The following is a 68612-nucleotide window of genomic DNA, read 5'->3' on the forward strand; positions in this document are numbered from 1 at the left end:
AGCCTTTTGTGCTACCCTCTCCTCTCCTTCTTCTTGATTACCCCCTTTCTGTTTTCATCTCCCTCCCCCCAATCTGAAGTGTCTGCTCATGGAGGGGGCTAGTGGAGGAGGGCCGGGGGGTCACAGAGAAGAGGCAGGTCAAGCTTGGGAGGTGTATCAGTTTCTGGGGGCCGCTGTAACACATTAGCCCGCATGTGGTGGCTGACAACAACAGAAATGTGTTCTCTGACGGTTCTGGAGGCCAGGAGTCCGAAATCAGCTTCCCCAGGTTGAGATCAAGGTGCTGGGCAGGGCCTTCCTCCCTCCTGGGGCTCTAGGGGAGAATCCTTCCTATCATAAAAATTTCTTTTTTTTTTTAATGTTGATTTATTTTTGACAGAGAGAGAGACAGAGCATGAGCGGGGGAGGGGCAGAGAGAGAGGGAGACACAGGATCTGAAGCAGGCTCCAGGCTCCGAGCTGTTAGCACAGAGCGCGATGTGGGGCTCGAACTCACAGACCGCGAGATCGTGACCTGAGCCGAAGTCAGACACTCAACCGACTGAGCCACTCAGGTGCCCCATCACAAAAATTTCCTAAGAACTTAAATGTGATGGCTTTTAGGTCCCTCCCTGATAATCCAGGATAATCTCCTTGCCTCAAGAGCCTTTATTTATTTGTTTATTTATTTTTATATTTTTTAATTTACATCCAAGTTAGCTAGCATACAGTGCAACTGTGATTTCAGGAGTAGATTCCTTAATGCCCTTCCCCATTTAGCCCATCCCCCTCCCACAACCCCTCCAGTAACCCTCAGTTTGTTCTCCATATTTATGAGTCTCTTCTGTTTTGTCCCCCTCCCTGTTTTTATATTATTTTTGTTTCCCTTCCCTTATGTTCATCTGTTTTGTGTCTTAAGGTCTTCATATGAGTGAAGTCATATGATATTTATCTTTCTCTGATTAATTTCACTTTGCATAATACCCTCTAGTTCCATCCACGTGGTTGCATATGGCAAGATTTCATTCTTTTTGATTGCTGAGAAATGCTCCATTGTATGTATGTGTGTATATATATATATACATACATATACTTACATATATGTATGTATACGTATACATATGCATATATGTATGTGTATGTATGTATATACATATACATATACATATATGTATGTATATGTATGTATATATATATATATATATATATACACCACATCTTGGATCAAGAGCATTTATTTAATCACAGCTGCAAAGACCCTGTTTCCATAGAAGGTGACATTTACAGGTTCCGGGGGTTAGGACCTGGCTGCCTTCTGGGGAGCCATTTTCCATCCTAATCACAGAGGGTGATTAGTTTCTATGTTAATTCAGTCATTCCTGCATGCAACATGTGATTATTGAGCATTCACGCAATACCATGCCCTGCAGGATGCAAGGAATGTATGATAAGCAGAGGGGAGCCCTTCTGGAGTTTGTGGGTTAGAAGGGGACATGGAAAAAAAAAAAAAAAAAAAAAAAAGAAGGGGACATGGATGTTAATCCAATAATCACCCAAATAAGATGGAAGCTTGCCACTGTGGTAAGTGCTAGGAGGGTCTGTGATTGACCCTTGACTTGGTGAGAAAGACCCAAGAAAGCTTCCATGAGGAGGTGCTGCTTGAGTTGGGAATCTGAGGGCCAAGTTGGGGTAACTGATAAACAGGGGAGGGAAGAGTGTTCTAACAGAAGAGACATGGCAGAGTTGGGTGCCACCAGCACTGGGGGGATGTGCTGGGCTTGGGGTGGAGCCCATGGGAAGAGGGATATGGGTTTCGGGGGCTGTGTGGCAGTCAGTATTATATGTCACCTCCCCACACTTTACCCCAATCCTAGCCCATGGCCACTACTCGGTATCCAGGGGCCCTGCCTCACTGCTCTGCCTTCACACCCCATCTTTCCATTTCCTGCCCAATATGGCGTGTGGTTTAGCAAGGAAACCCCCTGAGTGAGTGTTGGGCAGACCTCTGAGCTTTGGTCAAGCCTACCGTGTGGCAGACATCGTGTCAGAAGTTACGGGGAATAGGATGAGAAAAATGACATTATTCTGGTCCTCGAGGCAAGATAGTGGAGGGTGGAGGGGCAGGCACACTGGGGCTTATGTGCTGAGTAGTCTGTTGACCTGGGTTGAATCTCACTTCCGCCACTTACAGGCTTGTGTGGTCTTGGGAGAATGACACCCCTCTGTGCCTCCGTCCCTTTCAGGAGCACCTAACTCAAGTCAAGAAACATTTAATGTGGCTCCACTCTGTGCTTAGGCGGTAGGCCCAGAGCTGGCAAGCCTCGGAGCTCTGTCTGCCTAGAAGCAGAACCCTAAGGTTTCTAGTTTCCTCTCCCGGGGCTCCGGCTCCAGTCCTGCTGTCTGGAGTGCTTGATCCAAATGGATTCTCAAGGCACGTGACACCAAGGGGTTCTTACACCGGACCCCACACCAGGCACGGAGCTCTAGGCGATGGCAGTTAGAAGAGACGCGTGTTCTTGGAGTGTGGACCCATCTGGCCTTGTTTCTGCCGTCTCCTCCCTCCTGCAGAGCATCCAACAGTGTCTACAGAGAACCTTGTCTGACGACACTAGCCATTCTATTCTTCCTGAATGACCCCCAACTTTGCGGAGCACTGTTGTAACCAACAATTCTCACCTGCCCCTTTATCAGCCAATGTTGCCAGCTGCCTCTACGTGCTTGTTTGTTTGTTTCTTTTTTCTTCCTTTCTTTTTTTCTGCTTTTGTGATGGCAGTGGCCCAGGTCTCTTCCATCAAATCACTTGTGCGAAAAGCCCAAGGCGGGGGTCGCACAACCTGCCAACTGGCTGTACTGTTTGGCAAATGACTTTACATCTCTAAGCCTCCATTTCTACGGTCAAGTGAGAATATAAATCCCTACCTTGTCATCCTTTGAAGGCTTTTGTCCAAATTGGATGCGATTCTGCCCCCGAATCCTGTCTTTACCCCCATTGTGGTGCCCAATATGAGACCTAGGGGTAAGGGTGAGGAGGAATAAAACCTTGAGCATTGAGGGATCGAACTCTCCAGAACTGGCCGGGTCTTTTATTCAGTGATACCCTCCTCCAGGGGCCGTTGTGGGGGCAGGTGGCTTAACTGCCCAGAAATTATCTTGTCTGGTTTCTTTTCCAACCATAGTGGCTTTTATGTCTTCAACTCCCTCCTTGCTCTCTCGCCTTTTAGCATCTGGGTGGGGGATTTTGTTCAGAGTGTGAAATAGGCTTCTGACGCTCTCAGGTCTTCTTGGGTGTGAGGTGTTCTTTTTGTCCTTTGGCAGGTGGGGATCTTGCTGTGTGAGCAGCGGTGACCCCCTCGGTCCCTGGGGCTGCTCTCGTGGTCAGGATCTTGCCATCTGTGATCAAGCACTCAGGCAACCAGGGGGGAATCGTGTGGGACTTGATTCTGGGGTGGGCTCTGGGGCAAGCCGACATGAGCACCCACTGACTACACAACCAGGTCCAGCAGGGGAGAGAGGACAGGGAACCTCAGAGAAAGGCTGGGAAACGTGTGAATGAGAAGATTCGGAACAGGGCTCACCCAGCAGAACAGGACCTGGATGAGCCAAGAGTGCCTGGAGAATGCACTCCATTTTTACGGTGTGGCGTGAAAAGCACGCAGAAGAATACGAGGGGGTTCTCGAGTAGAGGAACTCTCTGAGTCTCAGTTTCTCTGGCCATGAAATGGATCTGATAGTATTCACTGCACGAGGTTACTGTAGGGATGAAGCGAAATAAGATACACAAAAGATGTCCAGGTTAGTGCACCATACGTCGTAAGTGTCCAACAAATGTTAGAATTGGGAAGATCCAGTTCGGGTTGGAATGGTGCTCTGGCTGATAGCAACGACAGACTCTGCATAAAATGTGAGCAATCCCAACCGGGAGAAGAGATGTATCTCCTGTGTAGAAGAATTCAAAATCATTCAGGCAGACACTTCAGCCTCACTTGAGGGGTGAGCATCTACTCCCCACTCCCCAAGTGTGGGCTGCACATACCGACTTCCTTCCAAAAGGGACAGTATGGATGGGGTGGGGGTGGGGGGTGGGGAGAGTAGCTCTTCAGAGGAGAAACCTGACAAACACTATCTGAGCCAGGTGATCAAGGTCAATATCAGCAGAGGTCACACCTGCCCCTGATGTCAGATGATGAGAATAGCACTTAACCTCTGTGATCTTCCTCCCCCAAACCTGTAATCCGAAAAGCATCAAATTCCAATGGTGGGGGGTGTGATGCTCCGGGCTGAGAACAGATGGGTAGGATTACTGGTCTGGGTCCCTGCCCATGGGAGGCTGTAGGATGGGTTCTGTGGTTGTCTGGGGTTCTCTAGCTTCCTAGCCGGGTGGTACTGGGTACCTTACTTGGTAGGTGGGGCTACAAGTGAGCTACCCTGTCCTGGCCACGTGGCAGAAGGGACCCAAGACCTGCGTGGCTTTTTTGGGAATCCAAATCAGGCAAGACTGTGCGCTGAGTTCTCTGGCCAGATGGGGTCACTGGTTTTGCTCTGCAGATGGAAAGAGCCACTGGCCAGTTCTCCATTCAAGTGCCACTGTAATCGGGGCCACAGGGCAGACTACGGAGATTCCCAGGAACTCTGAATGGGTTTCCTGCCCAGCAGGGTTGCAGGCTGTGTTCAGCAGTGGGCAGAACTTTGAGTTAGCTCTCCTGCCCAGGTGCAGGGGCAGACTAGGCTCCAAGGCCAACAAGGCTCTTTGGAGGTTCCAAATCAGGCGGACTTATCCCCTGCCGAGTTTCCTGGTCAGACTGTGCAGCAAAGCTCGTGGTTGGGACTACTACTTGGGTATTACTAGTAGGAACTCATTCTGCCCAAATCCACGTGCTGGTTGCTGCAAACTCCTCCCTCTTCTCCATTGCAATCTGATTTCCAGTGGTCAGACTCTGCAGATTCCCCTGTGATCTTCCCTGTGACCCCCACAAAGTGACCCACGATGCTGGGGGAGGGGCTGGGCGTCCATCCTGGGCTCTCTTTTCACTCTGGGGGAACCATAGGCTCAGAGAGGAACTCTCACTGGCCTGTGGGAATTGGAGGTGAGGTCAGAGCATAGCGGCTTCCCTTACCCTTCCAGTGCCTTCTGTCTCAGTCTCTGTGCTGCAGAGGGGCCTCAGCCTCATTTCTGTGTTCTAGGATTCTCTCAGTGATGTCTTGCCCATGGATAGTTATTAGTTGTTCTTCTCGTGAGGGGGAGAGAAGTCAGGAAAGCTTATATTGCCATCTTTGTGGGGTCACTCCATCCCTGCCTCTGTTTGAGGCATAGGTTAAACATTAAAAAAAAATACATATGGTTTTATTTGTACCATAAGCATAATCTGTATTTGGCCTTTTTTTTTTTTTTTTTTTTTAGTTTATTTATTTATTTTGAGAGAGAGAATCCCAAGCAGTCTCCATGCCAAGTTCAGAGCCCAACACAGGGCTTGATGTCTTGAACAGCGAGATCATGACCTGAGCCGACATCTCGTCCATCAAGAGTTGGACACTTAACCCACTGAGCCGGCCAGGTGCCCCTGTATTTGGCCTTTAAAATTCATCCATGTATATTTGTATACATATGATATGTGTGTGTATATATATATATATATATATATATATATATATCTTTGGTTGCATGTATATGCATCTATGTATACATACATGTATATATGAGATACATAAGATACATCTGTATGTGATTACATGTGTCTATGATCCATATGTATATCATATGTGATGTGATATATAGTATATATGTTTTTCCATATTATCAAATGGTAGCTAACATTAATAGCTAACACTAAATGTTGAGCATTGTGTTAATGTTTTTTCATTAATTATCCTTCTTAATTTCACAACAAGACTCCGATGTGAAAACTGTCATCATCCTTGCTTTACGGGCAGGAAGTCGAGGCTTAGAAAGGGTAAATAACTTGCCTGGGAATTAGTGGTGCTGGCATTTCTATTTGAGTTCAGAATACAGGCTTTTAGCCACTAAGCCGTACCACAATAATTTAAAAAATTGTGACATAATCGCATACAGCAAAATCCACAGGTCTTAAGTGTATAATTGGGTGAATCTCAACAAACGTATATACGTATGTCTTGATCATTTTTCATGACTGCGTATTTCTCCTCTGAGTCCTATTTGAATTTTGAGCTCTGTAAATAAGAGGTAACTATCTGTACCATACTCCATCTGTCTTCGACTCCAGGCTGCCTGGGACATCCCTCCTGAGCCTTTTCATAATCTGGCAGCTGAGAGGTTAACCCCAGTTATGGCACACCCTTCAGAGCCCTCATTGACTGGTTGTTCAATGTTTGAATATTATTTCTGAAAACACCAGAGTCTACCTTGCCAGTTTCTCTCTTGTTTGATGTTAGACTAAAGAATTTTCTTGCTTAAAACACTGTAATGAACGTCCTTATACAACATAACCTTTGCGTGGTTCTCTGCTTATTTTCTTAGGATAGATTTCCAGAAGTGAAATTACTGGGTTAAAGGGCATGTCATTTTTAAAAAAATCGCTTTTGATGTATCATTTTCACGTGTAAGTTTCTCCTCTTTTTAAGATCATTTCCTTAGAGGAAATTTCAAGAACTGGGATTACTAAGTGCAAAAACATTCTAAAGGTCTTTGATGTGCCTTAAGGCAAGAGTTTTGCGTCCTGACTAGGCTCTCATCCCCTGGCTCACTTGGCCGATTTGAGTTTTGCCGTAGACTAGTTTTACTTGGGACGGCTGACTGAGGGTCGTGCCCATGTCCCTTCCGTGGCCAACCCCGGAGAGGGGACAACTGGGTCTCAGTGGACCACTCCCCAACTTCTGGATTCGTAGCAAATTACCTGGAGGAAAAGAAGGATATTCGTATTTGTGGGAAGTGCCCCCCGCGCTCCGCCAACCTCTTTGGTTTTTCTTCTAGCTCGTGGTGGAGCCAATGCCTGCCTCCTCCAGAACTTGGAAGACACCTTGCAGAAGGGCATCTCCTCCAAGTCATCTTTGCGCCTCCAAAGCTAGCACAGCGCCTGGCACATATCGGCACCTCATAAATAGTTGTCGAATATACAAATGGGCATGTGCTATGCAGGAGGTACTGCTCTAAGTTTGTTCACATACATCATCTAAGTTAAAGGCATAGCCATCCTGAGAGACAATGGCGTTGCTGTGTCCGTTTTGTAGATGAGAAAACTGAGACTCAAAGAGGGAACATTTGACATTTTGCCTGAAGTCTCACGGCTAATAAGTTGCAAAGTCAAGATTTGACTCCAGATGTGATACTTTCTTTTCATTACCATTGGGTTGTGTTAGTCACACCATTTTAAAAACCGTGAACGGTGCCGTCTGTGCTGGGGTTGAAGGCAGACGTTGAGCCTCAGAGGAGGGGACTGTGGGTGATGCACTCAGGGAGGGGGACAGGGCTCTCTCCCTGTGGCTGTCACTATCACGGTATGTGGCTCCGTCTTTGTGTCTGTAGATGCCCGGGGACTACAAAGAGAATTATCGTCCTTCCGTTACGGGATTTCTCCGAGTGGGCTGGCTGCATCAGGACCCTCCCTGCAGCAGGTATAAAAATGCAGATTCCTGGGTATCCCAGAGCTACTAAATCACACTTGCAGAGAGTCAACCCGGTCAAATCTGCATCGTAGCAGCTTTACCAGGCGATTCTCAGGAGCACAGCCTCGCGTGTGAGAACCTCTGCCTTACAAGCGGGAGCCCATGGTGGGAGCCGTAGGCCCAGCGGGAGGGGTTGTAATCAGGGCCACACGTTCTGCGTTTGTGTTTGGGTCACCGAGGTGCACCGGGACTGTCTAGCGTGGTGAGAGGGCCCTGGGCCCGTCACATGTGGCTGTGTCATCTCTGACGCACGGAGCTGCTGTGCTGTGATAGGACCCAACCCAAAGTACCATCTCAGCTGACATTCGGTGGAAGCAAGCTGCCATGCCAATTATCCAGAAGACTCTGCCGCCAGACCACAGACCAGGGAAGCGTTGCCTTGAAGCATTAAGTCTGTTTCTTTCCTTTTTCCTTCGTGTTTGTGGGAGTGTCCTTTGCTCTTTGCGTGGCTTCTGGGGTCAGAGATTTCAAGGGCAGAAAAGGAGGATCCAGAGGGGAGTACGGCACTTTATAACTTCCCAAGAGAGGAACCGGGTGGGGCCCTGTGTTTTATAGAGAAACAGCTGGAGAAAAATGTCAACTGTGGTTGTTTGGGTGGAAGAGACTCGCTGAATTTTTCCTCCAACTTCTCTGTCTCCTCGGGTTTTCTTTTTTTTTTTTTTTATTTATTTTTGGGACAGAGAGAGACAGAGCATGAACGGGGGAGGGGCAGAGAGAGAGGGAGACACAGAATCGGAAACAGGCTCCAGGCTCCGAGCCATCAGCCCAGAGCCTGACGCGGGGCTCGAACTCACGGACCGCGAGATCGTGACCTGGCTGAAGTCGGACGCTTAACTGACTGCGCCACCCAGGCGCCCCTCGGGTTTTCTTTATCAGACACAGAGCCATCACACCTACTGTTATGTCGTGTGACAGACAGCGTCGTAAGCGCTTTATTTACCTCACCCCATCCTCACAACCACCCTGTGATGGGAGTACTATTCTTTAAAAAAAAAAATTTTTTTTTAATGTTTATTTGGGGGAGTGAGCGAGAGTGCAAGCGGGGGAGGGGCAGAGGGAGGGGGAGACACAGAATCCGAAGCAGGCTCCGAGCGGTCAGCACAGAGCCGGACGCGGGACTTGAACTCACGGACGGCGAGATCACGACCCGAGCCGGAGTCGGACGCTTAACCGGCTGAGCCACCCAGGTGCCCCCCGGGAGTCCTATTCCAACCCCCCTTACAGAGGAGCAAGCTGAGGCACAGAGATGTTAAGTCATTTGCCCGAGGCTGCACAGCTGGTAAGTGGCAGAGGCAGGATCCAACCCGGGCAGTTGGACTTAGGGGCTGTGCGCTGGTTTCTGCACCACACCGCATGCGATGCCCACGTGTGTGCCCATATAATGTGAAAAAGAATATTAAAAAGGTACTCGGACACAGTTATTCAAGTGCCACCCCTGTGTCACCCATTTCAAGTAAAGTCATAACACCAACCTTCGTGTACTTACTTGGGACCAACCGATTTATCTCCGTGGACTCATTTAATTTTTACAGCAGCCTAGGGCTACACTGTCTGGGGTGGCAGCAGCTTCCCCAGCGTGCCTGCTGCGCGCCTGCAATCTCGCCAGTCTGCACTGAATATATGCGCTGGACTTCCAAGACGGCACGGAAAGGAAAGACTGTCCGGGCGCCTGGGTGACTCGGTCGGTCAAGCGTCCGACTCTGGATTTCGGCTCAGGTCATGATCTTACGGTGCGTGGGTTCGAGCCCTGTGTCTGGCTCTGCCCTAATAACATGGACCCCACTTGGGATTCTCTCCCTGTCTGCCCCTCTTCCTCACGTGTGCCCACGCGCTCTCCCCCCTCTCTCTCTGTTTCTCAAATACACTGAAACGGAAATTTAAAGAAAGAATATAAACTATCCCCTTCATTTTTAAAATTGATGATCCATTGAAATGATAAGCTTTGGGATACCTTGGGTTCAATAAAAGATACTAGGATCGACTGCCTCTGTTTCCTCACTCGTCAGAGGAAGAAGCCCGCAGGTTAGGTAGCCTGCTGGGGTCGCACAGCTGGGAGGCGGCAGAGGCTGGGTGAACACCAGGACCCTCAGGCTCCCCCTGGCCACCCTGCTTTCCCTTCTGCCCTCCTGTCTCAAATCTACACTGGTTAGACAAGCATGTGTGCGTGAAACGAGTCGTGGACAAGGGGTTCCGTGCCGATTCCCCGAGTCAGAAACACGTGCTGGGCACGTACCGTGTGGGCAGCGTGATGTCAGGGGCCAGCTACCCCCGCTGGGCCCCCTTCCGAGTGGCGGCCATGCGGTAGCTAACATTTATTCGCCATCCGCCAGGCCCTGTGCTAGGCGCTCGATATGAACTACCTCATAGGATCGTCACCACCCCCCAGGACTGTTTTTGGCCGCCCTGATTACCCACGAGGGAACCGAGGCCCGGTGAAGTTTAAATCTGCTGCCCAGGGTTACGCAGACGGCGTATGGCCGGGACTCCACCTCGACTTTGCCCAGCGTGAGAGTTTGTGCTGTGAGATCTGCCTTGTCACTAACCCTAGACTCAGGGGCAACGTCAACGTGCACACTCCAGGAACTAGTATAGTCTCGGAAGGGACGTGTGACTGGGCACAGGGCCAGAGCCCAGAGGCACGCCCATGAACTACCGCTGGTGAGCAAAGCAAAGGAGAGGGGCTTCCGAGGGCTAAACCAGAAAATCAGCACATCTCAGGGCAAATAAGGAGACCTGTTGGCTTCAGGCTGCAGGAAGGTCGATGTGCCAATGGCAGGAGGAACGTGCCAGTGAGGAGGGCGTTGGCAGTGTGGAATTCAGGTCTCCCTGGGACTGTGAAGCAGGGAGCCTATATTCAGTACTAGAATCTTTCTAGAAGGGTCTGGCTTGATCAGTCCTGGGATGAGGAAGGCACTTTACAAAAGCAAGAAACAAAAAATGTCCATTTGTTTTTGGGAGAGAGAGAGAGCGCACAAGTTGGGGAAAGGCAGAGAGGGGGGCACGGAGGACTCGAAGCGGGCTCTGCACAGACAGCAGAGAGCCCGATGCAGGGCTTGAACTCATGAACTGTGAGCTCATGACCTGAGCCAAAGTCAGATGCTCAACCGAATGAGCCACCCAGGCGCCCCGAGGAAGGTACTTTTAAAGGCAGAAGAGCCTATTAAGTTCATTCTCCTGTGAGGATTCCCTTCAACTGAACGAGCAGTTAGTTTTTTGAGGGTTTGCTTGTGGGGAGAGAACTCATCTCTATGCCAATGAGAAAATTCTAGACTGGGCGACCCCCGGGTTTCTCTGCGACAAGTTAATGAGCGCAGCTTCGGAGAATTCAGTGGTCTCGGCTGGTGGTATTTGGCTTCCTTCCTGGGCTCTTTCCCTTTGGTTTTACCCCTGTGACTCGGACTGTCTCCAGGTCTGGATCTTTCTAGAAGGGCTGCTTCAAGTGTCTGTCCCTGGGTGCCACCACAGCAGCCCTAGACGGGCGGTGCTGATGCCAATCATTTCTTTAGGACCTCATCATCTCAGAGAATTCACAAAAGCTTATTTCTAGGTTCCACAAGCTGAGAAACTGACCCCCGACGGAGGCTGAACCATCAAGATAATGTCATGCTGGCCACTTAGCTCCTTGGCTCGACGACACGTCCTGTACAAGAGTTTCTCAACCTCGGCACTCGTGATATTTTGGTCTGGACAATTCTTTGTTGGGGAGCCTGTCCTGGGCACCGTAGGATGTGGAGCGGCACCCCGGTCTCCACCCACTAGAGGGTAGTGGAACCTCACCACCGCCAGTTGTGACAACCGAAAATGTCTCCGGACATTGCCGCATACGCCCTGGGTGAGAACCGCAGCTCTGTTGGGTTTCGTTCACATTTCACCAGACCAACTGCTTTGGTGGATTCCAAGGAGTGAGGAGTTTCTTGTGTCTGGATGTGTTAGGACGTATCTGGATGTTGGGGCGGGTGGCAGGAGGAACATTCATGTAACAAAAAAAAAGTTTATTTATTTATTTTTGAGAGGCAGAGAGAGAGAGAGAGAGAGAAGCTGATAGCGTGGAGCCTGAGGCGGGGCTCGATCTCACAAACCGCCAGATCATGACCTGAGCTGAAATCAAGAGTCAGATCCTTGGGGCGCCTGGGTGGCTCGGTTGGTTAAGCATCTGACTTCAGCTCCGGTCACAATCTTGAGTTTCATGAGTTCGAGCCCCGCGTCGGGCTCTGTGCTGACCGCTCAGAGCCTGGAGCCTGCCTCGGATCCTGTGTCTGCCCCTCCCCTGCTTGTGCTCTCTCTCTGTCTCTCAAAAAATGAATACTGTTTAAAAAAAAATTTTTTTTTTTTTTAAAGAGTCAGATCCTCAACCAACTGGGCCACTCAGGTGCCCCGGAACATCCCTTTTTAAACTCCTTCATGTATGTCATACATAGAGCGTAGTTCGGGGCACAGGGTTAGAGTCAGACCTGAATCCAATCTGCCTTCTCCCGCTTAGCGGTTACGTGAGCTTTGGCAGGTTACGCAGCCTCTGTTAGCTTTGGCTTCCTCATCTGTCACGCGGAACTAACAGCGGTGCCTCGGTGCAAAGATGAAACGCAACGTGGGGAGCGAAGTGCTTGTCAAATGCACGTTAAACGTGGGAATTACATCCTAAGGATCAGCCGCGCCTCCTTGTTCCCCGGGACCTGGCTAAGGTGGGCTAGGGTCCGAAGCCCTGCTCCAGAGGGCCTGCCGGGGCGGGGGCCGGGGGTGCGGTGAGCTCCCCGCCCCCTCTCCCACCCCCCCCCATCGCCTGCCTTCAGCTCTCAGCTTCTTTTCGGACGTGTCTTTTCTGCTCTGCTCCATGGGTGACCACCTCAGTTCTTCCCTTGATTTCTAGCAAAACCAGGAGAGAAACAAAAGGAAAAAGGAAAAACCCCCCCTCGCCAAAAAAACATTCGTGTGATCGACTTGCTGAGAATGAGGGGTCACGCTGTACCCCTCGTTGCACACCCAGCTGAGCTAGTACGTTGATATTCCCATCCTTTAGAGTTACCTTGGTTACCTTGCGTTTGGGGTCTCTTCCCGACCGTTTCTCTGAGTCCTCTCCCCGCTCTTCCTCACCGTCTACTCTCCTCCCTGTCTCTCTCTGTCTTCTTCTCACTCTTAGGGCCTTGGCTCGCCTTCTTGGAGAAGCCATCCCTGACATCATTTTGTACAGTGTCTCCCCTCTCCCGCCAGCCGCTTCCTATGGCTTTATCTTCTTTCTGACATTTACAGCCACAGAAGCCAGGTGTTTATTGCCCATCTGCTTCTGCTACAATGTAAACATCATGGGGACAGGGCGTCCTGTCCACGCGGCCCTCTTGTCCAGATCTGACCTGAGCTGTCCCGGCGCCCATCTTCCCGTGACAGAGTTAGGTCTGCGTATGACATCATGTTGACCTTTGCCCTCCCTTGCTGGCTCCGTGTTGACTTATTTGCCAGTGTAACTTCCTGCTTGATTCCCCCCTTGCTGTGTCTAAACCTTCTGTAAAGTGTGCTACATGCACAGCCTTTGGTAGGTGGCACTGGTACAGAAAGGGAGCAACACGTAAAACCCAGAGCAGTGAGCAGGAGCTGCGACGCCAGCAGAAGAAAGAGTGCAGATCTGGAGGTAATACTGGGAAACCTAAGTCCTCCTCCAGAATCCCTGGAGGTGTGGTGAGTGTCCCTGGATCCCCCCCACCCGCCCCCCGATACCTGGCCTAGGAAGCATAGGGGAACCCCAGACAGTTGGATGCTTTAGGGACATCTAAGAAGCTGGCTACAGGTGTCATTTTTCCCTTAAGAAGATGTGCAGGGGGGCGCCTGGGTGGCTCAGTCGGTTAAGCGTCCGACTTCGGCTAGGGCCATGATCTCACGGTCTGTGGGTTCGAGCCCCACGTCGGGCTCTGTGCTGACAGCTCGGAGCCTGGAGCCTGCTTCTGATTCTGGGTCTCTCTTCGCGCGCTCTGCCCCTCTCCCACTTGCTCTCGCTCTCTCTCTCAAAAGTGAATAAACATTAAAAAGAAAAATGTTCAGGGCCAAGGCCACATAGCTGGTATACAGGAGGGAGAGGTGGCAGATGGTTGATTCTGCTGTTTTGCAGAACTGGGACCTTGGGGTCCTGGTTTCTGGTGATTCTCAGCCTGGAAGGTTCAGAGGCTGGCCAGCCTGGGGAAGGAGGTAGAGTGAGCAGGAGCGCTTTACCTCGGGGTGTCACCAGGTGGCGCCCTAAGCCAAGTGCTGGAAGGCTCAGCGAGCAAAGGGGGAGGTCACCCTCCAGGCTACTTCCCAGGAAATGACTCACCACGATGACGTCATCCATTGGGTGTTCTTCCCTAGTTCAGTGGGCCGACACCCAGGGAGACTGTATGATCTCATTAGAGCTGAGGCGGTGGGTGCCGTTGGGGTAGTCTTCTTGACTCATTCACTCATTCTACATTCATCAACGTTCTAACAAGTGTCCGTGAGGCCCAAGACATTGCGTCTGGTCCAGAGGGACCTTGCAAGCATTTCCTCAAAGACACCCCTGTCCTGTTCCTTTGAGTTGCCCAGTGTAGTGGGGGATGGGAGTGAGGGCCAGAGATGGGTGTCTGAGCATGGAAAACGGGGGCGCTGGGGGTCGCAGTGGAGAATACCCCAGCCCAGCCCATAGTTCTATCTTATATTCTCCCTCCTCCGGAATTGGGTACCGCTTGTCTCGGGAGAATCCGGCCCCTCCAGCACCCCACAGAGGCAGGAAGCCGGCATGGAAACATGTCTGGGCGGAGCTAGGCTGTACCCACGTCTCTGGCATTTCTTACAAACCACCCCACTGTCTGATAAGCTTTTTCTAAGTACGTATCTTATCTCTCCAACCAGCAGAATGGTAAAACATGCTAGGCCAGGAATTACCCCTCTTGCGTCGCTGTTATTTCAACAGCCCCCCCCCCCTCCCCAGCCACTGCCTCCCCAGCTTCCAGTACCGTGACTAGAACACGGGCACGTTCAAGATCGGCTGTTGCTGATAGACCCGTGTGCCATCTGCACTGAGGCACTAGGAATGTGGCAGAGGCCCTGCCTGGCAAGCCCTGAATGTCACAGCTATTAATAAAGATGTCAGAGGTCACTGAGTCAGGGAGGTGCCTGGGCCGAATATGGATTGAGCAGAAGCGATCGTGTCTCAGGAAGCAGGTAGCAAAGAGAGGCCTCTCCACGAGGCCATCACCACCCTCATTATCATTCCTGTATCTCTATGGTTCGGATGAATATGGATTCGTTTATCCTAACAGTGTGGGCCCCACCGGGCAAGGACTTAACACGTAGCTCCTCCTGGTTTGAAACCTCCTGGTGGTGTACAGGTACAAGTCAGTGTTTTTCCTTGGGCATGGTGATAGGTAAGGATATTCATTATTCATTCGTGCACGCGTGCGTGCATTCGCCCATTTGTTGAGCCCCTACTGCGTGCCAGATACTGTGCTAAGTGGTGAGATGCGATAGTGAGCTGAAACAGACACGGCCCCGTCCTCCCTAAGCTTAAAATCTTAACAGACATCAGTCAGGTCATCACACAAAAGTGAGCTTACTATTGTGTTAAGTGCTTCAGAGCAGAGGTCCGTGGTGATGTGAAAGCTTGTCTTAGGAGAATTCAGCCCCTCTGGCGCCCCACCGAGGCAGGAAGCCGGCATGGAAACAAGTCTGGGAGAAGCTAGGTGGGGCCTCCGCTGAGACCACCTGCTTCCACACCGACTTCCGGCCCCTCGGAGGCTAATTGACTGACTGCTTGGATTTGAGTTGGGGAGATGTCGTGTCCCGAGGCACAGCTATAGACAAAAGCTCTACCACATGATGCGTTTGATCAAATAGCAAGATGCCCAGTTGGTTGCCCAGGATTCACTGATTACCAATTCTATCATCTTAAGTGGAAAGAGCTACTGAAAATAGGGAGCTGAACATTTTAGGTAGAATGGCCAACTCAGCCCGGGTTACCCAGGACTTTCCTGGTTTTGGCACCGAAAGTCCCCTGTGCTGGGACTCTTCTGGCTTTAGAACTGAAAATCCTGCATCCGGGGAACCCCCTGAGTCCCAGGAATTCCTGTCCTAGCCTCTGCGCAACTCTGCTTCTCAACTTCCTCCTCTGTAAGACGAAGTTGGACTAGAATGGGGGATCTCAGTTAAAAATTACCAGAGGTGCCTGGGTGGCTCAGTCGGGTAAGCGTCCGATTTCGGCTCAGATCTCACGGTTAGTGAGTTTGAGGCCCGCATCAGGCTCCGTGCTGACAGTGTGGAGTCTGCTCGGGATTCTCTCTCTCTCCTTCTCTCTCTCTCTCTCTCAAAAATAAATTAAAATAAAATAAAAAGACTTAAAAATTTACCAAGGAAGCACTCTGAAATTAGCAATGCCCAGGCTCCACTTCCAGAGATTTGTTTGGGTGAGGATTACATATCAGTGATGCTGCTATGAGACCAAGATTGAGAACCTTTGCTGTAGATAATCTAAAGTCTTTTCTGTGCTCTGATTCTCATCTATGGTGAGTTGCTTATACCAGGGCCCATTTATTAATTATCCCCAAGCTCTAAGCTCTGGCCTGTGTTGCTATCATTGTTCCTATCAATGACAGAAGGGCACCTTTCTCTTCTCTCTCCCTCTTTCTGTCCTTTACTACTCTCTTGGTCTTTCTACCTCTGATTGCCTGGCCTCCTAATTGATGCCTTCCAGACATACCCACCAGGCCTGGATTCAATCAATGGTATCCCTTCCTCTGTCTTGCCTCTGTCTTGGCCATTCCCTTCCCCAGCCTCTCTCACTTTTCACCAGAGAAGCTGAAAGAGATCTCTACGTCCAGATGGTTAATCGAGTTTTTAGCAAAGCTGCTAAGGTAATTCAAGGGGTAAAGATAATCTTTTCAACAAAGGAACAATTGGATATCCACCATGAAAAAAAAAAATGGACCTTGACCCTTACCTCACACCACACACAAACATTAACCTGGAATGGGTCATAGATCTAAATGTAAAAGTTAAAAATATAAAAATTCTAGAGGACAATAGGAGAAAAATCTCTTGGGTCAGGCAAAGACTTTTGGTAAGTAATGCAAAACACAAACCATAGAGGAACAATTGATATATTGGATCTCATAAAAATAAAACTGCTCTTTAAAAGACACTGTTAAGGAAATTAAAAAATAAGCCACAGATTGGAGGAAATACTTGAACACATATATCCAGAGTGTGAAAAATGTCTTCAGACTATATAGAGAACTCTTACAGCTCAATAATGAGGAAATGAACAACTCGATAAAAATAAGAGTGGGGAACAAAAAGATTCAAACACACACTTCACCAGAGAACACATGGAAATGCCATTCAGCGCATGAGAATATGCCCAACATCATTAGACGTTAGAGAGAAATGCAAATTGAAACCACATTGAAATACTACTGCACAGCCACTATTAAAAGAAGGTTGACAACACCAAGTGTCGAGAAGGATGCAGAAAAACCGGAATTCTCATGCATTCCTGGTGGGAATGCAAAGTGGCAACATCCCTTGGGAAAACAGCTGGGCGTGTGTTGTAAATTTAAACATAAACTTCCCATGTGACCCCGCGATTCTACTCCTAGATACTCAAGAGAAATGAAAACGCGTCCATACAATGATGTTTGTGAATAGTCAGAGATGCTTTATTCCTAAGAACCCCTAAAAACAATCCAAATGTCAGTCAACTGGTAGAGGGACAAATCGTGGTATATCCATATAACGGAATACCACTAGCAATAAAAAAGGAATAAACTCTTGCCATATGCCGGCATGGAATAATCTCAGAAACATCATGCCAAGTGAAAGAAGCCACAGCTAAGTAGTGCATATTTAGGATTACATTTATATGACATTCGGGAGAAGCACAAAACAATGAATCTGTGGTTGCCAGGGGCACGGATGTGGACAGAGGATTGATTGAAAAAAGCATTAGGGAAACTTGCGGGGAGATGGAAATACTATTTTGATTGCAATAGCAGCTACACAACTACAATATGTATCAAAGCTCATCAAACTTTATACTCTAGAAAAGTGAAGTTTATTATAAATAGATTATAATCCACTAAATCGGGGTTTTAAAATAGGTGTTTATTCTTTCTTTTTTTAAAGTTTATTTATTTGTTTTGAGAGAGGCAGAGACAGTGCAAGTGGGGGAAGGGCAGACAGAGAGAGAGAGAGAGAGAGAGAGAGAGAGAATCCCAAGAAGGCTCTGCACTGTCAGAGCAGAGCCCGATGCAGGGCTTGAACCTACGAAGCCACGAGATCATGACCTGAGCTGAAACTAAGAGTCAGATGCTTAAACGTCTGAGCCACCTAGGTGCCCCTAAATCTGATTTTTTTTTAAAGTGGGGCACCTGGCTGGCTCAGTCAGTAGAGCTTGAGATTCTTGATCTCGGAGTTGTGAGTTCAAGACGCATGTTGGGTGTAGAGTTTACTTCAAAAAATAAAAATAAATCTAAAAAGAATCAGATCATGCCACTACCCCCTGCTCCCCCAACTTACTTAAAAGGACGCAATGGCTCTTCACTGCACGTAGAATGAAACTCAGATCCCTGCCTGTTATCCCTAGGGCCCCAGGACCGCCCTTGTCCTTGCTCATTCTACTGCCACCATGATGCTCCCTTTCTGGTTCCTCAAACTCACTGAGCTCTTCTAATTAGAACACGGCCTCCATTTTGCCCAGCTGGATCTTTTTCATCATCTGGGGCCTTCCCTAGCTGCTCCATCCAAAGCAGCTCCCTCATTCTGTCCTGTTTCATTGGTTTTCTTTCCATTGCTGTGTGGGATGATTTTGTTTCCTTACTTTTACTTGCTTGCTGCCTGTCTTCCTTATTAGGATTTGAGCTCCACGGGGACGGGAATCACATCTGTTTTGTTCACTAGAACTTGATCAGATATTTTCACCAGATGTGTTCAGAATACCCAGCACCCAGGGGCACCTGGCTGGCTCAGTCGGTTAAGCGCCTGACTTCAGCTCAGGTCATGATCTCGCGGTTCGTGAGTTCGAGCCCCGCGACTTCCAATTCTGTGTCTTCCTGTCTCTCTGCCCCTCCCCTGCTCACGCTCTCTCTCTCTCTCTCTCTCTCTCTCTCAAAAATAAATAAACATTAAAAAGAAGAAGAAGAAGAATGCCTAGCACCCAGCCTGGGGCTGGCACAGAGGAAGCCTTCAACATTTTTTTGTGGAAAAGTTTCAAAAAAGGTTAAATATGGAGTTATCATACGCTCCAGCATTTCCACTCCTGGGTATATGCCCAAGAGAACTGAAAGTGTGTGTCCACACAAACACGTATATACGGATGTTCATAGCAGCATTATTCGTAACAGCCAAAAAGTGGTTATTTCCAAATAGCCTAAGTGCCCACCAACTGCAACATAGATCAATTAAGTGTGGTATAATCCTCCAAAGGAGTATTATTCCTCGATGACAAGGAATGAAGTTTTTTTTTTTTTTTTAAGATGTTTTAAAAAGTTTATTTACTGAGAGGGGGAGGGGAGCAGGAGGGAGTGGGGGAGGGGCAGAGACAGAGGGAGAGGGAGAGAACCCCAAGCAGGCTCCTGTCTGGCAGAGCAGAGTCTGATGCAGGGCTCGATCCCACGAGCTGTGAAATCCTGACCTGAGCCGAAATCAAGAGCCAGGCGCTTAATTGACGGAGCCACCCAGGCGTCCCTAAAGATTTTATTTTTCAGTAATCGCTACGCCCCACGTGGGGCTCAAACTCACAACCCCAGGTTGAAGAGTTGCAGGCTCTACCGACGGAGCCAGCCAGGTGCCCCAGGAATGACGCATTGATACAAGCTACAGCCTGAATGAGTTTTGAAAACTATTATGAGTGAGAGAAGCCGGTTACAAAAGACCACATATTGTGTGATTCCGTTTAAGGAAATGCCCAGAATAGACAAATCTATTGAGACGGAAAGATTAGTGGCTGCCTGTGGCTGAGGGAGGGAAGTTAGGGAGAAATGAAGAGTGCCACTAATGAGTCGGGTGTTTCTTTTGGGGGTGAGAAAAATGTCCTAAAATTGATTGTGGTAACGGTGGCATAACTGTGAATGTACCAAATAGCATTAAACTGTGCACTTCAAGTGGGTGAATTGTATGGTATGTGAATCTTAGCTCAACAAAGTGGTTACATGGTGTGTGTGCAGATATGTCGGTGTGTGTATAATGAATGAATGAATTTGCTCCTTCTTACCACGTGCCGGCCCCTCAGGGGAGACAAATCAGGTAAGACCGTGAAATGGTCTATGAGCCCGCGCGTCTGGACTGAACTCCGTTCTGTTTTGGAAATGCGCAACTGAGGCAGGCAGCTCAGACCGTCTGTGCCCGTGTCCTGTGCCCCTTGGGGATGCTAGTCCCATGGAGGCCACAGGGGTGTTGTACGAGACCTCATGGGAATGGTGTCCTGGAGGGCCAGACAGGATCCAGGCCCGGAAGGGGCTCCTGGGAATTTTCTCTCCAGCTCTCTGCAGCTAGAGCAAAGCATTCGCTTAGTCACCTGGGCTCTGTCGCCCCACCCGGGGTAATTACCCCTCGTGAGCCCCTCTGAATGTGTCATCTGTACATGTGGATAATTAAACTGAACTTGGGGCTGATGACTGGGGCAGCATTGCATCACATTGGCCTTGGCCCCAGTGCAGACTGGGAAAACTAGATCTTCTGGACGCCTGGGGTGAGTGGAAAGCCAGGGCACCCGGTACTGGGAGGAGGGGGGTGGTGGCCGCCCAGGAGGGCTCTCTGGTCTTCCTCACTCCTCACTCCGAAACTGGAACTCAGAGCAGGTGGGGCCATCGTGGTTCCAGCCAGGGCCGAGGGCAGCTGGCCGGTTAACCCTGTGGTTTGTCTCGAAGCTTTCATCTTTGTGTACCAGAGCCTGTAGCAAACCAAAGGTGCCTCGGGCAGCCTTTAGACCCCAGGGTGCGGGCTGAGGCTTGGGAGGGAAGGCCGAATGCAGGAAGCAGGTCTCTCGACTCCCGGCTTCTCCAAGTCTCTGATGCCTCGTGGCGGTGTGGGTTACCCCAGACTCAGAAACTTAAATGAATGATTCAGAAAAGAGGCTTTCTGAGGTTCCTTCTGGGTCTGACACTCGGTAAGTCAGATTGTGAGTACCTACTGAGCACTTCGACCGTGCAGTGGCCCTGCACACATCATCTTGGTTCATACTCGTGTGGCCCTAATGAGGTAGATCCTCTCCACAGTAATATTAAAAAAAAAAATTTTAACGTTTATTTATTTTTGAGAGGCAGAGAGAGACAGAGCACGAGCAGGGGAGGAGCAGAGAGAGAGGGAGGCACAGAATCCGAAGCAGGCTCCAGGCTCCGGCTGTCAGCACAGAGCTCGACGCGGGGCTCAAACTCACGGACCGTGAGATCGTGACCTGAGCTGAAGTCAGTTGCGTAACTGACTGAGCCAGCCAGGCGCCCCCACAGTAATATTTTTTTGTGATGGGGATATCAGTGGAAGCAATTTAGGTATTAAGTAATTCCTGATTTGCACATAGTAGAGATTCAATAAAGACTTGTTGGCTGACTAACTGATTGCTTAGATATGTGCTAGGTGTGAGAGGGACGCAAAAGAGTCCTATCAATCAATCAGTGCGTACTTATCGAGTGCACGTTATGGACAAAGTACAGGCCAGTCTTGGAAGGGAGACCAGACTTGCTTGGATTTCTAGGTGTTGGCAATTAGCTCAGATCAAAATAATACCATCCAAAGTGAATGAAATATGCTGGGAAATAATGAGAAATCTATATCTTGAGTTTCTGACATAGGGCTCACCGAAACGCTTGTAAATAGGGGTGCTAGGAGATCTCTTGTTCCAGTCTTTAGTCTTTGACCCTGGTTCCTAACCCAGGGCTCCTAAAACCCTTGGAATTTCCTAGATGATAGGAGTACCTTTTGTTCTAACGAGGCAACTCCGGATGGGCTCCTGGATGGCTCCTGGATGGGCGCTGGTCACCAGAAAGACCAAGCCCTGATTAGAAGCTTGGAACTTTTAGCCCTGTCCCCCATCCTCTGGAGAGGGGAGAGGGGCTGGAAATGGAGGTAATAGTTGATCATGACTATGTGAGGAAGCATCCGTAAAAGTCCCAAGAGCATGTGGGACATCCGGCCAGTGTCACAGAAGTGCTTGGGGGGGGGGGAGGGGGACCCTCACACCCCTGGTGTCAGCGTGTTATGAGTGTGGTAACAAGAAAGAAATACCAGAGCAACACGGGTATTCCCAACACAATCATCTTAATCCAGCTAGAGAGCAGCCAGTTTTCAATGCTTGCTGTGGACGTTGTAAATATATTGAAAAGCTCCAATATCCAAGACGACTGAAAAAATTGGGATGAAGAGAAAAGTTGTATATCACGGCACACACTACCCTTTTATTGAGCACTATCTCTAATCCTTGTAATTCCACGGGACAAAGAAGGGATGTTATAACCCATGGCATGGGTATTCTTCTCTCTCTTTTACAGATGAAGAAACAGATTCCGATAGTAAATTTGTAAGTCATAGCAGAATTCCAAACTGGGTTGTTATTTTATTTTATGTTTTTAACCGTAGTCTACTCTGCATTCCTAACATGATGTTCTTTTGCCGTTTAGAGGAGCCAGCTTAGAACAGAGCACCGACCACAGAGAAAGTTGGAAACTTATCTGTACCAAGAGCTGTCAGGTAACACTCTCCAGGATGCTCTGAGGGAACAGACCTTATTTCAAGCCTCGTGAATTTTCTGGAAGACCGAATGACTACGAGTATTTATATGGCTGAAGCTGACATTGAATGGGGACACTGTAGCCTGAAAAGCAGTTTCAGAAGGTCAGACAGATTTGGATTCAAACCTCATTTCCAGCACGTCTTGGGCATTTTGAGACTTGATTGCTTCCTCCTTTGTAAAATGGGAGTAAAAATATCTATTTATAAGGTTGGGGTGGCAATGAACGCTGCACATAAAGGGGGTTCAATAGACATTAGCTATTCTTTTCTAGTAGCCAAGTCCTAAGGTGAGAAGGGCAAGGATAGAGGGTAAGGTCCGTGAGGACAGGCACAATGTTGAGCTTCTCCTGCTCTGTTTTAGTGGCCTGAGCAGTACTTGGAACATGGTAAGTACCCAGTAAATAATTGTTTACAGATGTATACGCATTAAGCATGATCTTAGGGGCTGAGTGAGTGGGCTTTGATTCACTAAGTGGAAGGGAACCCATCTCAGCAAGATGATCCATGCACTAACCATAGAGTCACGGGCCTGAGTCTTCTGTTTTTACGCAAGAAAGGGATGTAGGAGTCACTCCAGTTTTGTGAATTGTTAAACAGATTTTTTTTAATGTTTATTTACTTTCGAGAGAGTTGGGGTGGGGGGAGGTGCAGAGAGAGAGGGAGACACAGAATCTGAAACAGACTCCAGGCTCTCAGCTGTCAGCACAGAGCCCGACACGGGGCTCGAACTCACAAACTGCAAGATCATGACCTGAGCTGACGTCGGACTCTTAGCCGACTGAACCACCCAGGTGCCTTGGAGTCATTCCAGTTTTGAATGCAGCCTTCTAGCAAGTGGTCCAAAGAGCAGTCATAGCCCAAAGGCTAGTGGAATCTGGGTATTTTCTGGGATGATTTTGGGCATTCTCTGGAAATCTTGTCTTGCCCCCCCCCCCCCCCCCCGGAGCTTTCATGATTGGGGGCATTATCAGGAACTACCAGGGACATCAGGACGCCTCAGTGGGGGAAAACTAAGGCTGAGAAGAAAAAAACAATATAAACCTATAACTCCTGGAAGGTTGGACTTGAATTCTGATGTGTTGCAAAAGGGCACAGAGTAGAGATCAGAAATGTTGAGTGGAGACCTATTTGTATAGTTTTAAAGCTTACAGTAATAACGTGTGATGTTCTTAGAGCACTTCAGAGTTTTCTAGATGCCACCTCACGTACCATTTGGTGTCTAAGGAGCAGGCAGAGCCCACGTTATCTTTACTGGATCCCATTTGAGAGGATTTAAGTAAAGTAACTGGCCAAGGTTCCACTTCTGGGAAGTGGCCAAGCCGGGGCTGGACCTGGGTCACGACGCATTGTCCCTAAGAAGAGCTATATGTTGGCAATAGGGACAGGTTCAAGGGAAGTATTCATATCTTCCTGGATTTTATGTTGCTCACAGTTACTGAGGGACTTTGAAGCTGTTTGGGATGTATTAATTTGTTCTAAACTGAGAATCGTTTGAGAGCCAATGAACCAGAATGTTTTCTTTCCCAACTCTGAGTAACCTATAGGAGAAATGGAATAATGCAGAGGCACGCTCTGATACGTAACGTTTCTCATGGTAACTGGATTTAAAGTCTGGATAATTCTGTAACTTTGGAAATGATTCACCTTTGAAAGGCAAAAAATTCAAAACGCATAACGTTTCCCTTTCACTGAGCAGACAATAGAAATGTCTGTCTCTTGGTGACAGTTGGCAAAACACAACGTGATTAATCTGAGGACCTGTGGGGGTTCACCTTCGGTGACTTCATCTGATCATCTGCTCTGATAAAAACACATCTGGGGCAGCCGAAAAAAATTGAACTAGGAGAAGACTTGCACCAAAATAAGGTATTTCCTTTAAAAGACTCTTGGCGGAAAAGAATATAAAGGTTCTAACAAGGATGCACAGACTTTACACGTTCAACTTTATCATTAAAAGAGCATATTGATATTCAAGAACATTTAAAAGGATAGTGACCCATGATACCTGTCACAACTGACACCTCTTGGTAGGAGCAGAGATGTGGGGGCTGCAAATGTGGATTTGAGATTTAGTTAGTTCTATCCTTATAAGCTGTTGACAGTGGGGAGTTTCTTTCTTTGAGTCTTCGCTGCTTTGTTGCAAAAAGAGAGGGTAATATTAACCGCTGTGCCCTTGTGTTCTGAGGACAAAGTGAAATAATGCATGAGTGCAGAAGTGCTTTGCAAATGTGAGTTTTTATTTCCTGGTGCCTTTGTTATTTTTAACCATGAATATATGTGTATAGTTTCTGCTCAAAAATTTTATTTATTGCCCGTTGCACCTGTTTTTGCTTTCTGTCTGGTTTCTGATCGTTCTTCTGTTCCTGTGTCTCTGGACAGTATTTGGGGGTATTTTCTTCCTCCTCAAACTGTGACTCTGTTCCTGTCAGATTCTCCGGTTCTCAGCTCTTTGGCAAGGGGCTCCACACCACCCGATTACCTTCGTTGGCTTTCTTCTCTGGTGCCAGATCTCTCTACTTAGAGATTACCAGGCTCTCTGGGCTTGAAGGAGACCTCACTTTGGAAAGAGGAACTATCTGAGCTCTGGGGGCCCTGGGAAGAAGTGGCTAGAAGTTGTAGCTCTCTTAGCTACAACAGTAACTCAGTCCTGAGTCTCAGCCTGGGGCTTTCTCTGCCCAACTACCAGCTAAGGACCCTTCTGTTTGGGCTTCCGATTCAAAGCACACGTCGTAACGCTCTCCACACCTGCTCAGGGCACTGCTGTTGTTCAACCCAACTTAGACATCGTAACCTATCATAATGGCTACTCCTTATTGGTGGACGCTGTGTACCAAGTCCTGTGCCGACTGTCATTGAATGAACATGAGTACTTTTTCTGAGAGGAACAATTATCCCCCTTTTATAAATGAGGAAACTGAGGTTCTAACATAGGAAGGAACTTGCCCAAAGATGTAGAGGTAGTGCCTGGAAGAGCTGGGATTCCAGAATTATCTGCTCTCCGAGTCCCTTCTACAAACCGCTCGACACTCACTGCTCTGAATGTGCCTTTCCTTCCAGGCCCATCAAGCTCCCCGTGACAGCCCCAGAATGCCAGGCTGTGGTACCGCCTGTCTTTCTAGAACCTTCTGGAATCTTACCCCCTCCTCCAGAAAGCCTTCTCAGACGGATCAGAGGGAAGTAAAGGCATTCCTGTCTGAGTGTGGGAGTCTCGTGCTCACCGTTGCATGCTTCCCGTTCACCCCCACTTAGGCTGTGAATGTTTGGCTCCAGCTGTGTGCACGTGGGCTCACGTTCGCCTCTGCTGGGCTTAAGCCCCCCATGCCTGTCGGCATTGCCGGTCTGTCCGTAGCTGCTTCAGTTCTGTGGAAATAGCAGCAGCCCAACGGGCAGTTGGCTGGTGTTGTCTGAAGGAGGGGCCCGTGGAAAAATGGCTCTGGGGCCCTGGCTCTGGGCCCGCCCTTCAGGAGGGCCACAGTGTCTGTGGGGTTTGTTTTGGAGAAATCCACGGAGGTGAGGGGACTTGGAGTAAGTGAAGGAGGTGGGTGCGTTCCCGTGGCAGAGCGCAGACTCCCCAGGCTCCCCACGCTGTCGCCCTCAAGGGAGAGAGGAGAGTCACGAAGAAGTGGGATTTGACTTTTGCAGAATGTCCCTGTGGAGGGGAACTGGGAACTCCAGAGAAACGGGTGTGGGCGAGTCACGAGGAAGAACAGCTGGGTCCAGTCCTTCTTTGGAAACAGGTGGCGCCTAAGTAATACCAGATGGTGGCCGTTCCCACCCCTGGGAGCCAGCTGGGACAGGTGGGTGGCCACCAGAGGGTTCACCTGGGAGGCCTCGGCTGCGCTGGCCCCGGGGGCCCCTTGGGGGGCAGGGCCGGTCTCCCATCGTCCAGTGCCCGCTGGCTGCCCGCTGTTCGACAGGGTGGGGACCAGCGTGTGCCGAGGGAGCCGGGGATTCTGCGAGGGGCTTCTGACCTAGTTTGTCCCATCCGAGTCTGGAGTTTTGATGTCACCATGAGCCCAATGACGATTACAGGGAGAAGCATGGGGCTTTGTTCCTCTTTGTCCTGGGCTGGTCCCGAATGAGACACAAAGGGGCAGCCTAGCCCATGACTAAGAGAAACACTGGATCCGTGGTTCACGATTCGAGACTCTCCGAGGTGCAGACCGGCTGTGGGGTCATCAGGTGGTCCTTTGGCCAACCTTACGCTTCCCGCCTGTGTTTATTTTCTGGCTTCCCCTCCTGGGTGTGCCTGTCCTTCCTCCCTCTCCTGTCCCCATCACCCAGAGGAGAGGCCCCAAATCTGCTGGAAATAGGGAGCCTCAGAGTTGCCCCACCAGCAGAAACCCCTGTAAGCCTTCCTTCGGGTGGCTGAGAGGCCAGCTGGGGACCAGGAACTTGGTTTAGTCTTCTGGCCTATTTTGTCTCGGCTTGAAAAAACAAACAAACAAACCCATCCTACCTGGCCTCCCTTTACAAAATCCAGGAGCACCGTTGACAGAGTGCCTGGTGTGGGTCCGGGGCAGTGAGCCAGCTGCTCTGTGCTCAGAGAGAGCCACCAGGCCTAGGGACAGGGGCGTACAGGCTCTGGCTCAGGGGGTTTCTCCCAGCGACATCCCCTTGAGGGTGGGCTCAGTGTCTCCTCTCTGCCTTGACTGGCCTCTGAGTATGCTGTCTGTGCCCGGCCCCCTCAGGCCCGGAGAGAAGCCCCTCTGTTGTGCTCTGAGTGATGGAGAAGCTCCAAAGTGGGGTGCAGAGTGGGGAATGGTGCTCAGGGCTTCCACGGAGAGAGCTCAGGAGGTGATCCGGAATAAAGCTGATGAAGGAGGACTCAGGAAAGAGAAGCATCGATAACAAGGCAAGAATATAAAGGCCAAGAGCCCTATTTCCATCCGTAGCCCCGGGAAGGGGCTCCCGAGGCCTCCGTGGTGGCAGCTGGGGCAGCCGTGAAAGCAGGGAGGCGGGACTTTAGTCTCAGAATAGGGAGTGCGTTGTCTTCCTCTGGCTGCCTTGAGGCCCATGCTTGTTTGCGTGGCTGATGTTTTGTTTTGTTTTGTTTTGTTTTGTTTTGTTTTGTTTTGTTTTTTAATGTAAAACTCCACCTCAGATGGAAATGACCAGGAGGTGGGAAATGACTGGGAATGAATGGGCCTGGTGGCTGGCAGGGATCCTGTAGGGGTCGGTGGCTCGGTCAGCAAGGACCCCGGGACAGGCCAACTTGTGTCTCTGATAAAACAGCAAGAAAGGGCCTACCGGGTGCCGGACACATGCTCTGGTCTGATGTGTCATCGCCTCTTCCCAGACGTTCGGTCTGAAGACCTCCAAGTTCATGTAACTGGCCTTCACCTCCAAGTCGGGGTTTTCACCTGCTCCACTTGGCCCAGAATCCCAAGTCTGAGCTCTTTCTTCCCAGAGGCTGGTGGGGCCTTCGGGGGAAAAGGTGGAGGGTGACGCGAGGAGGCCGGTGGTCCGGAGTGGGGAGGGGGGCACGGAGTGATGGACATCACGGCCCAGCAGCAGCCTCGTAGCTCTCTGGTGGCCAGAGTGGGGGCTGGGTGCTCCCTCGGACAGAGGGAAGAGGAGGCGCTGGGGACATGATCCGGTGCCTCCTCGGGACCGGATGACCATGTGGTGGTCCCTCTGCTGTGACAGGCTGCTCAAGACAGCAGGAAGGGGACGTGGCCTGCGGCTAAGTTCTGCTCTCTTGGAGAGCCAGGAGTGCGACACCGAAAATAACTCAAGGTTGGAAAACGCCAGGGTCCCTGCCTGGGCCCTCCAAAATCCCTCTCCCCCATCTGCCTCGGAATTAGGTTTTCCTCGAGACACCTGAAGCTGGAGCTGACGGTTTCCACTCTGTGCTAGAAGTTTCTGTTTTCTTGCAGGTAAATGGGGAGAATATGGTCACTTCCTTTAAGTCTTTGCTCAAGTGTCAGTTCCGTGAACCCCTGAGATCAGGGTTGTTTCAAACTGTAACTCTGCTCCCAGCCCTCTTGATCCCCTTCGCTCCTTTATTTTGTTTCATAGCACTCCCTCCCTCTTCCTCCCTCCCTCCCTCCCTCCCTCCTCCCTCCCTTCCTCCCTCCCTCCCTCCCATCCTTCCTTCCTTCCTCCTCCCTCCCATCCTCCCTCCCTCCCTTCCTCCCTCCCTCCCTCCCTCCCTCCTTTCTTCCCTTCCTTCCTCCCTCCCTCCCTCCCTTCCTTCCTCCCTCCCTCCCATCCTTCCTTCCTCCCTCCCTCCCTCCCATCCTTCCTCCCTCCCTCTCTCCTTTCCTCCCTTCCTCCCTCACTCCCTCCCTTCCTCCCTCACTCCCTTCCTTCCTTCCTCCCTCCCTCCCTCCCTCCCTTCCTCCCTCCCTCCCTTCCCTCCTCCCTCCCTCCCTCCCTTCCCTCCTCCCTCCCTTCCTTCCTTCCTTCCTCCCTCCCTCCCTCCCATCCTCCCTCCCTCCCTCCCTTCCTCCCTCTCTCCCTCTCTCCCTCCCTCCCTCCCTTCCTTCCTTCCTCCCTCCCTCCCCATCCTCCCTCCCTCCCTCCCTCCCTTCCTCCCTCCCTTCCTTCCTTCCTTCCTTCCTCCCTCCCTCCTTCCCATCCTTCCTCCCTCCCTCCCTTCTTCCTTCCTTCCTTCCTTCCTTCCTTCCTTCCTTCCTTCCTTCATCCTTCCCTCCCTTTTCCTTCCTCCCTCCCTCCCATCCTTCCTCCCTCCCTTCTTCCTTCCTTCCTTCCTTCCTTCCTTCCTTCCTTCCTTCCTCCCTCCCTCCCTCCCTTCTTCCTTCCTTCCTTCCTTCCTTCCTTCCTTCCTTCCTTCCCTCCCTCCCTCCCTCCCTTCTTCCTTCCTACCTTTCTTCCTTCCTTCCTTCCCTCCCTCCCTTCTTCCTTCCTTCCTTTCTTCCTTCCTTCCTTCCCTCCCTCCTTCCTTCCTTCCTTCCTTCCTTCCTTCCTTCCCTCCCTCCCTCCCTTCTTCCTTCCTTCCTTCCTTTCTTCCTTCCTTCCCTCCCTCCCTTCCTTCTTCCTTCCTTCCTTTCTTCCTTCCTTCCTTCCCTCCCTTCTTCCTTCCCTCCCTCCCTTCTTCCTTCCCTCCTTCCTTTCTTCTTTTCTTTTCTTTTCTTTTCTTTTCTTTTCTTTTCTTTTCTTTTCTTTCTTTCTTTCTTTCTTTCTTTCTTTCTTTCTTTCTTTCTTCTTTTTAAATTTACATCCAAGTTAGTTAGCATATAGTATAATAATGATTTCAGGAGTAGAATCCAGTGATTCATCCCCTGTGTAGAACACCCAGTGCTCATCCCAACAAGTGTCCCCCTTAATGCCCCTTCCCCATTTAGCCCATCCCCCTACCCAACACCCCTCCAGCAACCCTTACTGTGTTCTCTTTACTGAAGAGTATTTTATGTTTTGTCCCCTGCTTGTTTTTATATTAGTTTATATTATTTTTGCTTCCCTTCCCTTACGTTCATCGGTTTTGTATCTTAAATTCCACATACGAGTGAAATCATAGGAGGTTTGTCTTTCTCTAATTTCGCCTAGCATAATACCCTCCAGTTCCATCCGTGTAGTTGCAAATGGCAAGATTTCATTCTTTTGACTGCCAAATAATATTCCATTATAAGTGTATGTATATGTGTGTGTGTATATATTACACACATATATATACGTATATATATGTACATATATGTGTGTGTATATATATGTATATGTACACACACATATACATATACATACATTCATGTATCTGTCGATGGACATTGGGCTCTGTCCATGCTTTGGCTCTTGTCGATAGTGCTCCTATAAACATTGGGGAGCACGTGCCCTTTTGAAACAGCACACCTGTATCCCTTGGAGAAATGCCTAGTGGCACTTCTCACTTTCTAATATACTGTTCTATCACCTATCTGTCTGTCTGTCTGTCTATTCATCTATTATCTATCTACTATCTATCTACCATAGATATCTGTTTGTCTATAATCTATCTATCTATCCACCTATCATCATCATTTATCTGTTTGTTTATTTTTATCCCCATACGAGTGCCATGGCGCGGGGTATCTGCCCGCTCTGTTCCCCACGTCCGCAGCCCCCAGCGCAGTGCCAGGCTCCTACGAGGCACCGAAGTGTTTGTCGGGTAACCGAGTGGAGGATGGGTGAGTAGCATTGTTGTAAAGATGCGTTACCCATGTTACTGTATGTAAAGCATTCGGCAGGGTCGCCAGCGCCTTATCATCATCGCCGCTGCTGTTTGTTAGATGTGAGTTGTGCAGATTCGTCAGCCTCTCCGGCTGTCTCTCCGTCTGTAAAACCAGCAGCTCGAATCACTGGATGGTCCCTGGGCTTCCTTCAGTCTGTAAAAAGTCTGCAGTTCCAGGACCTTGGTGCCCCCAGATGCTCAGCTTTTGGGAAGTTCTTCCCAAAGCCCACCTGAAACTTCTCAGTAGCAGCTCTGCTGGGCTTGGGGGTGCTGAGCACCCCTTTGGAGGCAGCTCTTTTTCTGTTTCTTTTGACAGATCAGCATGGGGCGCAGCTGGGAGACCGTGAGTCAGCTCGCTACTTCTTAGAACGGTTTCCATTCAGATACTTCTATGTTTTATTTTAATTGGCTTTTGACGTGCCGTCTCATAACGTTTTATTGTGTTCAATAGAGGCGATACATTATGTGCATAATTAGAAGCCGTTTGATTTTAACTTCTTTGGTAAGAGTTTTCACGGAGAAAAAGTTCGGCAAATGAAAATTTTGCCGCACCGGGTGCCTTGATTTGGGGTTTTGGACACATGGTCCTTGGAGGTGAAGGTTGACACTGTCCTGTCCTGGGTGGGGCTCTGGTCCCTGGCCTTGGACGTTCCCTACAGGAACAGGGTCATACACCTCAGAGGGCCCGGGAGCATCTGTTTTAGGGGCTCAGGTTGACGGGACTAAGACAGCCCTCACAGGGCCTGGACCTTTTCTCTCAGAATCCCCCTCTGAAAGAAGCATCCTGGAACCCCTTGTTTCCTCATAGCTGACTCTGTGGGGGAAGTTTCAGAGGTAAAGCCAGCTTCACACTCCTGGAATTTGGTATTTGGTATTCACTGAGTAACTGGGATGGCCTCGGAGGAGGGGAGAGGGACAGGTCTGGCCAGTTCTGTGGTGTTGTTTATACTTGAGATTACCTCACAGGTCCCAACCCGCTTCCCCGCCCCATCTGGCGGGGGCTGGCCCTCAGCCTTCCAGCCCCCTTTTGCCCACATGCCGGGGAAGCCAGGGGCCAACATGGATCTCCCTGTAGACATCAGCTGAGTCTGGAAGCCTCACCCCTCAGGAGACCATGGAAAGGGACGGCAGCCGGGTGAGTGTCCCCGGGCCTTGGGCCAGAACTTCCCGGCAGTGAGGAAGCAGGGACAGGGCTGGGAGGTAGGTGGGGCGCCACCTGTATGCCTCTGGTTTGGGGGCAGATTGAGTGTGCCTTTCCTCATTTGAAGCTACTTGGGATTGAGACTGTTTGGCCTCCTTTTATCCTGGTTTCTAGGAGGGGCCCCCGGGAGGAGTGGACGGGATTTGGGATCCGCTCAGGAAGCACCACCGGGCTGTGCCTGAAGTTTGGGCTCCTGCTCTGTGTCCTGGGAGCACCCTGGCCAGGGCATTAATGCTGTTAGATCATCACTTTTGCTGGTTTGAGAGATCACTGAACCTTGGCCTTCTAACTGGATTTCGGCGTTATCCTGGCCAACCCCCTCACTAGACTCCTAAGCCATCCTAGAAAAAAGTGACTTTCTATGAGTATTTGGGACCTTCAAGGAGACTTGTCATTATCCTTTGGTTACTTTCAGGCTTCATAACATCCATGCTTGGAAAGGGCTTCCTTATGTCTAACCATAATTCCTTCTGCTACAACTCAGGTTCCTTACCTCTTCTTCTGTTCTTGTTGGTGGTAGAGAGCGGCTAGAATGTCGTCTGTGGAAAAGCCAGTTATATACACGTGAAGGCGTCCGGAGATTTTGTTCCACTGTGCCTCAGCTCTCTTTCCTCGAGGGACGTACTTCTTGTGTTCTAATTTCTCCTTAGGTCTTGCTTTCTCCTCCTCCCCACCTTCTTTTGTTCTTTACCGACATCCTCTTCTGCCGACGTAGTAGAATCGGAGACTCTGGGAAGGATGGGGCAGCTCTGGGTTTGAGAAGGATCAGCTCAGCCTACATTTTGGCTTATAGTTGACTTGTGGGCCATTCTGAACCCAAGATACGTTTCTGCAACTTTCACTGTCACCTTTTCCGCCATTCTTCCAGCCCCCTCTTGACTTCTTTCCCGTGCTTCCCTTTTGACCTCTGCACTGTTCTCCTTGGTTCCTGTCTCCACCTCACCAAGGTCACTGGGTCCCAGGCGTCTCGGGTCACTGGAGCCTCTTGTGAGCAGTAAGGGCAACGCATAGGGCAGAATGGAGTTTTGTCTGAGGTGTGGGGAAGGTGAACCCACAGTTACAGCCATGGGGCATGTTTGTTGGTGACTTTCTGGGAGCCTGCCCTTGATGATCCCTAAATACAGAGGATGAGAAGGGCTGATTTGTCTGAAGGAGGGTAGGGCCAGTCCCCGGGCAGGGTCATAGAGGTGACCTCTGCTTATGACGCTCATCTTTCCAGAGGTAGGGACCACCATGGAAGGTCACTGGAGGGGCACAGTGGCGAGAACAGACTTTTCATTCCCGATGGAAGAGGTGTTAAGAGGTGCGTTAGGTGCCCTGTTCATTGTGGGAGCCTGTCCTCACTTACTTTGGAATGAAAGAATTGGACCACTCTTCCCTCATTTAAGGTGCTTAAAGTCACCCCCTTGTTTAGGGTAGAACCTCCAAGATAGTGAGCTTGAGGTGGGGAGCAGGGGGAGCTCCCGGGGGCTCTTAATCTTATCTGCAGCAGATTATTTCAGATCGATTCGTTGAATAGGAGCAGACTGGGAGAAACTGGTTGGCTAAGTCCGTGCCTTCTCTCGGAGGGCTTCACCGCAGGGAGATGGACATTGTGGCTTTTGTCCTTCAGCTTCTTAAAGTAGTGAGGCAGATGATGGCCAACGGACGTGAGCCTGATGAAGTTCCTGTGCATGTCGGTTGGGTCTTCAGGGGGACCTTGGACAGGAGGTAGAGAAGGCTCACAGCCTCTCTGTCTTCAGAGGAGGCGCTTCCTCCTCGGTGTCATCATCCTCTAGGGGCTAGTCCTGACTCCCCTAACAACGTGTACAAATATCTCTTCTCCGTGCCTCAGGTTTTCCACCTACCAAAGAAGAGGGTTGGACAAATGCTTCCCCCCCGCCACCTCTGGCCCCTTTCTGGCTCCGTGACGGTCTTTGGAATTATACAGAATGGGGTCGGAGGTGCACCACACTGGATATGTGCATTTGTTCTTGAACAGTAGTGTGTGTTTTGTGGTTTTTTTCCAAAAGGTGTCACGTTCTTCATGCTTACAGAAGTGCAATGCTTATTATAGAAAACCGAATGGACCCGTTGATAAAACAATAAGACAGTGTAGACGGGTCTTCTTAAAATAGACCAGGTTCTCAGCCAATCAGTCCAAGACCACAGATGCTGTGGACTCGAGAGCAGCTGGTGGTCCCAGGTCAGGTCTAGGATGAGGTACCCTCCCCTCAGGGGGCTGGGCAGGCTCCGAAGACGGAAGGCCAATAGGCTCCGGTCACCGTGCCATCAACCCCATAGTGCAGGCTTCCCCCGGACCCTTGGCACCTGCTCTTTGCCCTTCTAGGCATGCTGCCCTCCCCTGAGACCTCTGTGTTCCATGTTATCATTGGTGCTGAGCAGCCTTTCACCTGGCCTGTCCCACCTGCCCCCCCCCCGCCCCCGCATTGTCCCTGTGACTTGGCAAATGTGAACGAGAATGTGTGGGAGTGTGTGTATGGGGCTGCAGGTTGGGGTGCTGGGCGGGAAGGCCGACTGATGTAACAATAGCCACTTAGCTTAAGTGTGTTGTTTTGGCAAAACAGCTTCCTCTTGGTACAGCAACAGCGGGGTGGGCTGTGCCCAGCCAGGCAGGCAAGGGTGCTGCAGGGAGGGGTGAGGGAAGCCGGCACAGGGAACCCGGGGCTTTGGCAGGACCTTGGCAGGACCATGTGGAGTGTGCCTCCTCTGATAGGACCATCGGAGAGCCTCCGTTAAGTACCAGCCCCGAACTGGGTCACCACCCCAGCATTGGCGTGGGAGGGAAATGGGGGGAAACTGAGGCCCCCAGCCCCTGGGCAATCAAATATTAGTTGCTTGGCAGTAACGGGCCCCCGATGTTCTTTAAAGTCTTTGATGAATGAACACATGCATGAATGAATAAACTAATGAATGGACAAGAAGGTGTTTTGATTCTGGTCTAACGGGGATCCCCGAGGCTTTTTCATGAGGCACCTTAAATTAGAAGACTCTTTAATGCTCACCCAGGCTGGTCATTTTCAAGTTCTTTGTAGCCGCAGCCCCTTTGGTTCAAATGAAATCGTATGTGGGGCCCATTGTACAAACTGCAAAGTGGATCTCCTCTCTTTGAAGTGGGGTGAAGGACCCCAAGCCCTTTCCCTGCTACAATGGTCCCTGAGACATTTCCACGGAACCTCTAATGCTCCGGGGACACTGCTTGAAAACAGCTGATCGTCTGCTCCCTTCATTTGCTAGATCGGGAGCTGAGACTCCGAGAGGGATGCCGCTGTCCTTCAGGTCATGTGGATACGGGAGCAGAGCAAGCCTCCCCTGGGTCTTCCAGGCCTGGGACAAGGGACGCCTCCACTCGGCTTCTTAGTCTGGAGCCCAGTGTGATGCCAGGGGTTCCCCAGTTTGGAAGGAGGTGCTGGCGAATCTGCCTGTGCTCTGAGGGGAGGCTGTATTTGTGGGATTTCTCCGGGTTCAGGGAGAGGGGGCAGTGGGACGGAGCCCCGTGTACCTGGAGGAACAACGAAGCCTGGGTTGAGCAGTAAGGATGGGGAAGAAGCATGATCCACTCCGTCCCAGTTCAGACCGGTTCCTTGGAGACCAGTTCAGTCCAGTCCAGTCCACAGTAGAATGGGTTCAGCCTCCCCTGCCGTGGCCCAGGGGCTCCCCAGCCTCCCAACAGGCCAGGGGGCCTTTTCGCTTCCTTGTACCTTTTAATGCCTCCCGTAGGGACTGGGGGCATCTCTCCCTGCCTAGCCCAGGCTGGGGGCCTGCCTATGCCTCCCGCTCTGAACATGCTTGATACTCACTGCGAGAGAGAAGCTCCCATAGGGGCCTCAGTCTGGTGAGGAGTCCTTCCCCATCGGAGCCTGGTAAGGGGCGGTGGGAAAGCACATTGATGTGCAGCAGCCGAAGAACGGGAGCCAGAAGGTTAGGGTTCAGGTCCCGGCACCACCCCTGACTGGCTGTATAACCTTAGACGAATCCCATTGCCTTTCTGGGCCTTCATCACCTTCTCAAGTGAGGTGATGCAGGCCGTATGAAGGGATGGCCCAGGGCAGAGGAGGGAGGCCCCACCAGCTTGGGCTGGACTTGAACGGGCCCTGACGGACCTGGCCTTGGGTCACGAAGTCATGTCATCATTGCTGCCTGCCGCCCAGGTGGACATTCTTCGGGTCTCGAGGGAATCCTTTCCTAGGCTCTTCTCCCTGGCATTGCCGGCTGGGCCTGCAGGAGGCCCAGAGAGGTCAAAGGCGGGACCGCTCGGGCTCTTGTTCACTCACGGCCATCCCCCACCAGGTCAGGGCCCACGGGACAGAGACTGCTGCCAGAAACCACACCTGGGGTGGGGAATCTGCCCCTGTGAAGCTGTGGAATAGAGGGCCGCAGGCCAGGTGCAAGGGGCCTTGGGTTTTAGTCCCTATTCTGCTCTAAGAGGTACCTAAGTGACTCTGGGGAGAGCACACAAATGTTTCAGGCTTCTACTTCCTTGACTGTAAAATGGGAATAATAATTCTTACTGACTTCTCTTCAGGAAAGTGCTTGGAAAGAACCCCAGAGCTGGGGACTGCTCTTCTCAGCCCTCTCCCTGGCCTGTCGCTCGCTGCCTTCCCGTGGATCCCTGCTCCGCCGGCCTTCAGGCCAGGCCACCTCATGCCCCAGGACACCCCCAGGGGTCTGTTGTGAGTAGGGACCCCTGGGGACTGCAGAGGCCCAGGCAGGTGGTGGCGGCGACAGCCTGGGGTATAGGCCTGGTCTGTGATACAGTGAGGGCTCACGACTGTATTACCCCAGGGGCTCACCTCAGAGAGCACCCTAGGGGGAGGAGGGCGGGGAGAGGCAGGGCCAGGGAAGAGTGGCTGGCAGTGATCGGCCAGGGAAACGGTCCAGAGTCAGCCACGCTCTGGCTGCGCCCTGTCCACCTGCCCTGCGTGCGGGCTGGGGAGAGCCTGGAGTCGGCCATCTGCGTTCCATTCTGGGTCTTCTGCTCACTGGCAAAGGCCAGGATTGGGCCGGTTCTGGTCCCAGCTCAGCCCCTTGTATCTTGGGACTTTGGGCAAGAAGCCTCCTCTCTCCTTCTCCCCCACCTACTCCAGGCATCTGCTCTGAGGGTGAGGCCAGGCCACCAGGAGGGAGGCTGGATGCCAGCAGTTGCTCTCCAGGAATTGAGGAAAGGAAATGAGTTGCTGCTGTCACAGGTTAGACAGCAGGAAGAACTTCCAGCAGGGTGGGGCGGCAGGCCGTGAAATGGGTAAAGAAGGATGGCGGTGGAATCTTCTATTCCAGTGGCCCCTGGAGACCTCTTCCCAGCCTCCTGTGATGGTCCGGGTTGAGGTTCGGAGTCAGGGAGGTAGAGCGGACAGCCTCCCTGTGGAGGCTGCTTTCCTCGGGTCTTGGGGCTGTCTGTCCACCCTGCTGTCCCTGCTGGGGTTCACGTTCCCCACATGGGAGCTCTCCTGTGGGGCTGGGGCTCAGGCCTCTTCTCTTGCCCTGGTCTTCGGGGCTCGAGACTCTGTTCGTGCCTCCCCCAGGCTCTGGCGCCAGAGGGCTTGCTCTATGGAGGCCAGGACTCCCAGGACCCCCAGCTCTTTCTTGGATATTGCCCTGTCAATCCCCACAAGCCTACTCCCCAGCCCTGGGCAGATTTTGTGCTGGGCTGAGGCTCAAAGTCAGCGGCTTTAGAGTCTGGCCGGGGACTACTCACCCCCTTGGGTACCGAGCCCAAGATTAGTCCCATTTTACATGCCCCAGCTCTCTCTGGACTCCGAGAAGAGGGACCCATGGGAGTCTCCTGCCTAGACCCTCGCTTGCCTGCTCAGGGGGTCTTCTGGCTGCTTCCTGTGCGCCAAGGCCGTGGGTGGGCACGCTGGGACCTACCGTGCAGGTGGAACATTGGGGAGAAGGTTGGGCAAGGCTCAGGAAGTCCCCCCCCCCTGCCCCGTTGCCTTTCTGGCTGCTCCAGGCTTCCCGCTGTGCCTGCCCCCCCCCCCCCCCGCCCCGCCAGCTACCCCTCTGGTCTCATTCCCTCCCCCTAGCCTTCCCATCATCCCCCTCTGGGCCTCCACCTGCTGTGGCCCCCTTTGTTCCTGCCATGGTGATGTGGTACCAGGACCAGGGCCCCGGGGTCCTGCTCAGGTGGGGACAACCTGAACTCTTGAATGAGAATCAGAGGCTTATGATAAGTCCCTGCAAGCCCACCAATCAGTTCAGCGGCTTTGGGCATGCTCTCTAGTCCCCTGCACCCAGTTTCCTCATGTATTAACTGGGGATCGTGGTTCCTGCCCGGTTTGCTAGCAAGGCCCTGTGAGAATCACATGAAATAATGAGTGTGGAAGCTTTTTGCACACCGTAAGCCTCAAGGAAGGGAAGGAAGTCACTGGGGACACTCGTGATACCGTGGGTCCAGACTCTACCTGCTCTTAGTAGGTCTGGCCGGGACCCCAGCCCTGTCACTTACCTGAGATGGGAGTTTGGGCATCTTCTTAACCTCTCCGGACTGCGGTTTCAAGATCTGTTAAGTGGGGCTCACACTAACAGCTGTAAAGAGCTTTGATGAGGTTGAGATGGGATCCAGTTAAGTTCCTAACAGGCTGCCACATTTGTTGTGGCGTGCCACACATTTACAGACCAGGTTCTTTCATGTGTATCCTGCGGTGATCTGGGGGAAGGAGGCGAGATCGGTCCCATCTTACCCGTGTGGAGATAGACTGAAGTATTCACTTACTTGCCCAAGGCAGCCCGTTCGGGAATGGATGCAGTCATATTTGAGCACACATTTTTCTATTTCAAGTCCGTCGTCTTCAACAAACAGACACCCACTGTCACAGCTGATGGTCCCCAAGTCCTTACTTTCCATATGGCGTCTATAACAAACAACGCTGTGAAGCAGGGTCATTGGCTCACCTTACAAATACGGAATCTGAGGTACAAAGAGGTTAAGTCACTGGCCCGGAGTCACTTGCTGGCGTGGGGAGTGCTTGATGACTGGCAGACTGTCTCTCCTGTCCCCTGGCTCCACCAGGTCCTGGCGAGTGTAGCACCCACCCGTGATTCCTGCCAGAAAGAAGTTCCACAAGACTGAGATCCCTGTGGAACCACCAGCCCCACTTCCAGGCTCCCCATTGGTGCTCCCAGCCCTGCAAGGGCCCAGCTCTCAGGCCATGTCACAAATGCAGAATGAGCGCCCTGTATGCAGGTGCAGGGAGAAGACTGTGCCGGGGCTCTTGCTACCGACTCGAGAAGGCAGGGGAGCTCAGACACATGCAGGCTTGGGGCAGAATCCCGACTGTGTGATTCTGGCCAGTCTGAGCTCTGGGCGTTGGTTTCCTTATCTGTCAAATGGGCTTCTAAAAACACCAAACTCTCGGGGACTGGGATGGAGTGAGGACCTCACGAGCTCACAGACAAGGAAGCTTTTTGTAAATTGTAAAGTGCTTTGCATGGTGACCTAATTATTTTATTGTCTCACGTAATGGAAATTGGCCCCCAAGGGTAGGGAAGGCTTATTGTGTGAGCACAGCAGGGAAGGAAGCCTGGCAGGCCAGTTGAGCTGCCCAGTGCCAGGATCCCGGGCAGGTGCTAAGGCTTAGGCCACCACTGGTGGGAGGCAGGGGGCTCTAAACAGTCTGGGTCTTAGGAGGGCCTTCGTCTGGCCTTTATCTCCCTAAGATGAGCTCCCGCCACCTTTCGGCCCTTTGGTCATGCCTCGTGGCCGTTGACGTTCATCCAGGTGGGTGCTGTGTGGGCCAAGGTGAAGGCAGAGAGAAATGGTCATTTCCTGCCCAGCCGCCATGTGCCAGATGCACACTTGCCAGATGCAGGCAAGACATTTTCTATTTTATCTCACTGAATCCTCAGCATCATTAGTCCTATCCTACAGACTAAGAAAAAGAAAGGTTCAGTGGCTTGCCTGAAGTCACGCTGCTGGCCGCAGGATCGAGACCCGGTCTGCCTGCCTCCGAAGCCATCGGCTGTCAGCTGACGCATGCTGTATTTTCAACACACCCTCAGCGCCTCTCCTTGCCCCCTCCCCCACCCCAAGTCCTGTTCCCCTTGGAGCGTCTAGGGGCTCACCTGTCTTCATTTTATGGAAGTCTAGTGTCTGAATCCGAGCTCTGGTTCAGCGGTGTCGGCTGCAGCCCATCTTCGGGTCCCTGAACACGTACAAGTGTGTCCCTGCTCAGCTGGCGGGGCCACCTGGGTCCACGTGTATTTACCCACATCCATTAATTAACCCCGGTAACTCCCTCGGATAATGGCTCCTGGTCCCTGCCTGTGGGAAGCCCGGGAAGCCCGAGTGTGGTCAGGGACTGGAGATTCCTTTTTGAATTCATCGCGCAGCCTCGAGAACAATGAGGAAGTGACCAAACCAATGACCTCTGACTGACTCTTAGAAAAGGGAGTTTTAAAAAAGGAAAACAAGAAGCCCCCGCGGGGTAGAGATGATGGTGTTGCCTTGGGCCGATGTGCTAACGAGGAGGACTTTTTCTTAACTGGTTTGCTTACTAATGACAAATGTTAAGCATGGTGGCAGGTGAGGGTGGCGAACAGGTCCCAGCGGTCCCAAGCCTGTCCCCTCCACACAGCCCTGCCGACTATGCCCCCCACCCCCTGCCGCCCCCTGCCACTCCTTCTCCTGGGCTGCCTTCCTGAGCAGACCAGTCAGTGCTCAGCAGAACTTGGGACGAGGGGCAGGTGCGGTCCCTGCGGCAGGTCAATTCCCAGCTCCCCCTGCTGCCCCTGGGGACTTCCGGAGGGGGCTTAAGAGGTAGAGACGGTACAAGGGGCCTGAGGGAGGTGACAGGGACCGGGGGCCCTGCAGGACTGCCCACCCGCTCCCTCTTAGATTTGGAGCACCCCAGAGGCTCCGCTTTCCAGGAAGGAACAGGCCCCACATTCACGGATGGCCTCCTAAGACCAGCTGCTGCGCTGTCACCCTCGTCCCTCCTCAGAGAGGCAGCAAAGCCTCGTGGTCGGGTTGGCCGCCGAGCCGGACTTTCTGGACTCCCCCTCTGGCCCCGCCGCTCGCCAGCTGTGACGGCATGATCGCATTGCTCAGTCTCTCTGCTTCTGTTTCCCTTGTGCAAGATGGGGGTGACGGGGCTGTTGTGAGGGTGAAGCGAGTGAATGCATCTAAAGCTCTGAGAGCACGGGAAGTCCTCTGTCCCCGTCCGTTAGAGCAGACGACTCCAGCGGCCGCTGCGTAGGGTTGAGGATCTTGTGCAAGAGGGACGCACTCCTACCCCAGCCCCTACCTTCTTCTGGCTTTGCCTCTCCCGTCTCCCTGACGCGCCGGTGAATCGGTACATGTGCGCCCATGCGAGTGCGTGTGGGTGAAGGTGTGTGAGTGAAAGCGAATTCTGGGGTCACTGAGAATGGTGGGCTACAAGGCAGGCCAGGGTTTTTCCTTGAGTGAGTGCTCTCCACACTCTTCAATGACAGCTCGTAGTAAGAACGTGGTTTTCTCAATCTGGGGCCCACGAAAGACAGGGGCAGGGTGTGGGGTGAGAGAAGTAAAGAGGGGCCAAAAGAGTGATTACTTCCCCCACCGGGGACCACACCTCCCTGAGCGACTCTCAGAGAGGGGGTCCCTATACCCAGGTAGCCAAAGCAAGGGCCCCCAAGCCCCAAGCGGATGGCCCACGGCCCTCTGCCCGCTCCGTAGATTCCCGTGATGGGAGAGGGGTGTAGGGAGCTGGGGAGAGTAGGCTTTTTGAACTTGCACTCCATCCCGAGACACTCTTCTTCTCAGATGCTTCCCTGCCAGGGGGTGGTGGGGGGGGGGCGGGGAGTTGCTCAACCCCTGGCCACTTGGCCTGGGGCATTTATCTGCTGGCTTAGCAGGGCTGAGAGCTGGGTGGGTTCTCAGGGGAGTAGCCTGAGGGATGCCCTTCATTCTGTTTCCAGAATGCTTCCCCCGCACGGACGTCTCCAGCCCGGGCATCCCCTTCCAGGTCAGCATCCGGCAGGTCATTGTCCGCCAGGTCAGCCTCCACGGCCTCCTCTCCGACGAGAGTGTACCTTGTTAGAGCAACACCAGTGGGGGCCGTGCCCATCCGGGCATCTCCTGCCAGGTCGGCCCCGGCCACCAGGGAGAGCCCAGGTAAGGGGGACGCTGCGGGGAAGGCAAGAGCACAGGGAAGGAGTCGATGGGTGGGGAGGAGGGGGGAACAGTCAGACGTGGGCAGGGGGGGCGGCCCGGGGAGGTAGGGGCCGAAAGGAGCCATCCCATGCAAGCCCGAGACCGTGGAAAATTGTGGCCAGCGGGGTAGGGGAGAAGAAACCAGGTCCAACGAAGCAGCTGTAACTTTGGGGGCTGGGCAGCCTGGGTCAGAGGACAGATTTGGAGAGCTGGGGTTAGAGAGCCCGGTTAGAGACTGGGGTTCTTTCCTCAGGCTGCCCCGTGGGTCTGCCGGGAGGCCAGGGTCTGCCCTAGAATAGGGTCCTGATCACGGGTCCATCTGTGGTAGAGGAGGAAAGGGAGAGATTCTGACCAGGTAGGCCCTCTCACACCCCAACTCTCCAAACTGGCTTCTGTGGTTCAGGTGCTGGATGGAAGTCACAGCGGCCAGATGGGCCTTGGGGCTGGCTCTGCCCCTAACAGAACAGTGTTCCTGCCCATCCTTACGCTGCCCTCCTCCTATCCTAGACTTCGGCCTGTCCCCACCACCACAATACAGACTGGCCCGGAGAATTGTCCATATTTGGGGTCCCTTTCACAGTCTTGCCCTCCTCAAGGGCTGGTGAGGGACCCTCGGGTCGTGGCCTCTGGAATCAGACACACTTCATTTGAATCCCTGCTCTGCCATTCACTAGCCAAGTAACCTTGAGCAAGTTCTTTACCTTTTTGTGAGCCCCAGTTTCCCCGCCTCTAAAATGAGCCTGGTAACGCGCAGCTCACACGGGTGCCTTGAGAATTACATGAGAGAACGCTTGCGAGTGCCTGGCTGGCCCGTAGTAGGTGCTCAGTGAAAGGGAGCTGCAGGTACCAGGTGAGGTGGGGTCACATTCTGGAGTGCAGGGGTCCTAAGGGGGCCCTCCCAGGCCAGCCTGCTTCCTTCTCCCTCCTCCGCTCCACCGGACCCCTCTCAACAGCCTTACCCTCCCCTGCTCCTGCCCTGTCCCTAGGTGTCAGCTTGCCCAAGTTCACCTGGCAGGAGGGCCAGAAGCGGCTGCCACTCATCGGATGTATCCTCCTCCTCATCGCCCTCGTGGTGTCGCTCATCATCCTCTGTGAGTTTCACGGAGGGAGCAGGGGCGGGCTCTGGCCATGGCAGGCTGGAGTGGGGTCCCCGGATGGGGGTGTGGCGCAGGGAGTCCTGAGTGGGGAACGCACATTCACTGGCTACCGTGCCCCCCGGAGACACTCCTGCAAATGGCCTTGGACCACAGGGCCTGCAGGCCCCTTTGAGGACACGGGGTGAAGGGGAACCGGGCCCGGGCTTCGTCTGTGCTACTTCCTGGGCATCTTGCCCGGGAGAGTGAACCACTCTGAGCTCAGCTTCTGCATCTTCGGATGGGATTAAATTCATTCAGTTCGTTTGACTTACTCTGTGCCCTGTCCGCGCTCATAAAGACTTCACTGGGTTACGGGGAATAAATGAGATGAGGGCACGAAATCTAAAAGTGCTCATTATTTTTTTAAAAACTAAAAAAAAAAAAAAAAAAAAAAAAAAACCCAAAAAACAGAGTAGAGAAAGTCAGGCATTTTCACACAATGAGATAAAGTGCTCAGGAGCTTAGGTTTCCTTAACCTCCCCACCCCCCAAAATACCCCACACATGTACTTTAGAAAAGATACCCAGGACAGGGTCTGGGGCTCTCTGCTGGGAAGCCCACCGTGGGCCCAGCACAGCGTGGGACCTTAGGAGGGAGCACACATCAGGCCACACTGTCCTCAGGGTGATCACAGTCTTCTGAGGGACATAGCTGGAAAATTAAGGTCACATGTGACCGTCAGGAACAGGTGACAGCTGCGTGGGCTGGGACGGTAGAGGCCAGCTCACGAAGGGTCAGGTGACGGCCTGGAAGACGGGAGGGCATGTTGACAGGGGATCTGAGCAGGATAAGCAGCTGCAGGAAACACAGGGGGCAGGTGGGCAAGGTCGGCGTGGGGAGAGGGAAGGGACCCACTTAGCCAGAGAGGGAAAAATACTATTTGGGGCCGTGGGGGCCGTCTGGGTATGGCTGGGCCCCACTGTAGAGAGCTTGAAATGCCAGGCCGGGGGTTAGGCTTCTGTTAAAGGGGCAGCACATGTGGTGAGGAGCCGGCTGGACCGCTGCACGGAGACCCGGGCTGGCCAGGCTGCTCCAGGAAGGAGATGACGCAGAGGGAGCTAGTGTGTTGGTTAAGGGCATGCCCCGCCCCCCCACCCACCATAACATCCGGGCTCTGCTACTTACCAGCTGTGCGACCACAGCAAATGGATTAACTTCAAGCCTCAGTGTCCCCACATGCCTGACAAGGTGATGGCGTCACCGTCACGACGCGCATAAAGGTCTCAGCCCGGTGCCTGCCACACGGTGTCCATGTGAACCTCCAGCCAGGACTTGCTGCCCCTCCCACACAGGGCAGTGCTCCGGGGAACCCCCCGGCCATGCTCTGAGAGGGGAATGACCCCTGAGGGGATGAGATGGCATCCAAGGGCACCCCCCCGGATAGGCTTATAGTCATGGTGTGGTTTCACAACGTTTCTTGAAGTCCCCTGACTGTCAAGGTGGCCCCTCCATTCAGAGGGGGACTGACCCGGGTTCCCGGGAGCCTCAGTGCCCAGGGCGTGGGAGGGGGAAGACCAGGGCACAGAGAGGAAGGGCAAGTCCAAAACATTAGGTGGCATTGGTGCCGGGGCCTGGAAGGAGCAGACCCACAAGGGTGACCTTCACCTTGGGTGGTAGGGTCAGTGGGGGAAGCAGGGGGTCAGGCTGAGGAGGAGATTGAAGACGAGGGGCAGGGTGAGGAGTTAGAACTCGGGTTTCTTGGGCACTCGAGGGAGGCTGTCTCCAGGCAGGAGGGATGGGACTCCCAGTTTGAGAAGAGGTTGGTGTTTGAGACAGAGGGAGTCACGAGGCTGACTTTCACACATGGTTTGTGAAGCTTGTGCATTTGGGAATCAGCCACCTAGAATTTGTCTTTGAATGGAAAGACATTTACAGGCATAAAGACAAGTAATGGGGCAAGAACTGAGCAAAGGAGACATCCCTTGTTTAGGGGAGAAAGAGAAGGAAGAAAATCCAGGAGTTTCTGGGACTAAGGAATGGCCTTGGAGAAGACAGGATGGCTACTGCTTGCGTGTGGGGACTGTGGAGACAGAAATGTCTCTGCCATGACCCACAGAGCAGAGATGAAGGGATGTCAGAGGGGCTCTGAGAGGGGGGCTCTGGGATGCTGGAGGAGGGCTTTCTCTGGTCACCGCTCTGGCCCATGTAGGGCATGGGAGCTTCCAAAGCAGTCCCGCCTCCACACCTCCCTCTCCTCTCTGTCTCTCTCTTTGTCCCTCCCTCTTTCTTTCTCTCTCTCTCTCTCTCTCTCTGGGTGGCTGCTTGAGTCTGCCTGGTGCTACCCTGCTTGCAGGAGCTTTCCAGAGCATTCTGGAGCATTCCTGAGCAGGCTTTCTCTCCATACAGATGGGGGAAGAGAGCCCCAGAGTCCCAGAGGGATTGCAGGTCGGTGTCTCAGAACCCCCAGGGCCTGGGGCTGCTTAGCGTCTGGTCTCCCGGGGGCTGGCAGTGACCCGGCTGTCTGCTTCACTGTTTTCCAGTCTACTTCTGGCGGGGCCACACAGGAATCAAGTACAAGGAGCCAGTGGAGAGCTGCCCCATACATGCCGTGCGCTGTGATGGGGTCGTGGACTGTAAGCTGAGAAGTGATGAGCTGGGCTGTGGTAAGGACGCTGGGCACGGGTGCGTGTGTGAGAGGGTGTGAGTGCACACTGCAAACCGCCCATCAGCTTGAATAGGGGGCAGTGGACAGGGAGCCGGAGGACCTGGGCTCTGGTCACGGTCGCCTTGGGTCTGAAACCTGGCTTGGGGTGCTGTGTGACTTGGGCAAGTCACTTACCTTCTCTGGGCTTCAGTTTCTTAATTTGTGAAATGGACGCGATTAGTAGTTCTCAGAATCTGCCTACTCCCGAGGAGCAGACAAAATGGAGCTGCTCTGGCCGGAGGCAGGTGTGGGGTCCACATGCCCCTGCTCTTTGCCCAGCAGGTGACCCCTGACTTGGCACCCCCTGTGGTTTCATAAAGTCAGTTTGTAACAGCTGGCCTCGATGAGCACAAAGGTCTCTTTGAGCCCTGATCCTCAGTGCTTTTTCGGTGCGTTGTATATGTATAGCCCGGATGCAGGTGTCTGTGGGTGTGTATCGCCTGTGTGTTTACGCGTATCGTTGCCCATAAGCACGTCTCTCTGTGACTGAACACGCAGTGGGATCACAGACCCTATTCCCCTTGTCACTCTCTTGTTCGGGCATGTCACTGCCCTCTTGGGGTGCTGCCTCCTGGCATTGCTCACCCCGTTTTCCCAGCAGAGGTCCCCTGGGTCCTGTGGCATGGAGGGCTGTCTGCCCTGCCCCAGCCCCTGCCTTGGCTCTGCCTCTACTGAGTGTCTGGGGCTTCTGAGCCCTGGCCAGTGATCATTACCTCCCGGATCTGGCTCCCGGACGTTCCCCAGGCCCCAGCGAGGAGCCTTAGGACAGGAGCATCTCAGAGCCTCACTCAGGACATTCCTCAAGACTTTGGAGCTTCCTGGGTGCTGAAAGCCCGCTCTGCCCTTTTCTTGCCTGGCAGTGCGGTTCGATTGGAACAAGTCTCTGCTTAAAGTCTACTCTGGATCCTCCCATCAGTGGCTTCCCGTCTGCAGTGACAGCTGGAACGACTCCTACTCAGAGAAGACGTGCCAGCAGCTGGGTTTCATGAGGTAAACCTCTCCCCAGGGTCCCAGCTTCGGGGATGCCTCGGGCTCTTTGCAGGGGCCTCTCAGGCTCATCGTGGGCACCTTGAAAGGGCGCCTGGGTGGCTCAGTCCGCCAAGCGTCCTGTTCTTGATTTTGGCTCGGGTCCTGATCTCGCGGTTTGTGAGTTCGAGCCCCGTGTGGGGCCCTGTGCTGACAGCGCGGGGCCTGCTTGGGATTCTGTCCCTTGCTCTGCCCCTCCCCCACTAGCTTGTACCTGCTCTCTCTCTCTCTAAATAAATAAATAAATAAACATTAAAAAAAGAAGATAAAAAAGATCCTCGAGGACCCGGGATGAGAGCACCAGCTCAGGACACTCTTGAGTTAGGCAGAGACAGTGGCCTCGGGAGCCCAAGCCTGGGGGTAAGTTGTTCCCACGAGGCCAAAGCAATCATTTGTAGATCTGCAGGAGGAGGTCACTCCCGCCCGGTTCTCTGCATCGAAGTGGCTTGTGTCCAGTGATCGCATTTAATGGTCGCGGTGGCCCCGTGAGGGGGATGGGCTCTGGGGCCTGTCTTGTCCTCTCCTCACGGCTGGGAATGAGGGGCTGGGGCTCTGAGCTACAGCCGTTGTGGCTTGAGCTGGAACGCATCAAAGGGGGAAGGGGACGGGCAGGTGTGGCCAGGTAAAGTCTTAGAATCTTTGGCTCTCAAGATTTCCAACCAAAGCTGATGCTAGTGGGTGGGGCGGGGAGTAGGGTTAGGACAGCCTTCCTGCTTGAAGGGGTCCCCCATCCTTCCCTTATTTGCAGGCCACATAGCCAGCTCCGTCCTCCCTGCTGGTCTGCGCTTTGGGGGGTTCACCAAGGTGTGTGAGGCCGTGGGGAGAAGGGTTTAGGATGTCGCTGAGGACTCTCTGTAGAAGAAGCACCTTGAGAAGCGGGGCTCGGAGGCTGGGGCTTAGAACCTGTTCTCTGCCCTCACTTCAGCCTCAGAGTTCTGATCATCAGAGAGGGACCCAAGGGATCCGGCTGGAAGATAATACACATCTTTCATCATGGAGTTGTGAGGCCTTATGCAAATCTGAGCCTCCCTGGGGCTTCAGTAGATAGTGGCGTTTATTCAAAGAATGTAATTGAGATTTAATATGGGCCAGAGACCGTGTGGCCCCCAGACAAGATCCCTGCCCTTAGAGAATCTCCGGTATGGTGTGGGCAAGAGAGGCTCGAACGAATAACCATGGTACAATGTGATGTGTAATGATAAGGGCAAAGGAGAGGGTGCACCTGGCAGACAGCAGGGAACGGAGGAACCCCCAGGGAGAGGAATGGCACGCACAAAGGCCCACTCTCGTACAAGGGGTATCGTGTTCTAGAAGTGCGCAGAAGTGCCACACCGATAGTGATCCATGCATTCCCCGCATCCGAATCGCCTGGGGTGCTTGTTAAAATGCACCCCAAAATCAGAATCTGTGGATTGGGGTTTAGAACCTGCTTCATAAATGCCCCGAGGTGATGCCTATAGACACTGTGGTCTGAGATCTGGTAAGCGACTACAAGGTTTTCACACTTTAAGGTACAAACCCATAACGTGGGGATCTTTAAAAGGCAGAGTCTGGCCCAGCAGGTCCGGGGTATGGCTGCCGCTGGCCCGTGGATCACAGTTTGGCTAGAGAAGGGCCGGGTCAGTGTTTCTCGAACTTGCGTGTGCACCCAAATCACCCGGAGAGCCTGTTAAAAACACGGGGCCAGAGTTCCTGGTTCAGTAGGTCTAGGGTTCAGAGGACCCAGGAATTTGCATTTCTAACAAGTTCCCAGGCGGTGCTGATGCTGCTGTCCGGGATGGGACCACACTTTGAAAACCACTGGGCTGGCGCACAGGGCTAGTGGGGACAGTGGTGGACTACGTGGGACGGGTCTGAGCGTTTTGGGCCTTAACTGCCTCTGGCCTCTCCCAGCAGGACTCTAACACATGCCCGGGGACCGGGAAGGGTGCGGTCTGTCTCAAGGGGGGCTCATTCTTCTTTCCGTCCCCTCCCTTACAGTGCTTACCGGACAACCGAGGTGGCCCACAGGGATCTCACCAGCAGCCTCTCGATCTCCAAATACAACTCTACCCTCCAGGAAAGCCTCTACAGGTGCGGTGGGGCAGGCCAGGCTGCCTGCCTGTGCGCAGGGAAACGGCGGAGCGCTTTGAGTCGGGGACCCCCTCTCCTTTGGCCTTTCTGGGACCCAGCCTCCGGGAACCCATCGCGAATGTCAGGAGCATCCCAGAAACAGTCCTCATTTGCCACCTGTCTCCTGACTTGAAAGTTCTGATTGAAGCTCGGTGCCGAGAGCACCTCAAGGTCAGGGGTGGCACAGAGTTTATCCGGTTGCCGGAGACCGCGAGTGAACCCTGGGGCCACCAGGCGGCCAGGTGTTTGAGCTGGAAGCTGCTGCAGGGAGGGGGCTTGGGGTGGGGGGTGGGGGAGAAACGTCACTGGGGTGAGCAGGTGCAGGGTAGGGAGCAGGAGCAGGAGTGCCAGGTGCCTGTGGTCAGGGACAGGGAGGCTCCACTGCCAAACACTGGCCCCCTCCTGGGCCTTGCCCTCTGTCATCTCTGCACTGTGGCTCTGCCCTTGTCGCAACCCCACTCCCCACTCAAGGGGAGGCTCCAGCAGCTAGCAGTGTTTACCCTGGGGAGGGGAAAGAAGAAACAAGACTTCCAGAGCAAAAGGGATGGGGAGGGCAGGGGAGGGGGGGGGGGAAGGAAGGGAAGTGGATCAGCCGTACCCTGGATGCCTGCTTTGTGTAGGTGTTTTGCGTGCTACGGGGCCGGCAGAGCATTGAGGAACTGTCAGAGGAGGGTCAGGCCACCTGTTCAGCTGTGGAAAGATGCTGGGGCAATGAAGTCATGAGTTCAGAGGACACGGATCTATGCAAATGTGTGCCATCTACAGGGGTGGGGACAAGAGTGGGGATGGTTTGCGCTGAGCCATCCCCATTCCTGGAGAAAGTACTAGAAGGGTCTGTCTCTCTGGGAGGGACATCAGAATCTCTATCTGATGCAAAGGAGACGGGATAGGAACTTAGAGTCAACCAGGGAAGGCTTCCTGGAGGAGGTGTTTAATGTGCCCTTTTCACATCTTCTGCGTCTCTTCCTGCAGGTCTGAATGCCCTTCCCAGCAGTATGTCTCTCTCCAGTGTTCCCGTAAGAAGATGCTCTTCCTCCTGGACTGTGGCCTGTGTGGGGTGGGAGTCAGGGAGCAGAGGGGTGGGACCTCTCTGGGGGCGATGGTCAGCCCTGGGGGTCCAAGCCAGGAAGATGGTCTTAACTAGCAGGACTGCTTCAGGGCTGGGGGCCCCGTAAGGCACTGGGACAGTCTCAGGGTAGCATTTGCCCTTGTCCTGACTCTGCCCAGCTCAGCAACCTTGTTCCTACAAGGGAAGCCATTCAAATCTCATGGATTCTGGGTGGTGGGAAGGACTGGGAGAGCCAGTCTGGACCAGCTTAAAGCTCCCATATCAGTAGACGCGGAACTAGATCTGGGGCCAACATTTACTGAGTACCTTCTGTGCCATAAGGCACCGGGCTCTTGATAAACACGATTGCGTGGGATTCTCACGGGGCAGATGCCATTACTGTCCGCTCACTGGTAAGAGGCCGAAATGTTTGCCTTGCTTAACGCAGACCGCTGGTAGGTGGGGAGTCAGTATCCAACCTCGGGTCTGACCCCAAACCCCAAGCCATGAATCAGCCCACAAGTGCTGTGTTCTCTGTAATGACCAGGTAGGGATGCTCCCCTGGGCAGGCAGCCACGGGGACTACAGACGGAGTGCCCACCCCCTCCGATCGCTGCTGGTCCTTCACTCTGTCCCCTTTCGAAGAAAAAAGGACACGTGTCTGAACACACTTGGGGACTGCCCTCCTTGTCCACAATTTTGGGGGCACGATTCACTCCTTCTGGAAATGTTCCCTTGGGATCCATACAGGGTCCCCAGTAGCCCTGAATGACCCACTGGGGAGCCATGTGGGCACAGACCCACCCGCACAGCAGGGAAAGTTCATTTCTCCTTTGTCTGCAAATGATAGAGGTCCCTGTCACCATGCCCATCAATTCAGGGTCATGTCAGACTTGGTCTGCTTCCCCAACCTCCTGATAGCAGCCTTGGGGTTCACCGTCACCACCTCGATGCTTGGCACGGTGCCCAAAGCTTCAGGCACTTAGTAAGCCTTTGCCAAGGAGAGAAGGAGTGAGTGGCAGGAAAGAGGAACCTGCCTAGGATGCAACTTCGTGCTGGGTGATCCCAGAAGTCTGACCTACTGCTCTGCTTTGGCAGGAAGCAGCCGAGCCACATCAGATGAAGTGAGCAAAGCAGTGTCCGTGGGCGGGTGGGTGCCCTCAGGATGAGGCTGCCTGAGCCCGCCCTGGATCCAGGGAGCACGGTGGCGGCTCTGAGGACAGCAGAGGTCACGGTTTGTCTCTTCTGCCTGTCCCCAGACTGTGGACTGAGGGCCATGACCGGGCGGATCGTGGGAGGGGCGCTGGCCCCAGAGAGCAAGTGGCCTTGGCAAGTGAGTCTGCAGTATGGCACCACGCACATCTGCGGGGGCACGCTGATCGACGCCCAGTGGGTGCTCACCGCCGCTCACTGCTTCTTTGTGTAAGTACCCTAGGGGGGGCGGTGACGCCGTGCCTCCCGGGTTGGGGATCCCCAGGAGGGCCCGATGGCAGACTCACTTGTCGGTCCGCAGAGGAGGGCTTGGGCTGTGACCCCGGCCCCCGAGGGCAGGCGCCACTGGTGCGGCCGGGGCCGTGGTTTGCGGTTGCGATTTCGTCCTGGGGAGTGTGAGTTGGGGCTTCTGGTTCCGAGCTCGGCCCAGAATGAGAAAAGAACCTTGATGACCCCCAGGGAGGGTGAGGCGGGCCTACACAAGGGCTTGGGAACCTGCCCCTGAAGAGGCCTCTGCTTCCTGCAGCAGGAACTTACAGGAGGGGAGCCCGAGGAATGGGGAACGCGGATCCGGGAAGTGAGGGATGGGGATTGTAGGGAGGGTGGAACAGTCAGCTTCTGACCGTCACCAGCCAGGCTTGTCCCTTTGAGCCGGTGAGCAGGAAAGGGCGTTGGGGGGGGGGGCGGGCACTGGCTTCCCCAGTCGCGAGTGAGTCTCTGGCAGATCCATTTGTGCCGAGGTGTGGCCTGTCCACCTTGTAGGAAACTTGGTGGCATGACGAGGAGGCAGTGGGGGTAGATGCTCACAGCTTGTGCCCGTGCCCTCTCTTTATTACTGGGAGGTGCAGAGTGGCCGGTTCACGAGGGGCTTGTGGAGGCAGGGGATTGTTTGGAGCCCTGGGCTGGGATAGACGGCTCGCCTTAGAGGTCATTTCGTCCATCCTCCTGCCTGTAAGCTGCAGCCACGGCCGAGGCTCCCTGGGTGTAGCAGGTGCTGCCACTGGGCTCCACCAGACCACGGTCTCTTGTGGCTCCTGCAGGACCCGGGAGAAGATCCTGGAGGGCTGGAAGGTCTACGCGGGTACCAGCAACCTGCTCCAGCTGCCTGCGGCGGCCTCCATCTCCCAGATCATCATCAATGGCAACTACACGGACGAGGAGGACGACTATGACATTGCCCTCATGCGGCTCTCCAAGCCCCTGACCCTGTCTGGTGAGTGGCTCGACACCGGTCACACCCACCCCGGCTCCTCCAGGCGACCCTCAGGGCCCAGACTTGTGGCCTCCGTGCACCCCTCTTGGGGTTCCCGAGCCTCAGCACGGTGGCGGTCAAAGGCTCTTAGGGGTCATTTATTGCAACACCTCTACTTTACCATTGAGGAAACTGAGGCCCAGAGGCTAGAAATAAGGTTGTCCCAAATGACACATCTCGCATCGCAAGCTGGTGACAGGGACAAGGCTTGGATACTGGTCTCAGTCCAAGTACATAGATTGAATTGTTTCATGCGTATTTATTGAGCACTTGCTAGGGACCGGGCACCGTGGTAGGCGTTTTACATCTGCGGTAACACTAAACTCTTCACAGCCAGTCCTGTAGAGCAGGTACTCTTGCTAGCTTCGGTTTACCTTTGAGGAGATGGAACTTTCCAGAGAGAAGATTACCCAAGGCAATGAAGTAGTAAGTGGCCGCTCCGGGACTGGATCCAGGAGGGTCCCCCTCCCTAGCAATGCCGTTTGCCCTGGGCTCTCCGCTGGCCGATTGCTATGACGGCCGTGGAGAACACATTCCAAAAGTGGATTGCCACTGGGTTGACTAGAGGAAGGACGTGCTCGGAGTTGTCAGGAGATCAAAGGAGGCTTATTCATTAATTCACTCTCTCCTGTGCAAATTTACCAAGTACTTACTGTGTGTCTGCTGCTAGGTAACAGGCTGCACAGTTGCAATTCAATTCTATTCAAATCGAACAATGGGTGACCCACACAGACAGTCCCCAGAGGCCGATGACGTGATGATGAGGACGGCTGGGGGAGCCACGGTGGCACAGATGGGGCTTCCTTGAAGGATAGCTGAGTGCATCAGGCTCTCCAGAAGCCTCCGAGGGCTCTCTGGTTAGTCCTGCCTTTCTGGTGCTCTGAGCCCGTGAGCTGGTCTTTCTTGGCACATTAATTACAGAGGTGGTATCGGTCATGACTCAGACACTGGGTCATCAGAGTGGGGTGAGGAGGAGGAAACCACAGCAGAGCTCAGTTGGGTGGGGCCGGTCCAGAGCCACACCACCCAGCCACCCAGCCACCCAGCGGGCAAGCCCTCCCTGCCCTCTTCCTGTCCTCCAGCCTTGTTTGTGGAGCCTGGGACTGCGAGGTGAGGGGGCATTCCTCTGCCCCCGCCCTGCCCTGCCCCTCACGCCCACCCAAAAGGGGGGCAGTCAGGTCTGCAGGACCAGGATGGGCCTTTCCGACCTTGCCGAACCCAGACTCCATTTGGCTAAGCTTCCAGATCTCCAACCACCCCAACCCCCCTTAAATGTTATTTGGAATTCCAAATCAAATTAAGTAATTTGTAAAACCAAACGAAAGGTATTACGATATCGCACGTGCTTTTCAGACCGTGGCAGGCCCCTCTCCGGACTCCGATAGGCCCCTGGGCAGGAAGCACACGTGTAGTCTGAGAAGCACAGCTTAGATTTATGTAGTCCTCTGGTCAGACCATGTGCCCTGAGTTTGGGTTTAGAAATCAGGCATTTTCTCCAACTCCTTCGACAGGCCCAGCACCTTGAAGTCACGGTACTATCGGTGAAAACTTATGAAAACTCACTGATACATGTAATCCCCCCATAAAAACGAGCGGGATGTATAACAGTGTGACATGTTTTTAAGACCCTACATCTTAAAAATTAGCATATTTTAAGAAATTAGGTTTTGCTTTTTTTGGTTAATTGATGCCATTCCCTCATTTATTTTTTTTTATTAAATTTTTTTTAATGTTTATTTATTTTTGAGAGAGAGAGAGGGACAGAGCATGAGCGGGGGAGGAGCAGAGAGAGAGGGGGACACAGAATCCAAAGTTGAGTCTGTCCGCACTGAGCTGTCAGCACTGAGCCTGACACGGGGCTCGAACGCACCAAACGCGAGATCACGACCTGAGCCAAAGTCGGACGCTTAACCGACTGAGCCACCCAGGCGCCCCCCCCCCCCTTTTTTTTAACCCTCATTTATTTTTTGTTTGTTTACTCTCCAGCAGACGAACGTGTTAGACACCAAAACTTAAAGCCCGCTTTATGGAAGAATCTAGCATTGATTCTCACTCCCGCCCTCCCTTCCTCCGTGTCTGTCCTTCCTTTCTTCCTTGCTCTGTTTGTTGAGCACGTTGCACATGTTGGGCACTGTTCCAGATGCAGGAGGCTGCAGTGAGGGTAACAAACAATTGAGGACACTGCAAACATTCTATCAACTGAGAATTTCCTCTTGCAAATTGGGGTTTGGTGGTCCATGCCCTGGTCTACCTAAGGATGCCAGTCCTCAGAGAGAGCTTGTGAAGTGATCTCCAACAACACCTTCTAGATGTTTCTGAGCACGGGAGCGAGTGAGCAGTGGTTTTGCGGTCTGTGCCTCTAGGGCTGTGCTCTTCCCGCCTGGAGAGGTTGTCTGACCTGGAGGGAGTGCCTCAGGCCCTGACCACCCAGTGGGTGCTCTCCCCAGACCAGGCTGGACACATCACTGAGATGCCATGGGGAGAATGCCTGCAACTTAGCCTGTGGCTGCTTTTTGCTCTGATGGACGGGCACGGAGGAGGCTCAGCCAGGAAAGCCGCTCTAAGAAGGGAGAGATGTGTGGCCACCCAGGATCGGCTTGGCACAGGGGAGCTTCCAAGGCCTATGCTTCTGTCCACAGGGCACCCACTGAAATCAGAATGCTTGAGGGACTCTGGGAGTACCCTGAAGGCTGGAGGGTCAAGATGAAGGGACCGAGTTTCTTGCCTGGTCAGTTCAAGGGCCCAGAAGATTCAGAACCAGTCTGGGGGCAAGGAGGAGGGTCCTAGGACACTGGGACTCCCGTCCCTTGGAGCTGCCATCCCAACCAAAATCTCCGGCCTTGTCCCCGCACTGATGTCTCGAGGTCTCCTTGCAGCTCATGTCCACCCTGCCTGCCTCCCTATGCATGGACAGACCTTCAGCCTCAATGAGACCTGCTGGATCACAGGCTTTGGCAAGACCAAGGAGACAGATGGTGAGGGGACAGAGATGCTGGGGTGTGTGTGTGTGTGTGTGTGTGTGCATCTGTATGGAGTGAGTGGAGGTGATGTGTTGGGGTATATAGAGGAGGGCCTATCTAGATGAGGGTTTGGGCATTATGGATTCATGGGCCTGGGTGTGGATGTCTGCGTGTTCACCTCACTCCCACACAAGGCAGACTCTCTGGTAGCCCATAACAGAAACTTTTAATCTCGCGAAGTCCACCCTCGACCCAATCTCCCCATCTTACAAATGAGGAAACCGAAGACCTCCGGGGCTAAGTCACTTGCCCACGGTCACCCCGGTAGTTTCCAACAGACAGAACGGAGGCTAGAACACGGTTCTCCTGCCTCACACCGCGCGGCTTGCTCGCGGCCCCTCAGTTGTTACTTTTGTATCCATTGGATGAACTCTTCCATGGAAAAAGCCCCCATTCAACTGAAATGATTCTGAATTTCTTTTTAAAAGTGAAAAAAAAAGAGAAAAAGGTCGTCTTGGCACGGGCAGCGTTAGTCAACCAAAAGGAGAAGTCCCAAATGTACGAGTGAAAAAAATCCCAGCTGTTGACACAGGCTTAACGAATCTCAGCTACTTTTGCATACAGCTACGGAAGTTCAGAAAGCTATCCTGTACGTAGACACAAGGCGTGTTTATACACAGGTCCGTACATAAGGGCCTGGACATTTATTTCCTCCGAACTCTTAGGTGCCACCTCCCGGTGAGGAGGCGCCAGCGCTTCGTTCACATACCTTACGAGAAAAGACAGACTATTTCCAGGACTGACAACACTGTGCAGCCTGTGTTCAGACCACGTAGGCTTCGTGGCTCAGATCCTTCCATTGCTGCAGACCACACCAGGTGCCTGCGTCCCCCTAAACAGCTTTGCGCAGAGCGTTCCAAAGTAAAAGCCTGTAAACCAACCCAAGGTGGGGGTGTATATCCCCAAGTATATGTCAAAGCGGTTGGTGTGACAGTGCCCTCCAGCCAAGCCCACCGGGAAACCCTCTGTAGTTGTGAACACCTTGGGTTCCTTGCTTATTGCACTGAGGGCGGACATGTACCATGGAGAACCGTGAAAGTCTTACTAACAGAGTGCTAGACAGGACTTATCATAGGACCTGGGTGGTTTGGGGATGCAGGTTCAGAGAAGCGGAGCATTTGTCCAGACTGGATGCTTTCAGGAAGCAGGAGTAATTCCACGATTGGGTATCTTAATAGTGTCCTCTAGGAGTTAAGAATAAACTGAGTCGAAAGCTCTGATGGGTGAATAAGCGGTAGCCACTCCTACTGGCTGGGAGAGGGGATATTTGGTATTTTGGTGGTTTGCGCAGTAACCTCCCTTAGTTTCGTTTATGCTCAAACAAGAGTAAGGTGGCTTCCCCGCCATCACGGACGGAGTGGCCTCGTCCGATGTCGGCTCTGAAAGATCGGTTACGTTTGGCCCGAGGGTGCCTGGCTGGCCTCCCTGTTAGACTGGCTAGCTGCCGGGGGCAGGGCCGCTGGTCCCTTGCTCAGTGTGATGGAGCGGTGACCGGCCCGGGAGCAGCCCGGTCCTGATCTCGGCCCCGGAACTGACCAGCCGTGTGACCGTGGGCACGTCGCAACTTCGGCCACGAGTTTCTCCAACTGTAAACGGATTCATTGCGCCTCTTCCGGGCACCTAGTTCCTGAAAACCAAATGAAATGGTGGATCTGATGGTGCTTTGAGTACAGAAAGGCGCTGTGTAGCGTGCAGGCAGCCTCGTGGGCTGTGAGTTTGAACGTGTACGTACGTGTATGTCTCTGTTACGTGTGTGGGAGTGTGTGTGCGTCCGTACGTGCTGGGGGGCCAGCCGTGGGAATGGTGCCCTCCGCTTCCAGGAAGCTGGGAGTCTGGGTCGGGGGGTGAGCGGCTAGAAGGCCGGGAAGCTGCCGGAAGTCTCACTCCTTCCCATCTTCTCTTTCCTCCACTCTACTTCACTGAAGAGAAGACATCCCCCTTCCTCCGGGAGGTGCAGGTTAACCTCATTGACTTTAAGAAATGCAATGACTTCTTGGTCTATGACAGTTACCTTACCCCAAGGATGATGTGTGCTGGGGACCTTCGGGGAGGCAGAGACTCCTGCCAGGTGAGGCTGCCTGGGAGAAGGCTGCGGTGTTGGGTTTGGAGTGAGAATCTGGTGCCCACTGTCGCTTGCCCAAGGACCGCCTCCCCTCCCCTGCTGATAATGTATGCTCCCTCCTGCCCGCCCCCCCCCCCACCCCCTGTAGGGAGACAGCGGGGGGCCCCTGGTCTGTGAGCAGAACAGTCGTTGGTACCTGGCAGGAGTCACTAGCTGGGGCACAGGCTGTGGCCAGAGGAACAAGCCCGGTGTGTATACCAAAGTGACAGAAGTCCTCCCCTGGATCTACAGCAAGATGGAGGTGAGAGCCTACAGGGGGCGCTGCGCGGGGCAGGCTGGGAGCTCCCAAAGGTGGGGTGCCTGCAAGAGGGCCCGGGCTTTCCCCAGGGGCTCGGCAGAGTTCCCCTCACCCCCTTGTGCTTGGGGTGTTCAGAAGACTGGGACGGGACAGCAGTCGAATGGTAGGCCGACCCCAGCTGCCCGTGTTTCTGTCCCTCAGATTCTTTCCTCTGAGGGGTTGAAAAGGGGTGGGCCCAGGCTGGGTGCCGGCCCCGGGAGCACCGTCCTCTCCCCGGAATGGCCAGGGTGTGAGTTCACACAGCCAGTTGGAGGGGTGTGTTCAGGCGGCCTCCCTCCTTGGCAGGAGGTTAGTCTCATGGAGATGGGGGAGGAGGGAGATTTACCTCCTCCTCTGCTGCCCCCGCTCAGCCCCTACCTTCCCTGAGCCTCCTGTCTTGGCTGTAAAGCAGGAGCTCCGTGCTCCCCTCTCCTTCCTCTGCCAGAGCGAGGGCAGAACAGAGAGCTTGGGTGGCCGCTCTGGAAATCCAGTCCGGTCGGTCTCTCTGCTTCCATGGTTCCTCGTTGCTGCTTGTCTCCGAGGAACAGTGCCCGTGACAGCTGGACTGGATTTTAGGCTCTGGACCCCTACCTTCGGCCTCTGTATTCCTGGCCCACCCTCACCCTGTTCTCCCTTGTTCTCTTCCTCAGAGTGAGGTGCGCTTCCGGAAATCCTAAGCAGCTGTCCTGTCCCACCTCACAGCCCTGGCTGCGTAAAGACTCTGGCCAAAGTGACTGGGCCATTTGCAGTGTCATCTGGGCCAAAGGTTCCGAGGCACCTGCGTCACTCCCACCTCCGCTGTCTACTGCCTCTGTGAATGTGCACGTGTGTGTGTGTGTGTGTGTGTGTGTGTGTGTGTGTAGTTGCTCTCCCAAGGTTTTCCAGAAACCAGGAGAGCTGTCAGCCCTTTCCAAACCCCAGGCTGGAAAGCACCTGGAGATAACAGTTTGGGCGCTGTGGACCTTCCTGTAAGGGCGTCCGTCACGGATGGAGGAGGTTGAGCCCAGACAGCGCCCAGAGGAAGGGCCTAGAAGATCACATCAGAAATTCCTGCTCCTCGGACCCTGGCTCAGAGACTAGTCCAGACTGAGAAGCCACCAGCATCGCTGCCATCCTGGGATGGATTGCGGGTGTCGTCGGAGTACCGGGGCCGTCCCCTGCGGGAAGGTGCCCCCCCTCGGCATTACAAGCATCCTGCCCTTTCTCAGGCCTCCTGCGGGTGCCCTGGATGTGGAGGGCTGACTGAGCGGTGGCTGCCCAGGCTGACAGCTGGCCTTGTGTGGTCACAGGCTACTGGGGCAGATTTTTATTGTATTTTTATATTCAAGAAATGGAAGTAGATGTATTTTTAAAGATTCTCCAAAACTTCCAGGAGCCTGAAGAGCTAACATCCATCACCCCAAACACTCCAAGAGACTCTTGGGGGCTGTACCATTCCAGAGTCCTGCTGAGTGTTCCTGACATCCAGGGACCCGAGGAAGGAGCCCCTTCGGCGCGCTTAGGGAACTGCGTGCTCGCGTGGGCTGGCGGGCAGGTCATCACAGAGAGCCACGACTGTCGCTGCGTCCAAGGGCTACACCCAGGGCGTGAAGAAATGGCTGCTGCTGCTTCTCCGTGGGCATCGGAGCCCGGGGACAGTCCAGGTGGACAGATACCCCTCATACCCAGCGCTGTCCCGGACCTGCCAGTTTCTCTCAGCCCCTCCGCCTTTCAGTTTCTCAGCTGCTTCAGAAACAGCACGGACACGAACGCCGCCGTCGAGAGAGGGTGGACACTGTCCCCAGGCCCTCCAGATAGCCGTCGTGAAGGATCTGAGTTGCTGTGCTCCTGTAAGTTGTCAGTGTGCCTGGCCTCCGTGTCAGCTCGAGGTCTGGGCCTCCCTCAGCCTTTCCTGGCCCGTCCAGTTCTCCTCGCTTTCCTGGGTCTCGCCTGGTGATACTAGGACTCCCAGAGGCAGGGTCCAAGCAGGGCAGCCCAGCCCAGCTCAGGCAGGTGGCTGCCCCGGGGGCTAGAATGCCCAGGAAGAGCAAGGCTGGGCAGAGCCCGAGGGGGCTGGTTGCATGCTATCGAGGCCGGGGGTCCGGGAGGGCAACGTTCATGTCCACGGCATCCCCAGCAATAGTTTTCAGCAATAAAAGTTGTGTGACCCGAAAAATGTCTTATTGGATGTTCTAGGGATCCCCTACGTAGAAAATTGAGATTCCCCAACCAGTGCCCAGACAGCCTCAGTTTGAGTTCTTAGTTTGGGTTCCTCTGCTGTGGATTCTGCATATATATTTAGCCAGCCGGCCACCTCCCCACCATATCAGCACCTCCTCTGTCCTGGGTACCCACGCCAGGCCCCCGGAGTACAAAGATGATGACAGTGTCCTCAGGAACTCTTGGTTGTGACCCGGTGGAAGGTGGATGAGTGTGGACGCCATGCTTGGAAGCTCCCAGTTGCACCTAGAGAGGTCAGGGAGGGCTTCGCGGAGGAGGTGAGGTTTGAAATGAATCTTAAAAAGTAGGTAAACCTTCACAAAAAAGCAGATGGGGTGGATGAAGGACGATCCAGTGCTTGTCCTTTTTCCTTTTTCCCTTCTTCCTCTTCCTCTGCCTCTGCCTTTGTCAGCCCAGCAAGAGGCATGTTTACCAGAAAGCCCCAAAGCCTACTCCACTATTTCCAAGACACTCAGATAGCTGGTCCCACTGGCTTCTGGAAGATCTATCCCTCCTAGCTGTGCACCTACTTTTCCTGCATCTGATATACTGACCTCCGTCATTGTGGTCCTGCTGATGAGTGGCCAGTAGCTGAGTGGGTGAGTGGCAGAGAGAGAGAGAGAGAGGGAGAGAGGGAAGGGAGGGAAGGGAGGGAGGGAGAGAGAATCCCAAGTAGGCTCCACGCTGTCAATGCAGAGCCCGACGTGGGGCTTGATCCCACATGATCTGAACTGAAATCAAGAGTTAGACGCTTCACCGACTGAGCCACCCAGGTGCCCCAGATGTGTCTTCTTTACTCTCTCATACCAACGTGAGGGGAAGTCCTTCCTTCCATTTTTTTCTCGCTCCATCCGACAAAAAGGCGTGGGGGAGGGGCAGCCACCAGGCTTAGTGTGCCAGCAGTGGGGGTAACGCAGCTACCCCCGTAGATCCCATGGCTCCCCACAACCTCAGTGGCTTAACCCAAAGGTTATTTCTCATCGATCTAAACTTCCAGGGAGGGTGTCTGATCAGTGGGTGGCTTCCTCCTGCATTACTTTTCAGGGGCTCAGATTCTTTCTACCTCGTGATTTTGTCACCTGCTTCTGGTCACGGGAAAGAGGAAAGAGAAGAGGATGCTCTGGGCCAGCAGCGATGTGTGTCAATTTTGCCCCCGTTTTGTGGGTGTCGACATGTAGGCACCCCCCAGGTGAAGGGGGACAGGGATATGCAGTCCTTGGTCGGTCCCCGGGCAAGAGCAAGCCCTCATGTTGGAGGACAACCAGCTGTCTGCGCCCACCAGACGTTCATGGGTCACAGCCCAGAAGCCAGGCCTTGTGGCAGAGAGTTCAAGTGTAAGCCATTTATTTTCATTTCCCCTTAGAAACCAGACCCTTTTCCTTCTCTGCCTGGCTTCCTAGGACAGAAGCGACTTGTAGGGTTACGGGGATGTGGGTGTTGGAGGAGAGATGAGGTAGAGAAAAGGCCTTTTCTTTTGAAAGGAAAAGAAAAAACACCCCTTAGGTCCAGGACATTTATAAAGGCCATAAAAATCATGGAAGGGGGTGATGGGACTTTCCAAATTGGTCCAGAATTTCCAGGAAGATGGTGCGTGTGTGTATGGATGGGGAGGTAGGGGAGGTTGCTGGTGACACTGTCCTCTGGTCAGTGCCTGGTTCCCAGGCATCTGTGGGTACCAGTCAGGCTCTCCGGCTTTGTCAACTCCATTGCCTGCTGAATTTCCTCTGGGAAAGGGAGGGCGGGGCCAAGTGAGTGTCTCGGGGGGGGGGGGGGGGCGGGGTGGGACAGTCTCTGTTTGGGGACAGAGCCAGTTAGAGCCTCAGCCTCGCTGCCCATCCAGCTGCCTCTGGAGTTTGGTTAGATTCCCAAGGGCTTTTGTTTCCCAGAATTGCTCAGCCGATGTCCTCATGTGCTATGGGGGGACATTGGGAGATGTGGAGAGCTCCTTGTAATGAGAATCAAGAGGATAATGATGCTAAACGCTAACACTTGCTGAATGTTCGCTATGTGCCAGATGCTGTGCTCAGCCCCTGACGTCTCTTCTCTCCTGTAAGCGTGAGGTAGGCATCGTTATTATCCCTATTTTACGGATGAGGATGCAAAGGCCAAGGCAAGCCAAATAAGCTTCCCCAAACTACACAGCTACTGAGTGGGGGCGCCAAACCTGAATCCAAGCTGTGTGATTTTAAAAGCCGCTTTCCACAGTCGGGTAGGGTTCCCCTAGCTGTGACCTCATAGGCTCGGCCGCCTGGCTCGCTGTATCTTTCCATTCTCCACCAGGCTTCTGCTGTGGGAGGGGCAGGGCGGGAGAGCTCCACGGAGAAGGCTGGGCACACCCCTCGGACAGTCACATGACCAGAGGCTTAGCTCCTGCAGTTTCTAGAACCTGAGAGAAACGCAGGATGAATTATGAACTATGAAAGGGAGGTGGCCCCCTGACTCCTCTTGTACCCACGTCCCAAGTGGATGGTTTCTGGGAGGCCCTCCCGTGCCACAATGAGCTGTCACCTCAGGACACCTCCGTGTCTCCTCAGTGTGAGTGGGTGGCTCCAAGAGTCGCATGCCGCTCATTCTCTACCTCCTCTGCCCTGACCCGGGCTTCCCGTTCCTTGGAAATCTGCTGCCCAGCCCAGGCAGCAAGCTCATACGGGTCTTACAATGGGTCCACTCCAAACACGGAGGACCATTCTCTGCAGATAAGCAGCCTGGATTGTCCAGACAGAGATTTTCTTAGATGAGTCCTTGGAGAAGGGGAGGGTATGGCCTGGTCTTTGGTCCTCCATGGCTCAGTTCCTGCCGGCGGGACTTGAGATGTGGACATAACAGGATGCCTCCCCTGTCCAAGGCCCGAGTCTCGAAAGAAGTTCTTCATTTCTCCTACAAGGAGGGGGCTGGGGATCTTCTTAGAATTCCTCCCGATTACCCTGTGGTTTAGTGGCAAAAGCACAGAAGTTGGAATCGAGGGACCCGGGGGGTACAAACTCCAGCTACGCCACGTACTTAGCTGTGTGATCTTGGGCGAGCCGACCTCATGTGACCTAGGCGCCCCTCAGAGGATTTTATAGGTACAGGCAGTAGCTTAAAAATCTGCCCCTCTCTGTACCTCTGTACCTCTATTCTCAAGACTCCCGCCCCCTTCCCTGGGTCAGGCTCATGCTCCCTTCTCTTCAGCTTTCAAAGCCCTATAACAGACACAGTTCGGGCCTGTCTCCATTGTAGACATCGCACAAAGGCCTATAAATTCTCTTTTGAGTCAAAGCCATTCCTTCCTGATAAGATCATGGCAGAAACCAAGATGGGCATAGATTTTAATAATTGTGTACAGATTTTCACGTAACCTAAGTTTTCACTCCCCCAGGATAAATTACTATGGGTCATATGGTGATTGTATGTTTATAAGAAACCGCCAGGCTGTTTTCAGAGGACTTGTACCAGCCTGCATTCCCACCTGTAAAATATGAGTTCCATTTGCTCTTCATCCTCCCAGGAATCGGTATTGCCCATATTTTTTTATTGTAGCCATTAAAATTTTTTTTTAATGTTTATTTATTATTGAGAGACAGAGAGAGACAGAGTGCAAGCGGGGGAGGGGCAGAGAGAGAGGGAGACACAGAGTCCGAAGCAGGCTCCAGGCTCTGAGCCATCAGCACAGAGCCCGACGCGGGGCTCGGACTCACCAACTGGAGATCACAACCTGAGCCGAAGTCGGACGCTTAACCGACTGAGCCACCCACGCGCCCCTATTGTAGCCATTTTAATGGGTGCGGAGGTATATCTCATTTTAATTTGCATTTCCCTAATGAGTAACGATGGCGAGCATCTATTTTACGTGTTACCAAAGATCCTCTTTGGTTAAGCGTCTGTCTGTTCAGATCTTCTTCCTCTTTCTTTGTTGGGATTGTTTGTTTCTTCCTTTGAATTCTGAGAGTTCTTTATCTATTTTAGATACTAGTCCTTGTAGGGTATGTGATTTATAAATATTTTCTCCCTACGTGACTTGTCTCTTCATCTTCTGAATTGTGTTTTTATAGAGCAAAAGTTTTTAGTTTGCTGAATTCCGATTTATCATTTTTTTCTTTTCGGATTGTGCTAAGACCACTTTGCCAAATCTAAGCACTCAAAGATTTTTCTCTGATGTTTTCTGTTAAGAATTTTGGTGTTTTATGCTTTTTTATTTGAATCTAGGACCCATTTTGAGTTAACTTTTGGATACTGTTGTGGTCTAGATTGAGGCTCATTTGTTTGTGAATGGACGTCCAGTTGTAACAGCATCATTTGTTGAAGACTGCACTTTTCCCATCCAGTTGCCTTTTCGTTTTGTCAGAAAGTCAATTGAGCACATTTGTGTGGGTGTGTTTCCAGACTCTATGTTATTCCATTGGTCTATGTGTCTGTTCGTTCACCAAGGCCACCCTGTGAGCTTTACAGTATGTCTTAAAGTTGGGTAGGGTGAGTCCTCCAATTTTTTTTTTTTTTCAAAATTATTTTGGGTATTCTAGTTCCTTATTTTTCCACACAAGTTTTAGAACCAGCTGGTTTCTATCTACAGAGAATCCTGTTGGAATATTTATTGGGATCGTGGTAAATCTGTACTCCATTTGAAGAGAATTAACATGTTAACTATTGAGCCTTCCAAACCATGAACATGGTATGTCATCCATTTCTTCAGATTTTCGTTGCCTTCTTTCATTTAGGTTTTATAGTTTTCAGTATACAGACCCCGTACCTATGTCATTACACTTATAGCTAAGTATTTAATCCCATGTTAACATAAATAATAATTTTGTTAAACTAACTCTATTTTTTAAAGAAGAAAAAAAGGTGTTTTACACTTTTGCAAATCTCTTTAATATCTGGCTTAATGAAAGCTAGCTGGATTCTAACACTTGCTTCAGTATTCAATCTTTTGTGATATATTATTTGGGATGAAATATATGAAGAAAATCTGATCTCACACAGAGATGGAGTTGAAAAGTGAGAGTATTTTAGTAGCCCTTTCAAGTGATTGTGATTACTGTGACACTAGACACAAACTTGACAAGTAGCAGTTCTGTAAAGGTCAGTTGCAATGTGGAATCTGAAATCTGTCAATGAACGTTTTGTGCTTGGTTATCTTAAAGTCTCTTGGTCTATGTTGCACTCTCAATGGGTCTCTTACCCATGCCTGATTGTATAACATCATACATTGCTCATTTGGAAAATATTGGTTCTGAGTTATGAACATCTTCCAAATGTTGATACATTCTGTTACAATATAAAAAATAGTATCTGTTCATATCACCCCTGATCTCATCAGAAAAGCCTTTAAGGATTGGGAAGCTCATGGAGAAGGATCCAAATTTTCCACAATTCGAATTTTCAATTGTAAGTTTATATCATTAGTAGCAAATATTGCCAGATGTTTTCTTTGAGGTGACAGTCTCATTTTGCTCATTTTTGAGAAAATGGTTGCCAACTATCAAGTTGGAGTAATCATAGTTTGTCAATCTTTCAAGTAGAAATGGTGTTTCATGAAAACAGTGGCTAGTTCAGCCTGCAGCTGAGACTTACAAGTGCTCTTTCTCGAAACGAGCTTAGCATCTCGGTGTGTAGCAGGACTGCTTTCATTTTTTTCACACGGAATATTAAAAAGACATGTATTGGGGATTAGGATTTAAACAAATGAATACATTCGAGTCATGAATAATCTCTGCTGCTTCGATGTTCCTAAGTGAAACTGGCAACTGTGTAATCGTGAAGGCAACAGCGACTACAAGTACGAGTTGGTGTCATTGCCTTGATTCATGAGAAGGAGCCAATGGTTTTGCCCATCATTGCTTTTGGTGGTGCAAATGCTAACACAGTGAAAAAGGCAACTGACATCATAGTATTATTATGGAAATAGTTTTGACCTGCTGATCCCCTGAAAACGTCTCAGGGACCCCCACACTTTGAGGACTGCTACCTTAGACAGCCGAAGACAAAAAATGGAAATCTGCGAGTATTGTCTTTGGATAGTTACTTCCCGGAAATGCTATTGGAACCATGTCTTCATCTGACTCTAACGGCCCACACTCAGGAAAAAGTGAATAATGTCTCATCTAAAGAAGCGAGAGTCTAGTCAGTTTATGTATGCGGTGAGGTTGGGTCTTGTTGAAGAAGAGAGATGTTAATTTAATTGCAGTTTAATGAAGAGCTCAGTGGGTGGGAGAAAGAAGAGCGGGGATTTGCATTTCCTTAACTTCTTGGGCTTACTGAATCCCAGGGGAGGGCTCTTCTTCTAGTTAGAAAAACAGGATCACTCTGCCCCATTGGGGAAGCATGGCTGACGCCCTCAAGGTCAGCGGTGGAGTCTGGGTGGGATCTGCCTTGTGGTGGGACTGAGATCAGTACTCCATCAGGTTCTTCTCTGATAAACCTTCTAATAGTTCTGAGTAATAGATGCTCCAAATCCAGTGGAATTCAACAAATTGTCACAAGCACTTACTAATACCCAAAACCATGTTAAATGCTGGGGTTGGAGGTAGAGGTCGAAGACATATACCTATCATTTATCATGGTGTCCCCTCACTGGCCCTTTCCAGCCTGGTCTATTTTTTTTAAGTTTATTTATTTATTTATTTTGAGAGACAGAGAGAGAGAGACGGTGGGGGGGGGAGGGGAGAATATTAGTGGGGGAGGGGCAGAGAGAGGGAGACAGAGAATCCCAAGCAGGCTTTGGGCTAACAGTGTGGAGCCAGATGCAGAGCTCGAACCCATGAACCATGAGATCATGACCTGAGCCAAAACCAAGAGTTGGATGCTCAACGGACTGAGCCAGCCAGGCCCCCCCCCCCCCCCCCCGCCTGGTCTGTTTTTTAAAGCTTTGTTGTTTTTGTTATCTTATAATTTAGCTCTCACTACAGGAGAGTTTTTAAAAATCCAAATGATCCTGGAAACTATAAAAATAATGTAAAGAGAACTGTTTATTTGTGACAAGCATCGTGTGATAAACTCTCCGCATCCTCACACACTTTATCTCATTTAATCTCTCAACAACATTATGAAATAGGTACTATTGCAAAGAAGAAAGTAAAAATCACCTTAAATCCCACCATCCAAGGGTGCCTGGGTGGCTCAGTCGGTTGAACGTCAGACTCTCGATTTCCAATCAGGTCATGATCTCCTAGTTCTTGGGATTGAGCCCCACATTGGGCTCTATGCTGACAGCACAGAGCATGCTTAGGATTCTCTCTCTCTGTCTCTCTCTCTGCCCTTTCTCTGCTCATTTTCTCTCTCTCTCTCTCTCTTAAATAAATAAACTTAAAAACTTTTAAAAAAAAATCCGACTCTCCAAAGGTAAATAGTATTAGCATTTGGGGAAAATGCTACAACTCCATGCGTCCATAGAGAGGGCTACAATTTTATGCCAGTAGGATCATATTTTATAGATTGTTTTGTTTCTTGATTTCATCTTCTCAACAGTAGGAGATAAGCACCTTTCCCAAAGGCATGGGTATTATCATCTTTAACCATTGCAGGATATTCCATTGGACAGATGTATCAATCTGTCAGTGGACATCCGAGGAGGAGTAGTTGGTTTCCAGAGTTTGCTGTTATACACACTGCTGCTGTGAATTTCTTTGCACCTGCTTCATTCCGAAACAATGATCTTCTGAGGGTAAATTTCAATAAGGAGGCTTGTTTACATTTCCATTCAAAATGCTGCACGGTTTTCCAGGAGGGCTGAATTAACTTCCATACCTCCAACAGCGTCCCAGTGCGCTACTCTCTTCTTCAAAGAATGTTAAGGGCAGCATGAAAGCACATGTGAATGTGTTGTCGTGTCAATACCTGTGTGTGTATGTGAGCTGCCCACGTGTGGGGGGGGGGCATTCATTTATTCATTTAACAAATGTTTCTGGGCATCTACCACGAGGCAGACATTCAGGTGGGGCTGTAACTGTGAGAAGCTCAACATGATCCCATCTCTCACGGGGTCAAACATACTTGAAAAAGAAAAAAAAAAAACAACTACCATAACAACGTGAAGAAAAATTATGTGAAGATGTGACCACCTGTAACGAGGCTCTGCCCTGGGCTAGTGATGGTGGCCAGGGTAGTAGAGGAAATCAGAGAAGTCTTCCTTGGAAAAGGGCTATTAGAGGGGCACCTGGGTGACTCAGTCGGTTAAGTGCCCAACTCTTGGTTTCAGCTCAGGTCACGATCTTCACGGTTTGTGGGTTCGGGCCCTGCACGGAGCTCTGAGCTGACAGCATGGAGCCTGCTTGAGATTCTCTCTCTCTCTCTCTCTCTCTCTCTCAAAATAAACAAATAAACTTAAAAAAAGAAGAAGAAGAAGAAAAAAGGCTATTAGAGCTAAGGTCTGAAGGGTAAGGAGGCACTAACTAGACATAGAGTAGCAGGAAGCGTGTTGCAGGCAGAGAGAAAGCTTTGATCTCTGGTTTTACCCTCAGTGGGAACCATCTTGCCAGGACAGTCTCCTGCCATTCCCCACATTCCTGCCTTTTCCGAGGCAGGAGGAGTACAGCCTGAAGAAAGAAAGAAGACTGGAGAGGCCAGAGCCCAGAGAATGAGTGGGGAGAGTGGAGCCCAAGGACGCAGAAAGGGGTGGCAGGACCTTGTGTCTGGTCGCATATGTCTGAATGTGTACGTGCACTTGAGCACACGTGTGACTATCTCAGAGCTTGGTGGGTGGACGAGGATGCGGTTTCTCCATATGTGGTCCCCTGACCAGAAGCACCCACATCC

General features: G+C 52.2%; 1 protein-coding gene across 2 annotated transcripts; it reads left to right on the forward strand.

Annotated features, from left to right (window-relative positions):
- Nucleotides 1-30794: 30794 nt before the first annotated feature.
- On the forward strand, nt 30795-60447 carry TMPRSS13 (transmembrane serine protease 13). 2 transcript variants are annotated; one of them, XM_060604853.3, is made up of 14 exons: nt 30795-31636; nt 41600-41795; nt 42821-42925; nt 45317-45355; nt 45451-45573; nt 46475-46604; nt 48621-48713; nt 49725-49768; nt 51060-51222; nt 52053-52225; nt 55141-55239; nt 57210-57352; nt 57495-57647; nt 58334-60447. In XM_060604853.3, exons 1-14 carry the CDS (start codon nt 31616-31618, stop codon nt 58358-58360), a joined length of 1509 nt encoding a protein of 502 aa, XP_060460836.3. In that variant the 5' UTR covers nt 30795-31615; the 3' UTR covers nt 58361-60447. The 2 variants fall into 2 exon arrangements, with proteins under 2 accessions (XP_060460836.3, XP_060460834.3); XM_060604851.3 differs by lacking the exon at nt 45317-45355 and having other exon boundaries at nt 30796-31636.
- Nucleotides 60448-68612: the final 8165 nt, after the last annotated feature.

This window comes from Panthera onca, chromosome D1 (genome assembly GCF_046562875.1).
Source record: "Panthera onca isolate mPanOnc1 chromosome D1, mPanOnc1 haplotype 2, whole genome shotgun sequence".
Classification (NCBI taxonomy): Eukaryota; Metazoa; Chordata; class Mammalia; order Carnivora; family Felidae; genus Panthera; species Panthera onca.

Coding starts and splice junctions, on each gene's coding strand:
- TMPRSS13 (XM_060604853.3), top strand. CDS start 31,616: ATGGAAAGGGACGGCAGCCGG. Junction 46,605..48,620: donor CAGCAGCTGGGTTTCATGAG/GTAAACCTCTCC, acceptor CCTCCCTTACAG/TGCTTACCGGACAACCGAGG. Junction 51,223..52,052: donor GCCGCTCACTGCTTCTTTGT/GTAAGTACCCTA, acceptor TGGCTCCTGCAG/GACCCGGGAGAAGATCCTGG.